The sequence below is a fragment of the Arvicola amphibius genome, chromosome 12, assembly GCF_903992535.2.
Source record: "Arvicola amphibius chromosome 12, mArvAmp1.2, whole genome shotgun sequence".
Taxonomy (NCBI): Eukaryota; Metazoa; Chordata; class Mammalia; order Rodentia; family Cricetidae; genus Arvicola; species Arvicola amphibius.
In genome coordinates this window covers 156,621,235-156,693,323 of record NC_052058.2, presented here as the reverse complement: position 1 = coordinate 156,693,323, position 72,089 = coordinate 156,621,235, and the positions used below count along the sequence as shown (strand labels likewise).

At 40.3% G+C, this 72,089-nt stretch overlaps 1 protein-coding gene across 1 annotated transcript; it reads right to left on the bottom strand.

Moving 5' to 3' along the window:
* Positions 1-13,437: 13,437 nt before the first annotated feature.
* On the bottom strand, positions 13,438-65,036 carry Rab38 (RAB38, member RAS oncogene family). Its single transcript, XM_038314253.1, has 3 exons — positions 64,835-65,036; positions 44,251-44,531; positions 13,438-13,590 (listed from the first exon to the last, which is right to left on the bottom strand). The coding sequence occupies exons 1-3, from the start codon at positions 65,034-65,036 to the stop codon at positions 13,438-13,440; spliced, it is 636 nt and encodes a 211-aa protein (XP_038170181.1).
* Between the last annotated feature and the right edge of the window lie 7,053 nt (positions 65,037-72,089).

Genomic DNA, 72,089 nt, shown 5'->3' with positions numbered 1-72,089 from the left:
TGCATAACGGATAAAATAGCACAGTCAAAGACATTTCAACACCAATGATGGAAGAGAAAGCTGGCTGTGAAGACGAAAGGCCAGTGCATGGAAAAGATGTATTCTAAGGATGAGAACTTGATTTGGCCCTACATTTACACCATGTGACTGTGCACACGTTACTTACCATCTCTGCTTCGGTGTCTTTTAAATTTATACATATAGCACAAGTTTACTATTCCAGTTCAAAAGCTACTATAAACAGAATACTTGGCATCCAACCTGGTGTCAAGAGACAGGAGGTTTTGCAGCTGATTGAATGGTCTCCTGTGTGTCGCTCAGCCTTCTCAGATCAGAGTTATAGCTTTTTAGACAAGGAGGAAAAAAAATGGTTCCACACTGTGGTCTTAAAACCATCTAGCTTTTAAAAGGCTGTATTTGAAAAAAAGGAAAAGAAAGAAAGAAAGAAAGAAAGAAAGAAAGAAAGAGAGAGAGAAAAACAAGTGTTGCATTTTCGCCAGTACTTCGCAGAAGCATCTTTGAATGAAAACAAAGCCAAAGTGAGGCTGTCGATATGCACTAGAGCTGATCTGCTGGCTGCTTTAGAATCCTGATTGGCTAAGGTCAGGCTAAGAGGAGCCTGTATCCTGTGTTTACCCTGACAAGTCCACCATTTCCTGGAGAACAGACGCAAACCCTGTGAGATCCAAAACATCTCCTTCATTTTCTGTCTTCTGGACAGTTGTGCTAATGAAATGACTTTTGTTATTGTTTCATCTTTATGGGCTTGAGGAAAGAATCAAAAATTAATTCATTTTTAGGTAAGTCAATACTAATCATTTTCCTTAGAAAAGTCAATACCAGCCTAAATAAATGCTATTTATCTCTACTTGAATACACAGCAGATCCAAGGAAGGGAGTGTTTCCTTAGTGTTCATTTTGGTTTTAAATAACGTTCTCGAGGCTCTTCTGGCTGTTTTAGTAGTTGTTTAAAAATTATAGAGAACTGTATCTGGCCTTTATCAAAACATAATCTAAATATAAGGAGAAACGTGTCTGTTCAATTTTCTCATATGTGAACTCATTATGTATAGTATATAAAATTCAATAATATAATGAAAAACAAACTCTGATATTAAAATCAAGCATGTTTGTTATTAAATACTCAATGACAGTCATGCCCCGGAGCACAAGGAAATCTCTTTCCTTATTATATTATTTTATTTTTCAATTTTCACAGAATTCATTACCACTTCTTGAGTTGCAGATTTTACTTGATTGATGTACTGGGGGAACAAAAAGGAGGGAGGTGAAAGAAAACTTCACAGGCACCTTGGTGGAAATTCTTCACGCTGGATTTCCTTGTCACCAGTCGGAATCTCCTGAAGGGAGGGAACAGCTTCAAAGGGTAAGCATAGATGGCTTCTCAGTGGGTTGGGTAAGCAGGTGGAGAGGATCCTATAGGAGCTGGCGGAAGGAAATAACATGATTAAACTATAATGTCTGCCCCTAACAGTGTGAGCAAGGGCTGTCTCTAATGCTTGGGTTGACTTTTAGAAACCTATTCTTCATACTGAGTTGCCTTGGCCAGCCTGAATACAAGGGGAGGGACTTAGTCCTATCACAGTGTGATATGCCATGCTGTGTTGACACCCAGGGGAGGCCTGTCCCTTTCTGAACAGAAACAGAGGAGGGGTAGATGAAGGGAAGGCTGGAGGGAGAGAATGGGAGGAGAAGAGGGAGGAAAAACTATAGTCCAGATGTAAAATATATAAATAAATTTAACAAAAATTATGATGTCTGAAAAAGTTTAAGTAAGATAGGAAAGGAATGTGAATGGCTCCCAGGGAAGAACAGAGCTCAGTTCCCAGGAGACCCAGAAGTGCGTGTCACTCCAGGGCATTTGATGATCCTGGCACCTGCACACACAACATGCATAGACTCACACTTAACATGCACATATACACGTCATTAGAAAATGATAAGAGTAAACCTGAAAAATTTTCAGGCACATGTACACACAAGCCCCACAAACCCACAGAGCTTCACCCGAGAGATTCCAATGGATGAAAGAGGTGTCAAATGAACTTTTCCTAATACCATTAGTGTTTGTTACACTCTTAGAAAGATTGGGGTCAAGTGTCTCAAATCGAAATGTATGGTTGTTTTTGTTTAACATGCTCTCAGCACAGAAGGTCGCAAATGCCTTTTGTTTTGTGTGACATTTGGGTTCCAATTCCCATCAGAATATCACTAGCTAACATGGTTGGAGACCAAGAAGCCAGGGACTCCTCAAAATAGTCTATGCTGGTTATCTCTCTTAATTCACTTAGGAATTCCATTATCAGGATCTTAGAGTTTATCAGCTAGTGTTTAATCTTGGGTGGCTTCTGAAGGCTTCCCCTAGAGGAACTTAGAGCTCCAACAGGCTGCAGAGGGAAAGGAAAGAGAGAGGAGAGGGGAGAATTACCTAAAGGTTATTTTTTTCTATTTTTCTTTCATCTTTGAGATTATAAATACATTTCTTTCTCCCTTCAAACTCTCCCATGTACTGTCCCCTGCTTTCCTACGAATTCACAATCCCTTTTCTCATTAATTGCTGCTGTATGCGCATGTGTGTTTTTATATATGTATATATTCCTTAATATAACCTGTGGAGTCTGTATAAAATGTTTCTTGTGCTGACCACGTGGTGCTTACAAGCAGCTCATGTGCTCTTCCCTGGGAAAACCACATCTCCTACTCTCTCCCAGCTTTTTACTCAGCTCCTGCAGTTCTTTGTGCACAGTACCTAGGAGGATTTTAAAAAGTCTTTCTGTCTCTTACTCTAAATTTTAAAAAGGAAAAAACTGATATGATAGTGCCAAATATCATTAATTCTGAATCAAAGTCAGCCAAGATAAACTAAAAAGTAAAAGTATGTTGAAGTACCAAAAGCTTTAAAACAGGAAATCACACAAATAGTACTTTAAAATGGTAGATTAAAATATTTTTCATAATCCAGAAGTTCTTAGTGTCTAATATTTTATAAATTTCCAATCTAATATACCAAAGATCCTGATTTTTGTTTACATTTTTGAGACTTACTATATAGTCAGAGCAAAGTGATGTCCAACGTAGTAATCCTCCTGCCTCAGACTTTCTGAATGCGGGGATGAGATTAAAGGCATAAAGCAAGAAAGCTGGCAAATCTCTATTAATAAAGGTAGAAAACAGAGCAAAACAAAACAAAACAAAAAATCTAAACTTTGCTGGGGAAATGTTTTATGCTTTGATTTATTCTGTTGCTATAATTCAATTTTCTACAAGGTTAAAGTGAAAGCAGACTCCATAGTATATTTTAAAAGGCATCTTATTGTTATAGATCAAAAGCAAGCTGAGAAGATTCTATTATGATTTCAAAAGCATTATGATTTATAATGGCTTGGTAAAATAAATAAAACACCATAAAACACAATACCTGACTCATTGATTTCATTAATATTATTAGCAAGCAGATTTACTGGATGAAGCCCACGGGTTACATCTCCCTAGCAGATAAAATACTCCTACGAAAACTAATTTGTGTGTATTGTTTTTTATTTAGTAGTGCATACTGACCTTTCCCAAGGGTACTGAGGAGAGGGGGGAGGACTAAATTTGTGCTTATTTGGGTCTCCAGTAAAAACTGACATCATGCCTGTGGTATCTGCAGAGATTTCTCTACCCCTCATACACATGCCAGTCCTCCCCAGCACACACACAGGGAGTCTGTCTGCAAAGGTTCTGCAACAGTCTAGCAGAATGGAGGAGCCTAGGTGGCTCTGCTCACTGTGATTTTCCAATACCCTCAAGAGAAGGAGAGATCAGTACATGCTTTATGCGAAATTATTTCCAGGTGGCTTTAAAATTTTGCATAAATTATGAATCAGTAGTTTCCATTTTAGACATTTATTCTGAGAAATTATTCATGACTATATAATAAAGGCTTATCTTTGAGATATTTTAAATTAAAATTATTGATGAAAACAACTCCCTTAATAGTTATGTGATTGCATAAGCTTTACTGGATTATAATATGTGTAAATTTCTATCCACCCTCAAAATTTATGAGTGTAGTAAGTTTATGAACTAGAAAGATATTCATCATAAAAAGAAAAAAAATCAGATCCCAACATCCATCAGCATCAGGTTTAGACCAAAAAAAAAAAAAAAAAAAAAAAAACAAACCACGCTAATTTGGGAGGTGAAATCACTCATGACGTTTGCATTCATTTTATTTTCCAAACCATACAGAAACTTTTGATGCAGACCTAGTCACCCTTTCATATCACTAAAAAAGATTTTGTTCTTTAACCACGTGCTTCCTAATAACATCCTTAGCAGCTGATTATCACAAAGAAACAATAATATACAACGTTATCCTATTAAAATTAAATGCTACATGTTCATAGCTGTAGTTTATATATCATTGCATATTTACATTGCTGTCTATTTAGAAATAGCTGGACACTGTTTCAATTAATTTTTATGCAATTCAGGGAAGGCAGACTGACTTATGAATTGGAATAGTTAGTAGCGTGATAATGGAAAAAATGGGAACTAACAGAAACGCGGTGCAAAGCTTCCTACGTGCTTCAAATACTTCTCTCCCTGCAAAGCCCTCATGGCCATGCCTGCAACAGAACATGCGCTGAGAGCTCCCGGGGTTTCCACTGCCCATGTTGCTGCAGTGGAATCTTTACTGTAACTGGAGACCACGGTATGATTAGCAACACTTCAACTTTGCAAATTAAGGAGCCAAAGGGTTAGGGTATGTGTGAAAAATTCATGCTAGGCTTTACCAATATCGAAGCTTCAACATGTAGAATTTCTTCAAACACTTGGCTCATGGTAAGACCAACTATTTTCTGACACCCAGATGATTAAAAATAAATCTGTAAATTCCATCACTAAAAAAAAAATTATAGGTTTTTCTGTTACCCACTATAAGCTACAAATTGAAAATTTTTCTTACCTCAATGACCTCTTTAAGATATTTATCCATGTGTGGATTTCTCTTCCAGCCTTCCTAATTACTAATTAAGGGAATTTAATATGTACTAAATATCCATATGTGCAGTAAGTATCAACATTTTTATATTAAAGACACAACAATCGAATTTGGAGCATTGGGGCATGGTGAAATTTTAAAATGAACAAATCTCTGAAAAATCTCATATGGTGAAGAGAAGACTACAGGTCATTTTTTTGGTCCCATTCTCAGCTTCTCTTAGAACTGGGAGCCTTCACTCTGGTCAGCTCTGTGTGAACAAGTGTTCGATACCAAGCTTATGTATTTCTCTCGCTCACTTCTATCTGCATCTCTAGAAGCAACGGACTCCAGGGTGATGGAGGAATCCAAGAGAATAATCTCGTCTGGCAAACTCCACCTATGATTTCAGTGAAAGGGGAGTGCTTTAGGTAAGCCAGTAACACGAGGAGCTCTTTAGGATTGAGCTATTGAGGCTTACAGTAATTAACACACTGTGATGGTTATCCGTTTAGTCCACTTCTATTCCAAATGCAGTCTGTGGTCCTTCCCATTTTTAACTTATTTTTTAATTTTTCTCTAGTTTTCTTGCAGATTAGCAGGGTTCTTTATGGCATTTTCATGTGCAGTTTGAATTTAGCTGTTCTTCTGTCACCCCACTTTCCTATCTCCTGTGCTCCATTGCCCACCCCTTTCCTTCTCAGATTCCTGGGTATTCCTTATTCTCGTTTATTATCTTGTTTCCTAGACAGTCCTGACAGCGGGTGCCACCTAAATGCTTGCAGTTAACAATAAGAAGCTAGGATCTGCACTCTTCCCTCGAGAGGTGAGCCTTCTACTCCTGTGTTGCCAGTATGCACAGTACACAGCCTTGCCAGTAGAGGGTGCTAGAAAGATCGCAAGGGGAGGAGGGGACTTTTCTGCTCAACTCAGTGCTGTTCTTTCTAATGTTAATGGATTCCTTTCTGGCAAACAATTCTTTTGTCAGAAGACTTCGGTAGTGGTGCCCAGCTCTCAGTGGGTTTCAGGAGGATCCCTGTCAATGATTTCCAGAAAGTGGTTCCTGTGGGCATACGGTTCTTCACTTTTAGCCGCTGGGTTCTCTGGATCTCAGCAGCTTGGTCCCCAGCAGAGTCCACACCTGAGCCTCAGAGGTGAGAAGTGGGGAGGCTCAGCTAAGTTTTCTCTTCTTGTGGAAGCGTTCTCTCACCCTCAGAAGTGCTGGCCTTCCTCTGTGTGCCTTATTTAATTCTTCATAATGAATCTCCACATCCTAAATGTTCATATTACGTGTTCTTTGTTCAGCTTCATGCATTCCACCCTCTTTACGGAAATTCTACAGTTTGACATACCAAATAGCTCGGGTTACAGGGATAAATGTTCAAACTGTGGGTTCTGAGCTTCGGCAGTTCCCCTACCGCTGGTCTTCAGTGCTTGAATTACAGGCTTGCCACCAAGCTGGCCCCTCTCACACTTCTGTGGGTGACGTCCAATGGGCCCCATATAATTCCATATTTTCATACATTTTTTTCTTCCTATACTACTTTGATTCCCCTGAGAAATATCCATCTCTCTTTGAAATAGACTCCCAGATAATAGTAGAGTTTTAAGAAAATCTGCTTTCCTAATTGATATATAAATATACTTAAAAATATTTTGCTCTAGCTTTTAAATACAAATTGTTACACAGTGTGAAATACTCTATTTCTAATATCTTGTTCTCTAAAATTTTACCAAGTAACTTAATCAGAAAATATTAATGTGTTTACTTTTATTAGATAGGCCACTTTTTACCATTTATTATTTATTTTTGTGATACCGACTGTTTTTATTAGCATAAAACACCTATCCCTTCAACTGTAACTTTATATTTCTCTACTACTAGAATATTAAAAATAAAATTCCAATAAGAAAAAGTGAAAAATCTCCATGTAACTGGGAGCTGTAGTTGTTCATGAACATTATAGTCAGGAATGTGGGCCTTGTGGACCATGACCACAATTAAAAAGCATCTTCGTTAGGGTTCTAATGCTGCAATGAAACACCATGACCAAACAGCAAGTTAGAGAGGAAGGGGTTTGTTTGGCTCATACTTCAGCTTTGCTGTTCATCACTGAAGAAAGTCAGGACAGGAACTCAACAGGACAGGATCCTGGAGGCAGGAGCTGAGGCAGAGGCCATGGAGGGGAGCCGATTATTGGCTTACTTCCCCTGCCTCATTCAGCCTGCCTTCTTATAGAACCCAGGACCACCAGCCCAGGGATGGCACCACCCACAATGAGCTGGGCCCTCCCCCATTGACCAGTAATTGAGATAATGCTCTACAGCTGGATCTCACAGAAGCATTTCCTCAACTGAAACGCCTTTCTCTCTGATAACTCTGCCTGTGTCAAATTGACACACAAAGCCAGACTGTATAACAGGATACAGGTCTAACCCACTCTTAGTACTATAACTTGGACTCTGCTGTAGTCGTCAGGGATGTTTGGTTTGAGAACAGTAGAAAATCAGCTCAATCTTTATTGAGCAAAAATACAAAGAAATGAAATAAGAAATTCTTATTTCTTACAACAAGATAGTGAAGGTTAAATCAGGATTCCTGCACAGCTGAACGGAGAGACATAGATAGGCAGTTCCATCCTCTCTGCTGCCCCCTCTCAGCGCTTGGCTCTCACCCCATTTTGTACAGGTTCACTGACCTGCTTGCGGGAGTGAGAAAATGACAGCCACACCCGGTAGGCTCTTTTACTCAAGTTTGGAGTGGGAAGCACAGGGGCTTAACGTGTACAGTCTGCATCACAAAAACATCATTCCCTTTCACATTAGCTAAGGACAGAGTATCCAGATTAACCAGAAAGACAGATAGGCTGATTACAGATCTCTGCAGAATCGCGGTAATAAAAACATCTTTATTTTTCTATATGCTTACTTATTTTTTCTATTTATTTATATAAAATGAAGCCCTCCAGCCAATAGAAGAGTAAGTATAATTAAATGATACTGTACTTGGAAGAGATATATTAAAGGGTCTAGCAATAAATAATATTTATCACCTTTTACTGCAATGATAAAAATACTATAAAATGAAGACTACCAGTATTAGCAAAAACAATCACCTTCATCCTTGGTTCCATCTTTTGCGGTCTTATTAACAACTCCCTCTTTCTCTAAGGAAATTCCAAACTTAAAGTGCAAGGAACCATGACATTTTATTCTTCAGGTTTCCATGACAACAGCTATCACAGAAAAAAGAAACTAACACATATTAAGGACTATGTATTTTGTTACAAACCTTGACAGGTGGCCTATTTAATACAAATACAGAGACACGCTCAGAGCAGTGACTTGGTAGCTATTTAATTAAAGACTTCTGTGAATGCAAATTGATTGATATTACACATCCAACGTAAGGTAACTTCTTAAAACTTCAGTTCAAGGCAACAGAAAACCCAAGAATGTATTACAAGTACCAGCACGTCCTTTGGTATTTGATGTGAAGAATCAAAAGAAACACTTGCATACGGCTGATTCATGTTCTCACGGAAAGCATAATCTGGACCTTCTGTATTGTTAACTTCCTGGCTCTTATGTCTAAAGTCAGCTAGTATCCAGAATTTAGGAATACACTGTCTGAGCCTGGAGGTTAATATTCTGACAAAGAATTCAACTGAAGAAAATAAGCTGGTTGTTCAAATGGAGCATTTCAGACCTGGCCATACTAATGAAAGAATGTGCAGCCAGGCTTCATTGGGTACTTTCCTCCCATGTTTGAGCGCTTGCTTTAGTTCCCCTGCACTTTCTACCCTTTCAGTTGGAGTTTCTCATGCTTTTATCCCAGTCTTGGAATAAAATAAATAAAAGATGCACTATTGCTTGGGGGAATTCAGAGTGGCAAAGATATCAGGGGGTCAGGGACTGCTCAGAAGCAGCTAGATGTATAAATATGCACAACGGTAGTTCCCAGCTACTGAGAGCAAGCTGTAAGTTCAGCAAGAGCAAGCTGGGGAGATAGATACCGGCAGTGGTACAAGCACGTCAGGAAACACCTTTCGGTGGAATCAGACCAGGACAGTTTCCCCAAGCTGGCCTCTATTCATGCCTCGGGGAAAGCAATTCTGTATTTCTTTTTCTCTGGCTTTACTTTGTTTCTTGCAAGGATTTTGTAATCTATTTACTCACCATTTATTCCCCCTTTCACTGGATTTTAATTTGTTCACAAAGTTGTGAGACTATCATAACAATTAATTTCCTAACGTTTTTGTTTTTCCCTAAAGGAAATCATACCTTTCAGCTATCACCGGAACCAATCACCAAGCTGCATCAGTGAGGACCTGCATATCTTGACACATGCATATCATCACATCAGATGGCCATGTTTGTACTCCTTTAGCTTAGTAATAGCCAAGTCAACAGGAGAATAGCGCAGTAATCATTTTTATTGCTTGCCATGCTTTATGCACTGAGATAAGTGTTTTTATGGCTAGGGTACAGCAGCATCTCACACAGTGCCGAAGAGAAGTGATTGGTAGCAGCTGGTATGTGGTAGCACTGCATCTTGCAAAGATCTAAGGAGAGAGTTTACGGTAACATTTAACAACAAGGCCATTGTAGCTATGTGAGCTTTGGAAAGTTGCTCACTGTCTGCAGAGATGAGTGAGCCCATATAACTGTGCTATTGTTTGAATCGTTGATTCCAAGACATATACACACATGTACATGCACACGCGCGCACACACACATACACACACCACATACACAAACCAAAGAAACAAACAAAAAGACCCCAAACCAAAACCAAACAGAATATTCGAAATGACGGGAAAAGGTAGCCAAACAAATTTTTCAAGGATGACTAAATTTTAATGTTCTAATAAGAGAATAAATAGTAGGAACACCGTCTCTTTTTATCCCCTTAATCGTGATTCTAGCTAATGCCCCAACATACAAAAATGTGTTTGCCTCTTTGACCGTAGTATTTTAAGGTCTGAGACCATGACCTAGTAATGTATCTCTCCACAAACATTTTCAGCTGCAGTACTGGCCGCACAGCGACTGATTAATAAATATAGGTTTTTGGAAAGGGCCAATGAATCACCTGGCTTAGCAGGTTAAAGTGCCTCCTGCCAAGCTTGATGACCTGAGTTTGATCCTTCGGCCCCACACTGTGATGGAAAGAGAGAACCGATTACTGCACGTTTTTTTTTTTTTTACAGCCTTCACACGTTTCCAAGCACAAACATGTGTGCATGCATACGCACATACAAAATAGAGAGGTAAATGCATTTTTAAAGTTTATAATGATTTATAATAATATTCATATTATTAAATAATAATTATTATAACAATTTAGATGACAGCCTCTGTGTTTAAAAGCATACACAGACCTATATATAATATATAATATCAATGGATATTAAAATAACTGGGATCTGGAATGATGGGTGAGTGACAGATCAGTGGTTAAGAGCACTGGTTGCTCTTCCAGGGGACCAATATTCAAGTCTCAGCACCCACAGTTCATTTCACAACTGTCTGTAACTCCAGTCCCAGTGGACCCAATGTCCAGTTTTAGCTTCCAGCAGTACTGTACCAACATGATACACAGATGTACAGGCAGGCAAAATACCCTCAGACATAAAATAATGACATTTAAAAAGTGTTTTAGATTATTTAGAAATTAAGTAGGAAGAGTTGGATGGGGTGGCACACACCTGTAATTCCAGCTACTTGGGGGACCAAGACAGGGACACAGGAGCTTGAGGCTACCCCGGGCAAGAGCAACAACCTGTATCAGCCAAACCAATAAAGCAGCAAGAAATGTAGTGTATTATAAATTTCGTAGTTACAGACTAGATACCCTGATGGTTTAAGATCCAGAAGCACTCAGAGTGCAAACAGAAATGAAAATTGCGTAAAGATTCAGGGACTCACTGGCGATGAGACAGAAGAAGGAGGTAGGCACGAAGGGAAACCCAAAGGTTGCAATGATCAGTTTCCCATTCCCTGTAACTTTGCCTTTGGAGGCCTCTGGAGGGGGAAGCCTGTGGTTTATTCAAGCCAACATGAGACAGCCTGACTGTTTACTAATTTATGCTAGTCTTGTATGAGGCTCGTCCAGGAGGTCTCACCTCTGTGGTGCTCTGACTCTTGGCATCCAGAGCCAGCTTGTGAGCAATGGCACAGGAGTCTGTACTAGGAGGTCTTCTGCAGAGCGCCTTTGGTGGATGCCACATCTTAGCTATTAGTGATGCAATAAATATTTGTTTGATATGCTGTCTCATTTTCCTTTGAGCATAGACCTAGAAATGTGTGGCTGAACCATGCGGTAGATACGTTTTTAGATTTTTAAGTACCTTATGCTGTTCATTATAGCTGTTATATTGTTTGATTCCTATCAGTGGTATAAGACTTTTCTTAGTGTTTTCATCAGCATTTGTTATTTTTTTCCTTTGTGGTGTTAGCTATTCTGATTAGAGCAGGATTACAACTCATAGTGTAGAATTACATTCCTTCCTTTGATGGCTAGTAATGGTCTACCTTTATTTGGTGACCATTGATAGTTTCACATTGGAAGAGTATCTCTTCAGATCATCTTTATTGAATTATTATTATTATTTTTTATTGTCAGGGAGTTTTTAGAGTTCCTATATATTTTTATATGAACCCTTGTTAGACGAATAGCTTGAACATATCTTTTCCATTGTGTAGTTTGTTCCTCGTACTCCCGATTGTATCCTTTGCTGTGCTAAAGCTTGAGCTTAGAAGAATCATATTTACTCTTTTTGTTCTCTACCCACCTCATGAGAATCTTAGTAACCGGGAACTACCAATTAGAGTCTTACAGCAATGGTCTATCTTGGCTGTGCCTTTGTTCTACATAATTCAAGCATCTGATACTAAGGATCTCCCCCCCCCCTTGGTTCGCCTCCATCGTAACAAACTTAGGTTGCTTTCCACATAATAAGACAAGGATTTGCGAGAATGTAAAATTTGTTTTGGAGGTTAAAACAAGAGTATCAGTGGAGGAATAAGGAAGTCATGTTGGATGAATCAAATGGAAAATTCCCTCCATAAAAAGCAGACACTGAATGCCACCAGAGGCAGTCCTCTGAGAATGCCTTGGAATTACTCTTTGTGAGTGAAAAGAAATTTGGGTGTTTGTATAGCTCATTTTCTGCTCTTATGGGTCAGAGTCAGTTAAGAAGCAAGAATTCCTAGATGCTTCAGGACCATCTGCCTCATGGGCCAACTGCATCAGAGGCAAGTGCACATCCTACGGAAAAATGAATACTAACATGCATGTGTTACAGAAACGATGAATGTCAGTGATGAGTACTAAAATATATGTCGTGAAAGTTGAAGGTTTTGTGAGAGTACTATGAATAGCAAAGGAAAATATTCCTCTTAAAAACGTTACCCACCTGGAACATTTCAACAATACGGCCAGTCGTTTTTATATTCTTTGTTCTATAACCTTCTTAGTCAGAACGTACAAAGGTATTTTTTGTGATTAACCAAAAATTGATAAACACTAGTTATTTGCTTGACCTAAATGCTGAATGAAACAGTTGATGCAAGATAGAATGAACTCATCCCAATTCCTTTTTCCCTTTCTAAAATCAAACGGAGAAATGGTATTTGAGAAACATGGCTGCATTGTCAAAAAAAAAAAAAATCCACAGTACTAAAAAAGAAGTTGAAGGCAAAATCAGAAATAGGGAAACAGCATCTTTAATGTTTTATTTTCCACTTGTGCAAAATATATATAATATATCTTACATGTACAGAGGAGTCCCACAGCTTGAGTCCGAGGATGCTAAGAGAAAGGCACATTCAGGGAGCAGATCTTTCCATACAGTTTTCACTTAAACCAGCATTCAGGGCACAGCAAGTAACAGCGAAGGCCACAAAGGCACAGGCTGCCTGCATACACGACTCTGAAGGGCAACATCACACACAACCCTCAGGTCTGCCGAGAAAGGCAAAAATACCGTTTCTATTTAATAGACCCTATAGGACCACCCAGAAACAAATCGAAACCAGAACAAAGACGCGCCAGGGCAAGGCAGATTCCGCACTTAGCTTGACCTCGGCCGGCCGTGCGCTCTTGTTCCCCTTCTCAACAAGACCAGAGGCCTTTGCTGATTTAAAGGAACACGTAGCCCAGCTGAATGTGTCCCTGAGTGACTTTGCTCAGTGATCAAACAGCATTTTACAACAGACTGATATTTAAAAAGCTTGTAAACACTGTGCTGAGGGTCGGGGAAAACATATAAAGAATATTTGCTGTTCCTCTCCGGACAGGAAACATGCAGTCATACATCTTCGGCTCGTCACATGTGCTTCTCTATACCGACACTTACCCAAAATGGTAATAAAAGAAAAACTGAAGCACAATTCATGAGGGCCACGGGGTTCTGACCGTCACATGCCAGCAGAGGCACCTTTTAGGATTTGGCACAGCCAGAGCAGCTGACAACCTTGGGCGCGGTAAGGTGGGGCTTCACAATGTCCGGTTCTATGGACTCTATGAGGTCACACTCGTTTGCAAGAATGTGCTTGACCAGGCATCTGGAAGCTTCTTCAATGTTTATGTTTTCCTAAGGGGTAGAGAGAGAGAAAAAAAAGCAATTCTCTTTCAATGCAACAGTATAAAATAACAGCCTCACCTCATACACGACAAAATCCAATATTTAAAAAATAGTGTCTGTGTGTGCGTTTGTGCACACGTGTGAAGAACGTGTGTGTGTGTGTGTGTGTGTGTGTGTGTGTTGCATTTTGTCTCCAGGAACATGTGTGCATAGGTATGTAGATGTCTGAGGACAATCTCAAGCACTGTGTTTCAGATAGCTCCACCTCTCTTTGAGATAATAGTCTCTCACTGACCTGGGACTAGCCATGCGGATTAGGTTGGTTGGCAAAAGGGGTCAAGGATGTGCCTGTCTTGGCCTCCCCAGCACTGGGATTAAAGGTATTTTTTTGCAGTAGCTCACCTGAAACTTGTTGCCCGTGTTCTGGGGATCAAAAGTTAAGTTAATCCCTGTGCTTGCAAAGCAAGTACTTTACCCACTGAGCTTTCTCCCCTGCCAGAGCAGTGTTTTTGATAATTCGTGCAAATATCCTTTCTACACATTGTCCATGCATCCCCTTGTTTCCCCTCACTCCCATTGCCATCTTGGTTATTTGGTTCGTTTGTTCCTTCCTTTTTCTTTTCTATCTCTTGGTTCTTGAAAGCTGAGGTACAGATTTTATTTTCTCAAATATGAACAATATTGTTTGCTGAATTCATTTAATGTTACTTTTTTTTAGATTTCAATTTTCTTATTATTTTACCTGTTATATAATCTTATAAGAGAAATAAGTTTCAGTCTAGCTTAGATTTATAATTGCACCAATGCATATTGCTTTTAAAGTCTCAATAGGAAATAGAGGCAGTAGGACACCCTTTGCAGCAGTCATTGGCAGTTTAATCAATATTTCTGTCTTCTTGCCTGCCAGCCACCATGTTTCCTTGAACTCATACATGAACATGTGACAGCTGCTGGCCAATTAAATATGAGAAGCATGAAAAAGTATATGTCTAACTTTCTTGGCTAGAATCAACAAAAGTCAGGATTTAATTGTCCCACATTCTTTTCACATGAATTCATGGAAACCTTGAGGTGGGAATTCTCAGCTTCTGTTCTTATCGGCTCGTGTAGCATAGGTGGGAATTGCACCTTTGCTATGGGGAATTCCTAAGATTAGGAATCATTTGACCATGGCATCGCTTAGACATTCCAGATGGAGGTCACTCTTTAAAAAAGGACGTGAAATCAGAAGTGGATCCACAGCTAAGAAGACAGTCAAGTGAGCAGCACTTGCTACGCTAGCCTGAGGATCTGAGTTCAGAGCCTCCGAATCTGTATCAAAACATGGATGAGTAGCCTAAGTGTTTGCAAGGCTAGTGCACCCCCGCTGTGAAAATGCGAGGCACAGACAGGAGACTTGTGCACTCACGGACCAGCTAGTTGGGCACTTGCACTGACACTACAACTGGAGACCCCGTGTCAAACCAAGTGGAGGGTGAGAACCAATGCCAAGGTTTTCTTCTGACTTGCAGTCACCTTAGCATGGCATGATGGCATCCCCTTCTTCAACACACACACACACACACACACACACACACACACACACACATGTGTTCAGGCAAGCAAAGAATGTAGTGTGCAATAGTTGAATGAGCTTTAATTTTGAAATAAGATGAAACAAATATGAAACAGCATGCATCAGATATTTAATTACTATAATTCATGGGATTCTTTTCTTCTGAACAGATGAAAAAAGTAACACGGAATTTACTGCCAGGATACTAAAAATCACCCTTTCTCGTGTAAAATTCAGTGAAGCTCTCCAGAAAACTTCCATTGTTTTAAGTCATAATTTATAGAAGTTTTAAAAACATTCTTCCAGGCATTCCTTTGCTAAAAAACAGTTTGTCACGTCAAGCTGTTATATCACTGTGTCTCTTTGTCCAGTTTGAACTGAAATTACTTCTTCCTAATATTTTTTGCTTCTCAAAATTTAAAGAACCTTGCAAAAAAATTAAATAAAAAGGGAGTGCCAAATGAAAAAAGACATCCCTGCATCAAGTTCTATTTCCTAGAGAATGTTAAGGGTGACAATGGCCACCCAATGTGTCCATGACCAATGGCACTGACTGCACATATGTGTTGTCAAGCTGCACCCCCTACAGACCTGACCCCGAGTTCATCTACTGCCAAAGTACATGCTCTTGCACCTTGTTAATGGTTTTTGCTGGAACAGACCTCACAGGTTGTCTCTGAGCCTCTGTTTTGTCCGTTATAAAGGGGTCTGTTGGACAACAGAACAAATCAAAGCTTGTGTCGCTTGACTGTCCCTGGTCCATGCACTTCCTGTGCACATATCAGACAATTTTAGGCTTGCATTCTTTAATTCTCTTTAGAATACAGCAGGATAAAGGTTAGCGTTTGCTCTTATTGATTCTGCTGTTACTGTTGGGGTGGGAGGCAGGTACCCTCTCTTCAGCAGCTCCAGCGTCTGTTCCATTCCATGAAAACAAGGGTTCAGAAAAACAGGTGCCACTGCTCCCTGGTGGGAAGACAACGGTGTCCTGAGGGCACAGTCCATACTTGGTATACCTGTCACACCTCAACTCCTGGCCCCAAGGCAATGATCTGAGCTTAAGTAGTGTCTGGCTCTTCCAAACAGACCCAGACCAATGCTTTGCTTCTGAATCCAACCAGCTGTTTAGGCCACTAAGAAAAAAACCTGGTTACTGGTTTTCCATTTCATTCATGGTGGTAAGAACAGGTAACCTCACTAGGCCTTGTAAGGACCTCAGCGTAGGGGACAGCATCTCCCACAAAAGAAATCCTATGTGCTAGGGCGACTTTAAAGTATGTGCTCGGGGAATTAATAAGCCAACGCCACTCTTGTATTAACTGTTGCTTGTGTGTTAGAAACAAAGGCACTTTACAACCCCAGTCTAAATACCAGACATTAACTATGATCATAAGTTGGCAGGCAAGAAGCCTTAAGTTTAGAAAATTTCGGACATTCAGCCTGACTTTACAGCAGGTGGCCTGGAGGGCCCGACCACTCCTTGGCATTGAAACAAATGTGTGTTTCTTTTCAAGATGTTTTCCCCTAATTTTGAAATAATTATTATTTGACTTGTGTGTGTGTGTGTGTGTGTGTGTATAGATATAGATATAGATATGAACGTTAGTCACGTTCACCCCCGCTGCCCTCCCTCAGCCCCATCTCTCCTCCGCATCTGGCCTCACACTTCCATGATTTTTTGTTCTGTGTGACCCACTGAGTTTAATTAGGGTTGTTTATGTGTGGATGCGTGAACACTTACTTACTGGGGCATGAACTAATTTTTCTGTGACGACACTACTGAAGAAGGTGACACCCCTTCCCCAGTAACCAGTCACTACTAATAGTCCCCTCAGGGAGAGGTGGGACCCCATGTGTTCTTCCCTGACCCGTGAGAAAATGCTGTCAAACCATTTTAAAGATCACACGCAGTAGCAAAATTCTTTACCCAGCATGAGACACAATAGGTACTAGATAATTCTCCTTTTATTTTGTTATACATTATAAAATATGCTTATATGATAGAAAAACTTTAAGAGGGTCCCTTATATATATATACATATATATGTGTATATATGTATATATATATACATATATATGAATCATATTGTAACAGGTTTTTTAGTTTTTTTAAAAATATTCTATTTATATATCAACATGCCAGTTAAATATAATTTTCATTCATTAATGTAAAATTGAGAAATATCTGTTAAGGAAAAGAGTTAAACGCAATAAATAGCAAATAAATGAAAATCTATTCATCATGATGTGGAAATGACTAAACTATCTGTCCAACCAGTGGCAGCTTAGTAAGATGGTTTCCGTAAAGATAAGATGATAAAGGAGCAGTTGCCTTTGGAGAGAAGCTTATCGAGTAAAGGTAAGTAAGGGACTGGAGTGGGGACATGAGGCTCCCCACAAAGGAAACAAGCAGAGCAAAGGGGTAACAGAATCTTCAGTGAGACCCCAAATAGTAACAAAGTGGCAGTTCATGGTGACTGAGCCACATCTCTTATTTTACCCAGCGTTATGTGCATTCCTGCTAAGTCCTAGGTGTAGAAAAGAAGATGAGAAAGTCACATTCCAGTCTGGAAAGAACGTTGGTGGGCCAGCTTTTTGCAGAGGTTTGACCTCTAGGTTCTCTTGGAGGTGAAGTGCTAACCAGTGCAATTCTCTGCAATCCCATTATAGACAAGACTGTGGAGGCACAGAGCACTCTACCATAGGGACACACACCGAGCACTCTGCCTAACCATCTATCAGCATGTTTCATGAATACCGGTGCTGGTGTGCTTCTAGCTATCACAGCAGCATGTCTGACCCTGATCTGAGACTTAAAGACAGAGCCAGAAAACATTCAGGCCTTCCATTTATCACCATAGTCACCATAAGCATGCTGAAAAAGGAATGGATGTAGTGGGTAGAAAGGTGTCTGGAGTCACGCTTATCTGAGTGCCCCCTCCTCCGACCCCCTTTTGGATGCATAATCCCAGGAAAGCTTAAAGCATCAGATGCTTCACAGGACAGTATGAGAAATGTGTTGCACAGAGTCGTGTGCTTGAACAACTCGGTCTGCAGGTGGTGCTGTTTGGGAAAGTTATAGAACCCCTAGGAGGTGGAGCTCTACTGGATGAGGGAGGTCATCAGAAGTAGGCTTTAAGGTCGAATCGCCTGGACCCACTTCCCTGCTCTTTCTCCCTACTTCCTGTGCATGTATGAAACATGCTCGCTCTCTCCTTCCTGACTACCAGGCCAGCCGCATGCTTTTGTTGCTGTCTTTCTAGTTATGGTGGACTATACATCCTTGGGAATTGTCAAAATAAACCCTCTTCTACTCTAAGGTACTATAAATAATGACACTTTCTCCTCTTGAAAAAAGAAATAAAAAAAAGAATCTGCCATACAGGAGATTATGTTTATAGTATTAATACTTAAAACATGAAAAAATACTTGGAGCACTGAAGGATATGGCAGCTATATTCTGCGTGTTCATTCAGCACCTGAAGAACAGTACTGTGTGAATTCTATCCCTTCGTGGGGCAGCCAGGGACACTGAGAATGAAAAAGAGTAAGTAGCAAGGTCCACATCACACATCAGTATGAGCGCAGGGAAAATAGTAAATAGTGATAATGGCCACAGGCTTACTGCCAAAAGGCAGGGGAAGCATGTATGCAGTGTCAAAAGCCAGTCTGAACTCGTTTGACTCTTCTAAAGATTACCCCAATAAATACAGGATCGAAGTGGACACGTACGGGGCACCAGAATAAAAATGGGAAGGAGCGTGCCTTTGGGACCTCAGGCCAGCCATGTTTAAACTGCTGATACCCTTTCAAATATATTCAGTGTCCTCTTTCTTGCTTTCATTGCACACCACTTGAGTCACAGCCAAAGGACATAGGCTGAGAAAACAAATAGCAATATAGAATCTTTTAAAATACTTATTTAGTGTTCTCTCTCTCTCTCTCTCTCTCTCTCTCTCTCTCTCTCTCTCTCTCTCTCTCTCTCTCTCTGTGTGTGTGTGTGTGTGTGTGTACATGCATGCCAACTTGAGGAAGACGGTTCTTTCCTTCCACAGAGGCTTGAACTCAGATCATCAGGCTTGACAGGAGGATAGACTTATTTACTTGCTTTCTGAGTCCCTGCTCTAGCCTAATGTAGAACAAACCCCTCTCTCCTTTTGTCTCAAGGTCACAGTGGATGATCACGCCCTGCCTATTAAAACTGCAGTTAGGTTTCAGGTGTCAGTGAACTACTCGGCATCCAGGTAGCTACAGTCAGGCTTACATTGCAGATGGCCATGCAGAAGTAGAGCTGCTGGCTCAGCCGTCAAGTGCTCTCTGGGGATTTTTGTTTGCACGTGTGACACAGAGCAGTGACAGCATTCCAGGAGCATCTTCTGCCTGAAAGGGAATTTACACAGCCTGTGACTCCCAAGCTACGCACAGGCCGCTGACAAGATCTGGCTGATTCAGTCTCACGCGTACAGTATGAGGACAGGGTCTATTGTGCTGGCAGCTTCGGGTCAGATGGCTCAGGCTGAAGCCGGTGCTATGGGTTCACTTCACTGTATCAATAGAAAAACTGCCAACAAAGCATTGCACTAAAACAAGTGGTGTAGGGCTATAGTTGGACAAGTGGGTTATTTGCAAAATAATGTTCTCATGCACTCATGGTGCGCGCACACACCCATACCCACACGCGGAATCTATGAAAAAAAACTTGGCAGCCACATTTTAAAGATAAAGAAGCCATAAGGCTAGGAAAACTCACCCAGAGTAGAGTTTGTCCTTGGTCAATCTGTCATTTTAACCAAGACCCAACTTCTGTGCCAGTCTCTGAGCACTACACAACAGTCTCTCAGGTTGACAGCAGAAAGAGAATAACTTCCCTTCTAAATTCGGAGTTCTGAGTCATGGCTATATATATGTCTACCATGTTAGTTTACAAGTCTACATTACCAGGTTCCCCCTCTCAAGTATGGATTCAATTGGTCTAGCAGAATAACCCTCTTAGACACGCTTCAAAAGACTCTGGGCTGAGATGACTCAGTTGGTAAGGGCACTTGTTATTTAAACGTGAGCAACTGAGTTAGAATCTTCAGCATGCCTGTAACAGCGAGGTAGGGCTACATGAGAAGTACAGATAGGCAGATCCTGGGAGCTCACCAGCTTCTGATTCAGTCAGTGAAAGACACTGTTTAAGGGAATAAGGTAGACAGCAGTAGAAGAAAACACCCAGTGACCTCTACACACACCAGTACTTGTTTGTGGGCACCCATGGACACAGAAAGATCCATCCATACCTACATACAGCACACATACACATGGACAACACATACACACATACAGACCAGGGAGGTAATCTAATTGGTAAAGTGTCTGAGTTCAGTTCCCCAGCATCCAGGTGAAAACAGAGTGAGGTGTCATGCATCTACAATCCGAGCACTGCAGGGGCAGAAACAGTGTCTTGTGCTCACTGGCCAGCCAGTCTCCCTAACTAGTGAGCTCCCAATATTGTGAGAGAACCTGTCCAATTAAAGGAAGGGGAGATTGATTAAGCAAGCCCTTATGGACAAAGATACATAAAAATTAAGAAATAAAATGTACACCCAGTGATAAGACACAGATAACAAAGATGCCTTTAAATACTCTGTCGTTTTAATTTTTTTTTATTTTGGAATTTCTGAAAATATAATTTAATACAGTGCTCCACTCTGGAGAGGTTCTGCTTTTTCTGTGAAGCGAAGCATGGGACTCTATCTGGGGTCAGGAGATCCTGTCAGTTATTTAGTCACAGCTTTGGGACATCTGGCTGGGGTCAAATTGTTTAATCTTTGACCCCCACCCCATGCCAGAGAGGAAAAAAAAATTCTAGTAGAAAACTTTCACATCTGCCTCGTGAGAAGGCAGCCAAGAATTCACTTTCCACAACCTTTCCGAATACATCAACCTCAAACAAAATACCAGGGGTAGCAGAGGCCGGAGGGTGGGGCACTAAATTCCTCAGCACTGTGATGTTCTAATGAGAGCAGGTGGATGCTGGGTAATAACAGTAAGAAGTCTCACACAGACAGGGGCTTCAGACTCCTCACACCAAGGAGAACGTGCATCACCTGCCTATTGAACACCTACATGCCCAAAGGTCTCTAGCTCTCTGTTAGTCAGTACTTTCTTTTCTGTTGTTGATACAAATACTGGTGACAGACCTAAATTTGTGTCTGCTCTGCACTTTCTCCCTCACCTCCACGCTGTTTGGGATTTCCTGTCTTGTAGATCTCACGCTAGGGCTCCCTTCATCTGAGACTTATAGGCCTTACCCACTCTTCTCATACCGAAATTTTTACACTTAATCTCCACAGCAATAATGAGTGATTTTTTTTTTCAAAGAGAAAATTCACTCCATAGAACGCTATACACAAGATCCTGTAAGGTTAGGGACCTGGCTCCTGCCTTCACAGCCTGCATTTTACATTTGATTGGAAAATGCTTGGCTACCTTCTATTTCTGTCCAAGCTAACAGTCTTGAGCACCCAAAGCTTTGTACTCTGCCCCTCTTTCTGAATGAAAAGGCATATGTGGTATATAAAGAGAAACTAAAAGCATCAGTTTAAGGTTATTGGGAAGGACAGAGTGAGCTGCATCACTACTGATCCGGGCACAGAACGACCATGCTGGCAGCCCAGAGAAGTTGGCAAATACACTCAACAAGAAGATAATGTTCCTCTGTCAACACTGCTCCTATCCCCACCTTGCTCTTCCTGTCTTCCTGAAGTAAATTTCAATGTTTATTCTTTTCCTGTGCTGTAGTTTGAACCCAGGGCTTCTGAAATGTGTAGCTACTCTTCTTCTATGCCACATACCAAATGTCCTTCAGGTCCACTTCAACCTTTCTGTGTGCTTCCCTCCACCTTCAGGGCCTGAAACCCCACAGTTCTGTACTCTGACCTGCCAATGAACACTTCCTCTGTCACCCAGGCAGCCTTGTACCCCACTTTAGCCCTGAAAACACCCTAGACTTACAGACTCACAAACACTAATGAGGAAGGGAAGTGGGCCATTGTTACTTCATCCTTCTCTGACATTTCAGAAACTGCAGGCAGACATCACAGAGGCTACGGGACTGCACAGGGGAACAAGCCACAAGCACCCCCTCTTTGCTTTTGTTGCCTGCTCTACTCATTTCTGAAAGTGTTATCTCTTCTGAGTGGCCTCTGTCTGTTTTGGGAGATGCACTCTCTCTGTTCTCAGCTCTTTAGAGCCGCCCCCAGTGACCTTGAGGACTGTACCTTTCCCACCTTTTGCTGGTGTCACCCCCAACAGTGTCATGTTTAACTATGATACATGCTGTGTGCTTCTGACTTCAAACATCATAAGACCTCTCTAAATCATACTACGCAATATTACTAATACCAATGGACGAGTGATTATAAATCATGTACCATATGCATACTTTCCCTATGCCAGCTAAGTTAATCCCCCCTCCCCTAAAAAAGCCCAAGTAAGAAAAACAGGATTACAAAATTTACCCAGAGTTATCCAGCCCACAAATCCAGCTAGTCACATGACCCTGAAACATATTCTATCAGGGGGCACGGCCACAGGCTAGCCAAGTTCCTCTTCCTAACCTACTCTTCTCCATAAATGCTTATGTACGGCACCAGGCACCAGCTCTCTCTCCTTCTTTCTTAGAGCTCTGTTGCTTTCTTTCCAAACTTGAAAAATCAGAAATGAGCACTCTACAGTGGGTTTCAGTTGGTCCATGGCTAGTAATTAATTTCGTGGCTTTCAGGTTTATTCTTTAAATGGAATATGCATACTCTCCCTGGCTTGGCACTTAATTCACATCCATTAAATTCCTGATCCTGAAGAAAAATGGCATCATATCCATTGTTTTCACCTTCATCGAGCACCTGCAACCCTAATATCAGGCAGACGGTTCCCCAGAGCCTTTTGAGTTTGCCATAACTGAGATGTATTTTCCAAATCCAGTATGTGTAACTTACTGCGAATGATCACTCAGTCAGAACACTCATGGATTCTGCTACTATTAACACTTCACTTTTAATTCAGTCATGCTTTAATTACCCTCACTGTGAGCCTTCTGCTAACACACTGTTAAGACACCCAATCATCAGCTTCAGAAAGATAATACCCAAGTTTCAACGCTATCACTTAGTCAGACTTAATAACTCCATTCATGAAGAATAGCTTCAGTTAATATCCTTTCTCATTTGTCAGCTCGGGAAGGCAAATAACCCAACAGACACAAATATGAATAGCAATAATTGCTAATACTGTTTGGATGCTTACACAGTATTCTGCTATGCATGCTGCTACATGTATTAACTCATCTGAGAAGTAATATACTCTGAACCCCTCTTTAGTGAAGGGAAGATTGAGACACACATAGAATAAACACTTAGCCACAGTGTAAGCCGGATGCATCTGATTCAACTTCAAGTGTTATTGATTGCTCACTGTGAGCAGAAATGATCTGTCTTCAAATCTCTCTCTATCTTGATTAAATGCATTTGTTCCGGCAACTCTGTGCATTAAGACTGCAAACAGAAACTGGAGCATCGTGGTCTTAGGAAGCAGCAGGGTGTAATGGAATGAAAGAAGCTTCAGGAAGTTAGCGTGAATTATCTCCAGGACCAGGGAGAAGCTGAAAGGTTCTGCCTCCACTTCTTAGTCCGCAAAATGAGACCGGTAATAACTCTATTTCACAGGGTTCTTGTTAGAGTTGAATGATAAACAGAGATGAAGAACCCAGACATGACTCCAGTTCTGTCACTGGTACTTCAACAAATTAAGTCCCTACTCCTATATCATTCTCATCCTTATGCAAGTCATACTTTGGTTATCACATTCTGTATTGTCTACATTGTATATATTCAGTATTATCTTTCCATAATAGTTTTTTATAAAATTAAAATAGTCATCAACTTGAGTCTGATAATATTCCTCCAGTCTTTCAGCTTATATATATATATACATATATATATATATATGTATATATATATAAAATCTTTTTTTTTTTTTTTTTTTTTTTTTGGTTTTTCGAGACAGGGTTTCTCTGTGGCTTTGGAGCCTGTCCTGGAACTAGATCTTGTAGACCAGGCTGGCCTCGAACTCACAGAGATCCGCCTGTCTCTGCCTCCCGAGTGCTGGGATTAAAGGCGTGCGCCACCACCGCCTGGCTCATATAAAATCTTTTTATCCACTCAACTGTTAACTCTTTAGTAGCGTGTGTTGGTTTGAATGTGGTTGTAGGAATGGCCCCCTATTTGAATGCTTGGTCATTAGGAAGTGGCACTACTTGACAGGGATTAGGAAGGGTGGCTTTTTTGGACTAGGTATGACCTTGTTGGAGGAAGTATTTCACTGGAGATCAGCCCCAGTGTTTCTCTCTTCCGGCCGCCCACCAATCTGATGTAGAACTCTCAGCAACCTCTCCAGCACCATGTCTGCCTGTACGCCAACATGCTTCCAACCATGATGATAATGGACTAAGCCTCTGAAACTGTAAGCCAGGCCCAATTTAATGCCTACCTTTCTAAGAGTTGCTGTGGTCATAGTGTCTCTTCACAGCAAGAACACACTGAGTAAGATGTAGAGATTTTGAAATTATTGCTTTTTCAGGTAGTGTAAATAAAGTGTCTTTACCACTATTGGGAAAAGCTAAGAGACTAATCTTTAATCTCATTTCATATCTGGAGTGTCTGTGATGTTAACTTAACCACAAACCAGAACCCTAGCCTGCATTCTGGAAACTAAGTCCACCCACCTGCCTTTTCAAATCTCTGAGTTCTAACTACTAAGTTCCACAGTCAGACAATGGGTCATCCTTAGCCTGTAAACATCCTGAAATAGCTCCTAGCATCTGGTACATAATTTATTGCTTCCTAATATGGAGTCATATTTTCCTTTCTTCATTCCATAAATTTATAATTAGGAAAAATAGAAACTATGGGATTTGAAATATCACTTCACTAAAGAGAATAAATTATTAATTAGTAATAATTAAAAACAACTGATTGGTTAAGAAATAATCATGAGCCTTTCAACAGATCATGAATTGTAGGCAATAAAATTATACTCCCAAATGCTCTCAGGTCAGCTTCATTTTCTCCATCAGTGGTAGCTTGCTATATATGAAGAGACTTGAAGCATCTAGGCTCATCTGTTCACCATTTTGATGTCTGAAAAAAAGATTTCCAGACCTCAACTTCAGATGCAAAAATCTCTGAAGAACTCGGATGAATTTAGATTTGGTCATATATTCACACTTGAGGCTAGAACAACTTCAAGTCTAGTGGTTGCAGGAGTGGTCTTATTCAGATCTTGTGGACACAATTAGCAATTGACAGTGGTTTGGTAGGTCCGGCACGTAGAAAGCATAGCCTGATATTTAGAAAACAGGCAGGGTGAGGGAAAGAGGGACATGGACAGGAGCTAAAAAGGAAAGCTGTCATAGTCGAACCATGAAACTTGAAAATCTTGAGCTGACCTATATCACTTCATAGACATTTATGCCATCAATACCAGTGGAGATAGGGCACAGCCTAAGCAAAATACGAATGAGAAAAGTATTTTCCACAGAGCAATGTTCTCCAGCAAGTACAGGGACACCTAATGACTTCACCATGTGCTGGATACATGGATAATTTAGGGTACTTTACTGGGCAGAGTGACAGAGACGATAGGACAATTAAAACAGGAGTGCTTTGAAAGAATTGCATTAATCAGAACGCCATTTCTTTTGTCAATTATAATAACGGTAATAATAGAGAAATCATAATAAAGTACTAAAAAGGCCTACTTGAAACTTAAGAATTAAAACTTAATCCCTGCTTTCTATTTGCTTTCAAGGATTTTACCAACTTATTAGAGCAAAATGAACACTATCTTTGTCAAGCAGAAGATGGTGCTGCTTCAGATACGAACATTAAAATTTTCGCATTACCGCTGGAACCGCTTAAGATGTCTGTACGCTGTCTGCATCATAAAGCCTTATCCAGGAGAGGAGCTTCTGTCGCTAAAGCCTGTTCACCCCTCTGTTATTGCAGCTGTTACTGTACATGCAACAATACAGCTGTAGAGAGCAGCTATGTCTGTAGATAATGACTCCATTCTGAGGACTGACATGTCAAAATAAACAAGGTAGTTTGAACAGGTAGCTCGGTGGTGAAGGGAGCTGGCTGCTCTTCCACAGGATCTAGGTTTGATTCTCAGCTGCTACATGGTGGGTCACATGTACTTCCAGTTCCAAGGTATCGGATGCCCTCTTCTGGCCTCCATGAGCATCAAGCATACAAAATACACTGACAAATCAATAAATATATAAAAAGGTATGAACATGCTTAAAAACTCAGGCTGGAGTTTTTTTCTTTAAACACACACACACACACACACACACACACACACACACACACACACACGTTTACAACTTCCTTCTCGGAAGCAAACAAAATAAAATATTTACAATTAGTCATTAGATTATAGATAATGTTAATGTTGTGTTTTTAATTGTGGTTGTTTTACAAGCTTTTCATCTGGTACCTATATGATAATATTCCCATGTAAAGTTAGGACAAAGAAAATAAGGAATGTTCAAGTTTTAAGCAATAAACAACACAGGAACACCTAAAAGTTTATTTACTCTTAAAAGTGCAGACAATAAGAAAGAACACGCTGATAAAAATGCAGGAACTGGAGAAATAAACAGGAGAGTAATATAAAAAAATCACTGTAATATATGAAGATCAGGTTAAAAAAGAACATATCCAGAGGACAGACAGTCTGGGATCTGAACTAGGAACAGATGCTGAATTAGTCTGAACTTGTACCAATACAACCATGAAGCTTATGCCAAATGTTAGGACACAATTAAAGAAACTGCTGATGGAACTTCAGAACCAAAGCACTGTTATAGAATGCAGACACTCACAGAGGGAAGGAATCATTAAACTGAGGGTCTTCAAGGAAGAGGGATGGGGATCTAGTTCCATTCCCTATGTGTTTCTTCAGCACCATTTGCTAGAGGCTGCCTTTCCTTCCGTGTGTGTTTTGACTTTTTCATCAAAACTTGGATGGCTGTAGTTATCTGGGGTTTTACATGAACCCTCTATTTTGTTACCTACAATTCTATGTGAGGCCAATACTATGCCATTTTGGGTACTGTGGCTCTGTAGGAAGACTTGAAATCAGGTATGGTGAAACCATCAGTATTATATTTTATGCTCAGAATTGCTTTGATTAATCTGGGTCTTTTGTGCTTATTTATGAATTCTTGTTTTGTTTCTCGAGACAGGATTTCTCTGTGTAGCTTTGGGGACTGTCCTGGCATTTGCTCTGTAGAATAGGCTGGCCTCGAACTCAGAGGTCTGCCTGCCTCTGCCTCCCAAACACTGGTATTAAAGGAAGGCACCACCACTGCCTGACCTGCTTATTTATAAATTTTTGGAAGTTTGTTACTGGATTCTTGGACAACAAAACTGGAATTTTGAAGGGAATCACGTTGAGTTTGTGGATTACCTTCATTGGCTATGAGAATGGTGGGTCTTTCTATGGTCTACCGTCTACAATCTCCTTTTCAACATTCAAAGTTTTTCAATATAGAGGACTCTCATTCATTTGTTAGATTTGTTCTGGGGGTTTGTTTGCTTGTTTGGTTTGAGATAATTGTGAATGGAGCCCCTTTCATTTTTGATATTAGTGAAGATATTTGTGGGTTTTCCCCAATATTTCACCAATATTGGTGGTGGGTGGGGGGGCTTGAGATACAGCTCAGTGGTTAAGAACACTGACTGCTCTTCCAGAGGACCTGAGTTCAATTCCCAGCACCTATGTGGCAGCTCACAGCTGTCAGTAATTCCAGTTCCAGGAGATTTGACACCCACAGCAAAATACCAATGCACATAAAATAAAAATGAAATTTAAAAATCTATTGCCAGGCAGTGGTGGCAATCGATTTATCCCTTTATCCCAGCTGATGACAGACATGGTTGGGACCATGTGATGACAGACTCACTTAGAGACCTTTAGACAATGGAGTAGGCCTCCTCTCAGTCCAGATTTCCAAAGCTGGATGAAGGTGGTCATTGATTAAAGAAGGAGAAAACCTCAAGTTAAAAAGAAAAAAGAAAGTACTGGTGATAGGTCTGTTGTGTTCTGTATTACGTTGGGGATGTTTCTTCCGTCACTAGCTTTGTTATGGTTTTTATTATGAAGGGATGTTGGAGTTTTTCAAAGGCCCGCTCTTCTATCTAACACATTTCCTTTGTCTTCAAACCCTGACGTACTGTCTTCTGTTTGACGCCTTCTATTCATGAGGTTTCCACTGAAGTTTTTATTTCACTTACTAGAGTTTTCATTTCTCAGATTTGAATTTAGTTTTTAGTATTTCTAACACTATATGGAAGTTTTCTTCATATATTTTATTGACTTCTTTATTTGTTGATGTGCATTCTTTTTTAGTTCATTCAGAATTTGTGTCCTCTTTGATTTTGTTAAGTATGCTTGTAATTATTTTTCTGTCTTCCTTCGGGATTTCATCTAGTTCACTCTAACTGGGATGTCTTATCATGCCACTATGTACTTGCAGTCAAGACTTGCTTTCCTATTTTCCCAGTTTCTTGTGCATCTGCAAGACTCAAGCACTTGGGCTTCTGTAGTTAGTTGGATAGTCTTTTGGTGCAAGTAGCTACAATGTTCAAGTTGGTCTAGGGTGTAATCGGGTTCAAGTGCCATTCCATTTTACTTGATTAGGGGTGTAGTTCACCAGACATGATTTCCAGTAGCACTCTGAGAGTAGAACACTTACTGTGAAACAGTCACAAACAATAAACTCATTGTGACCATGGTCAATTAGAAACAATTCATCTGTATTAACAAGGGAATAAGGGATCAGGAAAATGTGCTATATAGAAGATACTCATTACTAAGGATAGTAATGGGAGAGAAAGGGCCTTAGTAAGACTAGGGATTAATATTAAAGAAGAAAAAAGAAAGTTGGGTTGGGATATTTTATATAGGTGGGTCTTCTGTTTTGTGTTGATTTCATTGGTTAAATAAAGAAACTGCCTTAGCTTTTTGATAGGGCAGAAAATTAGGTAGGCAGAGTAGACAGAACAGGATGCTGGGTAGAAGGCAGTGTGGCAGACGCCATGGCTCTCCTCTCCAAAATGGACGCTGGTTAGACTCATCCCGGTAAGCCACAGTCAAGTGGCGATACAGATTATTAGAAATGGGTTGAATCAATATGTAAGAGCTAGCCAATAAAAGGTTAGAACTAATGGGCCAGGCAGTGTTTAAATGAATACAGTTTCTGTGTTATAGATACTTATATTGAAGAAGTAAACATGAACTGATGGTGGATGGAACAGAGAAAATGAGATATGAGAAACATAGCAAGTTACAAGTGTCGTAGGTAAATCGCAGAAAGAACACAGCAGAAGAGGAACAGAAACAAATGGAATAATCACACAAACTAATTGAACGATATAAAAAACAGAACAAAACAAGGGACACTTCTGTGTAAATGTGTTTGCTATTTTTCTGCTGCTGTGCTAAATATCACACCAAGGTCACTTATGCAAGAAGGAATTTAGTTGTCTTATAGTCTAGGTAAGAGTTCATTGTGACAGGGAAGGAGCTCTAGCAGGAAGCTGAGAACTCACATCTTCAGCCTCGGGGTAAGACTATGAGTTCTCCAAGTCCACCCTAGTAATACTTCCTCCAGCAAGGCCACATGCCCCAACCTCTCCTAAACAGCACAGCCATCTGGGAACCAAGTATCCAAGTACTGGAATCTGTGGGGGGACTTGTCTCATTTAAACCACCACTGTAAATGAAAATTAAAATAAATAAAAGTCAATGTGACATAGATAGCTTCAGTCAATATCCCCTCTTTGCTGAGATGGATGTAAGATCCAAATTCTCTGTGAAATAGAGCAAACTGATGATGGGCCAACTGCTATTTGTGTCTCCAGATGACATATATGATTGGTCAATATTGGTCTGTGCAAGATTTCTGCACAAATGGCTCATCCTTCTGGAGTTTCCAGGCATCCATACTAAGTGTAACCAGCCTATAGTCCACAACCACAGAGAACCTAAACAACAAGGAGGACCCTAAGAGAGACATACATGGAACTACACAGGAAGGCGAAAAAGACAAGATCTCCTGAGTATATTGGGAGGTGTGGGGGTCATGAGAGAGGGTGGAAGGGGATAGGGGAGGAAAGGAGGGGAGCAGAGAAAAATGTATAACTCAATAAAACAATTTTTAAAAAAGGCCACGAAAACAAAGTGTTGTCCCAAGTCCTCACCCACTAATGTGCAAGACCATTAACTTCTGTGAGTGGATCCCAGCACCCAAGGCTCTGATGCATCCAGGTCCTTTATACCCTTTGTCTGCGTATGCTTATCTTACTAATGCTTGAATAGCTCGCATCAGCAGCGTTAGCCTTAGCTTGAGTAAGTTTGCTCTCCTGAGTTTCAGTTCAGGTTGGCTGGCATGGAGTATTCATGAGGTTCTCTGGGCCTCGTGGGAGAAGGATGGTTTGGTGTTCTAGTGACACCATAGTGAGGCATTGGGACTCTAATCTCTCCCTTCAGTAGGCAGCTTGATTGGAGAACTTCTCTTGGGATCTGTTCCTTCATTTCTCCAGCATTAGAGGCAGTAATGAAGCATAGGCGCCAGTGGGTGGATCACCACCCAGCATCCTGTCTACAGGTCTTGTAGGTCTTCAGTTTTCACTTCTACAGGCTTTCCAGTCTTCTCTTTTTCTCTCTTCTACAGATGTACAATATTTTCTTTGTGTTCCTGCAAATAAAATGCTTGCCTGGAGGACGGGGGCAGAGCTAGCCACTAGTTAAACACGGAGGCCAGACAACTGTGGCACAGACCTTAATCCCAGCACTTGGGAAGAGGAAGCAGGAAGATCAGGAGTTCAAGGCCACGCTGGGCTACTTGAGTTTGACCCAGTCTAAAAGTAAAATAGAGCCAGGTGGTGGAGGATCATGCCTTTCATCCTGGCACATGGGATGCTCAAACCTTTGATCCCAGCATATGGGAGATTCAGTCACACCTTTAATCCCAGCTCTAGGTGGAGACAGGAATATAAGGTGGGTGGAGATAGGATCTCGCCCCATTCAGCCAGAGAATTCTTAGAGACAGGATCCCTATGCAGTCTGAAGAGTCATAGAGATAAGACGTTTCTGGTGGGTGGTTGTTCTGCTTCTATGATCTTTTAGCTTTCACCCTAATACCTGACTCCAGGCTTTTATTAATAGGTGCTTCATACAGATTTTCCATTTCTCTTTTCCCTGCTGCTTTGTTCAGCGTTCTGGGCTCATCTGTGAATTCCCTTTAAAGTCACCATTCACTTTGTCTATGTTTTGCCTAGTCTCTTACACTCTGAAAATTCCTCTGATCCTCTGTTGTCACTCCACACTTTTCACCTCTTTCTGGAGTCACAGATGTTTTCTTTCAGATTTATTAGAGTGTCGGAAAGTGCTGCCTGTCCCTACTCGGCCCCCTTCCTTCTTCCCATGACATTCTCATCGTTTCAGAATATAACTGGGCCCAGCAGGCTAAGCGAGTCTCTGAGTACTGTCCCAGCATGTCAGGTCAGTGGGCTGGTGGCGGAGGAGTTCTGCTACTCCTCACTTAAGTCTAATGGGATATTGATTTTCCCCCAATCTCAGCAGGCTCTCGCAAGAAATCAATATCTCACTTGCGGCGAAGCAGACAGAGATGAAATGGAAGGCCTTGGGATGATAAGACTGTCACCAACAAATCAAGAATGCTTCAAAGATGGCAAACAAGACACCATCAGAGAAGGCAAAGCACCACAGAGGAGGGGCAAGCAAAGTCAAGGCAGAAAACAATAAGGGAGCGGGAGGGGGGAGAAGTAGAAACACGGGTCTTAACAATGAAGCCCTCCTGAACCAGGGAAACCCGTGCCAGGGTTAGAAAGAGGAGAGAGAGACATTGGTTTTGACAGAGGAGGCCCAGCTTTTGTCTATTTTTTTTTTAAAGTAGGAAGTTGGCAGGACAGCATGTTGGTGAATCAGCTGTCATGAATTTCAGCCCCAGCTCTGACAGTCACTAGCTGGCCCACCTGAGGTGAGGTCCTCATATACTGCCACACTTTACTCCGCCCGTTATGAAGTTAAGACAAAATATAATTAAGTTATATATTACCAAGGATTGGACTGAAAAAGCCATCAGCCAGTGAACAAAGCACATGCACACATTCCTGTTAGGCATGGCAGGACAAGATGTGCCCATTTATTTTCCTTACCAATATTCTGTAAAAAAAATCTGCGAGTAATAAAATACATTAAAAAGCATCATAATGATTAAGAGAACACAAAAACTGTGCATTTTTGATATCTTGACATACTTTTAGAAATTTGGAAGCAATGGAAAAGTTGGTAACAGGTTGGTGAACATATAGACAGAGTAGTCCAAAGTTCGTGTAACGGGAGATATTGACGAGAGAAACTCCATGCCCACAGAATCTAACCATCCCTAGAATTGAATACTAAGGTTGCTGAAGTCAGAGGGACTGACTGCAAAGATGAAGCCCTCCATTCGTTCTCCATTCTACTACATAAAATATCAGCAACATCGAGACTCTGTATCAAATATACCTATATCCTCCAAATAGCCTAATAATAGAATAGAATGTTTAATCAAAATGCATGCAATAAAATGGAACTTGAATAGCATTGAAATTATGTGGAAAAATGAAAAGTTCACAGACTTCAATGAGGTTACATCAAGTCAGAAAAATCATAAAGAAAAACCAACAAAAAAAATAGAAAACTACCAAAGGAACAATTTCTTTTCAAACACCAGTTTCTAAGGTGAAAGTGGGAACACATAAATGGGTGACAGATGTAGACAGCAATAACGTGTGAAATTACAGATGACCCCGAGACCTGACAGACAATGGAATGCATAAACTGTAAGAATCAAAAGGTGCCAGCCCTCTACAGAGCAACACGGAGTGTTACACAACAGCGGAGTAAGGCTTTCCAGCCATGAAGGGAAATAATTTTAAATCTAAAATCTGAGACCCATCCAGAGAACTAAAATTGTGTGAAGCTGAGAAAACTCATACTTGAAGCTATCAGAATCAGAAATGCCCATGCAGCTTTTCCAAAACAATTTCAGAAGCCTGCGTTCCAATAAAATAAGGCCATAATAGAGGGCACCAGGGAGCGGGCAAGCCGCACAGTGGAAGAGCATAGGAAACCCCACCCGAGAGGAAGAGCAAAGTTCCGGGATTCTAAGTGGTGTCATGACTCTGCAGGGCATTTCCCACAGGAAGTGGGAAATAGAGGAGGCTGGAATGGAGTCAACTAGAACAAAGCTGCTCTCAACAGAATAATCAGGATGAGGGAGAATTTTCGAGAACCTTGAAGTACAAGGTTTTACTGAGGCTAACCACGAATTACAAACTATGTAAGGAAATAAAGTTGTCATGTTAAATCATATCAGATAGAGTCATTATTTATGATTGAACCAAAAGCAGTGGCAGAACCACTGGAAAGATTTGGGGTCACTGAAGAGGAAGCAGACATGGACAGGAAACCATCTAATATAGCCAACAACATGCATGTTTGTCTGTATACCATAAACTAAGACAAAATAATAATAAAAAAAACCTTCGATTTATATCCTCAGAAACAAGGGAAATCAGAGAATATGAGGTTTGGATAAAGAGAGCTACATTCTAATTCTGACACTGCCGCCAGCTAAACAGATGATCCCAGGAAATAAATCACCTTCTCCAGGACCTGCTCGTGCTTCATAAAGGTTGGGGGGAAGTTGATAAGATGAATAATTGAATCACTTAGGAAAAAGTCTGTTTAAAAGAAAACATGCTTTTTTATAAAGCCTCATTAATATCAGAATTCCCTGTGGCTTTGTAGTGACAATTTCTAAGGACTTGTGAAGTTAGAGAATGCTGGAGCAGCAACCACATGCTCCTGCGTCGACACTTAACATGAAGATGAGAAATCTGAGTGCCTTCAACAGTCCCTGGGTCCCTAGATGTGATTCCTAAGGCTCCACTCTACACCCATGAAAACAGAGTTCTCCTAAGAGACTCCCATGAGTCTTTCCTTGATGCCTCCTTATGCTTAGTGGCCCTGATCCAACAGAAAGCAAGCTGCTTCAGAAGGATGTAGGGAGCAGTTTTACTTGCAAATTCTCTTACAGTTCTTATTGAGAGGACAATTTTTTAATCAAATTTTGCACTGTACTGAAGTTTGTTTTGTGAACTTTCTCCTAGAATCTTAGGGGCTTTTTGATTAATAGAAACTGCCATTAATCGTCATTACCTCAGTCCTTAGCAAAGTGCCCACCTGCAGATACATACAGCAGAAATTCACAGAATGACTTGGAAATGGATGAATGAACATTAACACATGTATGTTAATCAGTATTCAAATCAAAATCACTAAAGCTGTATTTTCCAAAAAAAAAAAAAAAAAAAAAAAAAAAAAGAAATGTGTCCCCCTACAGCTCTTTCTAAAAGTTAGACCAAAGTGCCTGCAGTTGCTACAAGCCCCTTGGATGTCCCTGGCATGAAAGCCTCGCCAAGAATCACTCATTTTCAGTGGGCAGATCAGTGGTCTGGATGCAAAGATGAGGTCTGATGTGTCCGATAAACACTGAAAAGCTTTCCTGGGGCTGCAGGAATGAATGCCTAGCACGTTTACTAATCTTGTAGAGGGCCTGGATTCTGCTCTTAGCATGCACCTTTCGGCTCACAACTGCCTTTAACTCCAGTTCTGGGAGATTTGATATCCACTTTCGTTCCCCTGGACTATATATATGAAGTACACAGAAACTTAGTCAACAGCACATAGACACAAAGATGCAACAAATGAACAAATGTTTTAAAGACATTTTATAAAGCTTTCTTAGAACTCTGTTCTTCATTAGTAAACACAGATAAATCCAATAACCGTCTTGTAGGCCTCAAATGACAGTACCAGAAACACATGAGATGACCGTGCAAAAGAAAAGCAGTAAGGAGAAAGGGTAGAAGACCCTGGATGATCAGAGCCACGGACTAATGTCAGGTTCTGATTGGATTCTTGGTAGCATTACAAGTTTGCAGTCCCAGTTTAGGCTGGAGGGCATTAATGGAAGACAAGGCCTTCCTCACCTTCATTTCTCCCTCCTGACTCCCCATGTATACAACAGGGAACAGCAGCAATCTTTATATTGTGGAGTGTCTGGAGAGTTTTCTAGAAAAAAAGGAGTTGCATGCTGTAGAGTCCTTCTGAAAAAAACAGATGTAATTTAATTTTTGTCTTCTGTAGAATTCTTCAAGGACAGAAATTGTCCACAAAGGGCGGGGAGAGAATAATACAGCACACTAATCTTCCAAGAGTGTCCTAGAAAAGCACGGCAGTAAACAATGTTCTTCTGTTGAATAGCTTCTGCCAAAGCCATCATCCCTCTGTATCTCTGTAGCAGACATTGCATTGGGTGACAAACTGAGACACTCATGGACGAGGGCAGGACCCAAGCTCTAGAAGAAATAATCACTACATAAAGTCTGAAGTGAAGGACGAGATGACCTCCGGTACGAGATAGTCTTGAAGATGGAGCTGAGTCCTGCAGGGAGAGACGCATATGCATAAAGGCAGGCAGCAGAAGGTTATGAAGGCCAAGAGGGGACTTCATGCAATGTAGCAAAATTTGGAGAAAGATGAAGAAAAAAAAAGCTTTGGGGAAGCAGGTCAGAGGGTCTCTATGGGAGTTTAGAGGAACCTAAAGGATGTGTAATAACGGGTTTTATTCCTTTCAGGCCAGTTTAGCTAATTGCATGGGAAGGGCCTCCAAACAAGATGATGCCATTTGTACAGAAACATTGAGGTCCAGCCCCATCAGGTTTGCAATCTCTGGGTGGCATGAAGGCACAGATTCATCACAAATGGAAATCAGAAGAATGGAAAGAAATTAACTCCCGGAGGTAGATATCCAAGCAGAAACAAGAACCCCCAAACAAATTCTGGTTGTATTTTGTAGAAGGGAGTTAGAAAAGCTTGGCCATGGAGCTGCCACCAGAGTCACATATGCTTAAACTTTAGCCGGTAAATCACAGCCAATGTAGAGATATACAGATTAATAAAAATGGGTTAAATTAATAGAAGAGTTAGCCAATAACAAACTAGAACTAATGGGCCAAGCAGTGATCTAATTAATACAGTTTCTATGTGATTATTTCAGAGGTTAAGCTAGCTGGGCAGCTGGGAACCAATAAGCGGCTTCTCTCCTTCAACAGCATTTAATAATCCTTTGAATGAGGGAATTACCAATGCGGTCTACTAGTGAAGTCTAGAGTTGAAAATTTAGTTATAACTTGCACCTGGCTGCAAACAAGCAGTTGTTCCATCGTTAACATCCCAGAATTTTATGAGCTGCTCTTATTACCTACAGTTTTATGAAGAAGAGCTTTTGTGCTTCAGATGAAGTTTGAGCTAGACGGAGCCTTGGGAGGATCTTTAGTCCCTTGGAATTCCAAAAGGGCATACATATGTCTGTTTTTCTTTAAAAGTCTATAGAAATAATCATGATGTAGAGTTAGGAAATGATTAAAGGAGAAGGCAAAATGGAATCTTGAGTGGCTAGAGAGGTAGATCCGTAGATAAAGTACTTGCAAGCATGAAGAATGGAGCTCAGAGCCCCAATAGCTCCATAAAAGCTTAGCAGGTATGATGAGCCGCTGTAATCCTAGCACTTGAGAGACAGAAACATAGGATCCTTTAACAAGTTAATTAGTGAGACTAGCTGGAGTCAGAAAGAGACCCCGACTCAATAAGGTGGGAAGTGATTGGGAAAAACCAAAAAAAAAAAAAAAAAAAAAAAAAAAAAAAAAAAAAAAAAAAAAAAAAAAAAAAACACCTGATAGTGAGTCTGGGCCTCCCCATGCTTTCACACTTGTGCAGCCACACATTTGTGAGCACACCTATACACATGCACACAACACACATGCAGACAAAACAAAAATCAATCCAATTCTCACAGTACCCATTAACTCTAGCCTTTAGATAAGTTCATTGTGGATAACATTTGCTTCCCCTCCCAGAGTTGATGTGGGAGAATCTTCTGTCTATGTGTTACTTTCATTGGTTAATAAAGAAACTGCCTTGGCCCATTGATAGGACAGAAAATTAGGTAGGCAGAGTAGACAGAACAGAATTGTGGGAGAAAGAAAGCAGATTCAAGCAGATGCTTCAGGCAGTCACCTTGCCTCTCCTCTCTGAGTTGGACGCAGGTTAAGATCTCTCCTGTTAAGCCACCACCTTGTGGTGCTACACAGATCACTAAATATGGGTTAGTCAAGATATAAGATTTAGCCAATAAGAGGCTGAAACTAATGAACCAAGTAGTGTTTAAATGAATACAGTTTCCATGTAATTATTTCAGGTGTAAAGCTAGCTGGGTGGCAGGACGCAGCCCCACCGCTCCATCTACACACAGTGAACTCATTCCCATGAGAACCATCTCTAAACCCAGTATATTTCCATGGGGAAGCATGGAGGTAGTAGGAGATTTTATCAAGGTATTTGGCAAAGTTCTTTAAAGTTTGCTTAAAGCAGCCCCTCTCAATCTCGCCTTTCCAATTCTGATACTCAGTACTCCCCCAATCATATTCTAACACTCTGAATGTGCTGCAAAGGAGATTTAAGAAATTCAAGACACTAATGGGGTAATCACAGAGAATTCCATGATTTGATTGACAAGATTGTTAGAGAAGCCTTTGGAATCTGGAGGCAATTATGGCATAGAGGTGTGTAATTTCATGTACAGTGTTTGAATATTTCATGCTTGAATATAAGGTGTTTTGGTCAAGTCGATTCCCTATTCTGATGACTCTAATTGCTCCCCTATTGTCCATACCTGTTCGATTCCCTCCAAATTCCATGTGTTCATTAGAAAGAATAATGCTAGAAACACTGACTTAGTGAGGGTTTCTGTTGGTGTGAAGAGACACCATGACCATGGTAACTCTTATACAGGAAGAACATTTAATTGGGGTGGCTCACATTTTCAGAGGTTTAATCTATTATCACCATGGTAGAATGAAATATAGTGGCATGCTGGCAGACATGGTGATGGAAGAGTAGCTGTAGAGTACAATGTCTTGACTTGCAGGACATAGGAAGTGGTCTAGCTCACTGGGGGTGGCTTGAGCATATATGAGTCCTCAAAGTCCACCTCCACAGTGACAACAAATCCATCAAGGCCACACCTACTGATAGTGCACTCCCTTGGGGGGCCATCGTCTTTCAAACCACCACAAACACTGAGTCTACTTAGTACTGCCTATACATGCACAGGTGTAAGGCCATCTACTGGAGCCTGGTAGCTGCTCAAGGACTGAATTCCCGAAGAAAACTGATTTTTTCCTTTCCCAGAAGCCATCAATTGTTAATAGCTTCTCAGCTAGAAGTAAGACTTCATGCCCATCTTCCATCTGTATGCTGAGACTGGGTCTGGCTTGATCTTACACAGGTCTTCTGCATGCTGTCACAAACTCTGAGTCCATATGTGCCACAGATTTTTGTTTGTTTTTGTTATTTTTTTGAGACAGGGTTTTTCTGTGTAGCTTTGGAGCCTGTCTTGGAACACACTCTGTAGACCAGGTCAGCTTTGAACTTGCAGAGATTCACTTGCCTCTACCTCCTGAGTACTGAGATTAAAGGCATGCACCACCACTGCCCGGCTTGTAAGGCTGTTTTTGCTGTGTCCAGAAAACATTATTTTACTGTAGTCATCTGCTGTCTCTATCTCTTACAATCTTTCTGTCCCATCTTCTGCAATGATCCCTGAGTCTTGAGAGGAAGGGGAGTAATATGAATATCCCAATTAGGACTGAGTACACTAAATTATCTTCATATTGCTCAGCTCTGTTAATTGCCATCCACTGCAAGAATACATTTTTAAAATGCATTTTTATTGAAAACAGATTCTTCTCTTATATAATAATCCTGACCACAGTTTCCCTCTCTCCACTTCTCCCAGATACCCCCATCTCTCCTCTTTCCCAGATCTGTCCTCACCTCTCTGTTTCCACTTCAAAAAAGAGCATGCCTCCAATAGACAGTCAAATAGAACCAAACAAGATACTATAAGATGAGGCAAAAGACCTTCATATCGGGGCTGGACAAGGGAAGCTAGTAAGAGGAAAAGTCTCAAGAGAAGGCAGAAGAGTCAGAGATATCCCCAGTGCCACTGTTAAGATTCTCACAAGAACACTAAGTTAACAGCCATAACATGTTGCCAGAGGACCTGGTGCAGACCCAAGCAAGCTCACCTTGCCATCCTGCTTAGTTGATTCAGTGGGTCATGCTCTCCTGGTGTCCTCCAGCCCCCCTGATCCTTACAATCAATCTTTCCTCCCCCTCTTCCCAGGGGCTCTCCATTCTCCTAGGGGAGGATCTTGATGGAGACCTGCAATTTAAATGGTTCTTTCCCAAAATGTCTGATTTTTTTCTTTCTTTCTTTCTTTCTTTCTTTCTTTCTTTCTTTCCTTCTTTCTTTCTTTTTCCTTTTGGACTAGGGACTGAACCCAGATTCCTGCATTTGTTAGGCAAATGTTCTATCACTGAGATTAATCTCCAGCATGATTCATAATTTTATGGCATTATTAGGAGGTGGTAGAAATTCTCAAAGTGTGGCTGTACTTAGTTTAAGTAGGTCATGAGGGATGTACCCTAGAAGAGTATTTTTTGTTCATGTTCCTCCTTCTTCTTGGCCTTCCTCTCTCTTTCCTGGTCATCCTTTTCTTCTTTCTTTGCCTTTTTCCCTCCACCTTACCCACTCTATCTTTGCTTTTTTTCTTTTACTGGCTCACATGATGTTGCCCTCACCTTAGTCAAAGAAACATGGATTGAGACTTCTGAAACCATGGGCTGAGAAATATGTGTAGACCCATCTTCCTTCTGAGGTGTTTCTGTCAGGTGATTTGTCACAGAGAAAGAAAGACTTATTTCCATTGCATGTGTCTCTCACATTAGACCTGAATTTCTGGAAAACAGACTCAGACTTTGCCATCTGTGTCAGCTGCTCAGTAAGTAGTTATTATAGAAGGCCACCATAGGGGAAAGCCACAAGGTAGCCCATTGTGGTGCTTCGGTGACTTAGCTGGGCTGTTAGTGAACCTATATTGAAATCTCATTTTTATTACAGGCCAACCATGGATACGTCATTTACACTTTCTACTTTAAACGTTAATGTCCTTATCTGTAAAACAGAAAATTGACAGCAGCTTCATTATAAACTTGTCTGAAGGAAACCAATAGCACAGTATTTTATATAAACCCATAATATCTTAATAAGAGAAAAGCTATTCCTATTATAAAACATCCATGGCAAACTTCCAAAATGGACAGATGTTGAGCAATCCAGGGTCTGCAGTCTACAATTTGGACAACTAAGGTTTGCTGGCTGCCAGGCCTAAGTAGTCATAGCAGAAAAGGTGTCATCAACAATTTGTAAACCATGAGCACAGCTCTGCTCTAAGAGAAGCTTAGGTTAATACAGAGGTGGCCTATATTTGGCCCACAGGTCATAGTTTATCGACACTTGCTAGGTTGTCTGAATATTAATCATTTATGAATGAAGCTCATTGGAGATGATTGATCTAGGAAGTGGAGAAATCAAAGGAATCCCTGTCAGGATGAGTTTCAGTATATGGCATATAAACTAGGCTCTTCTGAACAAGTCTCGAGATGGAATGCTATCATTTTCTAAATGTGAGAAAGCAAAGATTGGAGGTCTAAGTTATAAAAGCATGGACCACGAAGGACTGAGTTGCCAAGCTCTAGTTACATTCGCTAACAATCTCTTTCCCTCTCCTGAAATGGGATGTCAGCGGATATAGAAAATTGTAAGCACAAAGGTAAGGAATATTTAAAGAACTAATTAGGTACAAATTAAAATGCTATTATTAATTTATGCTGATCCATAAGCAGATTGGTAGCTTGAATTTGTGAGTCAACCTTAAGCCACTCTCAAACTCAGGAAAAGATTCCATTTCTCAAGTAAGGCATTAAGAGTCTGTCAGCAGTAATTATTCAGACAGTGGTAGTACAGACTGGTAGTCATTATGGAACCAGTCAGAACTATTAAACACACCCATAATCTCCTTTAAGTTACACTTTCGAACTTCAGTCCAACTTTGGATTTCCAATGGGTCTCATCCTTTTATGTTTCCAAGTTCTAACAGTTTCAACCAGAACTAAAAAGGCAGAGTAAACCGTATGAGCAGGTTAAAAGGCAAGGCGAGATAGGTCTGCCTATCTACACCCTGTAATTCCATCTAAATTCATGGGAGCTGAATGGATAAACTGATGTATTTTCCTTAGGGCCTTGTTAAAAAAAATGGTTCTTTGAACACACTATAGACTTAGGGTACACCATTCATAACACAGACCCTGAAAGAAATAACCTGATGAACTGTGCTTATCAATGAACACACAAGGGATGACAGAGGTTTCTTTTTTTACACTTTGACATTTGAAAGCAAGAAGGAATCAGAGATGGCTTATTACTTGCTTTAATAGAAAAGGGTTTAAAAAATAATGTGTTATGCTCAGCTCATTAAAAAAAGAAATTAGAATTGCACTTTGCCCATACCCAAGTGCAATTATCTATGCAATTCCAGTCTGTATAAATTCAAGTTTTATATCTGTTTATTTTCTAGACTCCTGTAAAATAAATGATGTGTGATTCTACCTTGAGAAAGTGTCCAGAAAACTCGCCAATCTTAAATGCTCCCCATGCCAGCTTCAGAATAGCTTAAAAATAATAAATTAGATCACTAAGCTTAATGAAACACAGAAAACTTTCCCTTTACAACAACAACAACAACAACATGATTCTAGGCTAGCATTCCTACGGCTCTGTCAAGTGTTTAGCATGCTGCATGGCTCAGTATAGTTGCCTGTTAGAAGCAACAGGAAAAACCAAAACAACAACAAACCAGCTGCCTGTTATGACACAGCGTCAGACTGTGGACCACACCTTAATTTTTAAAATACACTATAATTAAGTATAAAGAAGTCTGTATTAAAAATAAAGAAATAAAATAAATATTCAATTTTAGGGTGGTCTCCTATGCCTCAATTTTTATTTCTTTTGTAAAAGATAGTACTGCCTACCCCATGAAGTCTTACAATAACTAAGTGGTCTCTTATATAAAAATCTTTATACACAGTTAACAACAGGGGTTAGAGAGATGACTCAATGGTGAGGAGACCACCCAGCTCTTCTGGAGGACAGGGGTTAGAGTCCCAGTGCCCATATCAGACTGCTCAAAACTGCCTGCAACTCCATTTCCAGTAGATGACCTAACACCCTCTTTTGGTCTCCATTGGCACCTGCACACTTGTGGCACACAGGTACACATAAAAAAATAAATAAATAGATCTTTCAGAAAAATGAAGTCAACTAATATCAGAATTTAGAGATTGTTGGTGTGGATTCAGAACACATAGGAAGTTAAAGTCTAAGAAATTCTTATAGTAAAAGACAGCATTGAACTTGTTTTTCTCACCCTTTTCTGGACCACATTCATGGTAAGCTATGTTCTTACCTTTTCTGGACCACATTTATGGTAAGCTATCTTCTTATTTGAAAGGGACAGAAGCCTAATGCCAGCAGGGTAAATATGGGCATATTCAAAGAATACTGCATAGTGTGTAGAATCATGCATGCATCCAGAAAAACAATCCACCTTGATCTTCCAGGATGAAACTCAAACCACACAGAGAAACAGCTTAAGGAAGAAACTGTTTCTAGCCCCCTCCCAGAACTGGCCCTGTTGTTTTCGAAGCAGCAAAGAACTCAACTATTTCATGGGTTGAGCAGCGACTGATTATGGCAAGCACAGGTGCCTAAAAAGCACTCTGCTTCCCAAAGATGAATCTTTTCTGTCATCCTGCTCCAGAAAAAAAAAAAAAAATGGACCCTGCATCATGCCTTTGTTGTCTAGTGGCTCATTTTCTCGTCCATTTACTTGATGGAATCTAGGTCATGAGGCTATGTCCTAGTTCCAGGAGAAGCCATAGAGGAAGGCAAGAACAAGTGAGATGGTTCAGTGGGCAATGGCAATTGCTGCCAAGTCTGACAGCCTTCCATTCCTGGCACCCACAAGGTGGGAGGAAAGAACAGCTCCCAAAGGTTGTTCTTTGACTTCCACACTTGTGTACACACACACACACACACACACACACACACACAAATAAATAAATAAATAAATGTAATAAAACTACTATAAATAGCATATGAAATGTGCTTGCCAAGAATGCACAAAGCCTAGAGTTCAGCCCAAGCCGTATCACCTCATGAAATCATGTGGGGTGGCACATGCTGGTAGTCCCAGGGCTTAGCACGTTGTGGCAGAAAGGTGAAAAAGCAAAACAAAACAAACAAGTCATAGGCTTTTCTTTCCTACATGGGTGAACTAAAGAAAAAGTCCGTAAAGACAATAAATGCGCTTAGCACTTACTAAAATGTAAAAAGAAGTTGCTGCAGAGTACAGTGTCTGCTCTTCTACTGCAGTAAAGCAGCACAGTCTCAGAAGGCACAGCCAAGCGCTTTCATCCTCTAAGCGGAAAGCACCCACAGGCGTATTTACTTTTAAGCTAAATTGGGGAGATTTTAATTTAAAATAGTTGCTTCCCAATGCATCTACTGATCTTAGACCACTCTTGGAGGTATGGGCTTAGAGAGTCACTCTACATAAAACAGAAATCGTTGAGGAAATCAGTCAGAAATAGGGCTCGGGGGTGAAGGGAAAGAAGAACAGAAGACTGTGCACTTTCCTCTGTGGAGTTGACTCCTCCTCAGTATTATACAGACAGAGCATGCTCCATTGTTTCCCAGACACCCTTTCATTACCTCGTGTCCTACTTAAGAATGCAATTGCACCGGAAGCACTACACTTGTAGACTAAAAGGGAAGGAGTGGGGCAAAGAGAACAACAACAAAAAAGGCTTAAATACAGGAGGACTTCTCTCACCAGAGTGCAGCTGCATGTGCCTCTTTGTGAATCTTACTCTACTAAACTCTCCTTTTAAAGTGACATTACCTTGGCTGAGGTTTCAAACCATCCTACGAAGCCATGCTCCTTGCAGAACTGGTCCATCTTGAGTCCATTGTTCACAAGCACGTCCTTTCCCTGGTCACATTTGTTGGCCAACAAGACCACTGACACTGGCTTACCATTAGGGAGAGTTAACTTTGAGTCTAAATCATTTTTCCATTTTGCCACTGCTTCAAATGTGGCTGGCCTGGTGACATCGAAGACAATGAATGCTCCCATAGCTTCTCGGTAATAGACTCTTGTCATGTTTCCAAATCTCTCTTGACCTGTCACCAAAAAAAAAAAAAAAAAAAAGAATTCAAAAAGTTATTAAACTTGCTCTGGTGTTCAGGCAGACTCAACAGAAGGCAAATGTGAGCAAGCAAGTCTTCCAAACTCCTTCACGATCCCAGTCATAGCGAGGTCTGACAAAAAGTGCCATCTTCAAAACATCACAAAGTTGTCATTTGACAGGAAGTGTCACAGAGTGGGAATTATGGCAGAAAGTGGACTTCAGCTGTACAAGTTTTTCTCATTTATGAGGACAAACTGACATAATTGTTTGAATTATTGACACTATAAATCTCCCCTACCCAGCTATGGAGACTGTTTCAAAAGGCGATACAAAGTCAAGGAGAAACCATGTCTTCTTAACTACACTTATAATGACTTCTATTTCACTGAAGAGCTATTTATTATTATTATTATTATTATTATTATTATTACAACTTTCATAAATTATTTTTTTTCTTACTGTGTATTAACCTATATCTCAAGGATTTTTGCTTTTAATAAGCTTTTATGACTGTCCTTCCTTCCTCTATACATACTCTAAAATATTTCCTCTGGTAATTCTCATGATTCTATTTCATATCATTTCCTTCTTATCATTCTATCTTTCCCGCTTCCACATTCTCTTTCACCCCACTCTTAAATATTTTCTCTAAATGCATTACACAATAGAGTCCCTTAGCAAGTAACCTAGAGGCACTGTCTCTGAACTCTACCAGGATTTAAGCAAGAGTACAAATTATCTTCTACTTAAATTAAGATTGAGATTGCCACTAAATCCATGACTGTGGTTGGTTACTGCTCTAAACAGCATTTTAAAACATAACCCTAAGTAAAGACATCTCACCAGAGAACTAACATGAAAATGAAAGCAATAAGAAGAATAAGGAAAAACTGAAAATTGGGAATACCATTCTTTTAACAGAAGCATGGGCCACAAATGTATGAAACGATCCACTCCGACACTTCCAAAGCTCCCAACCCCTCAGCACCAGAAACCAAAAACAATGAGATTCCAGAAATGTTAGAAAAAGAGCCCAGAGTCCCACTTTTAAAAAGAATCAGAAACTACAAAGAGAGCTAAAGTAAGCAGATGAACGAAGGAAGGAAATTGGGACCTAGACAAGGAAGGTACTAAAGAAGATAAAGCAGTAACTTGGAGAAGAAATTCAAATATCAAGGACTCAGAGAACAATTTCAAAAAGGATATTGAACCCCCAAAAGAGAATCAAACAGAAATTTTAGAAGTAAAAGAAATAATCAGTCAAATAAAGAACAGTGGGAAGCATGTTCAACACAGAACCCCAAGCAAAAGATCTGAATCAGGAACAAAGGACAAAGTTGGGAAAATAACAAATTCAGACTTATATAAATATGGGATTGATGAACATGACTAAAACGTCCAAGAACTATGGGATACATTCAAGATACAGAATCTAAGAATCCATTAGGTATAAAATGGGTCTGCTAACGCCTAGAGGAATAAAAAATATATTCAGTAAAATTATAACAGAAAATTTCCCATCCCTAGAAAGATATTTAAATGCAAGAGGCATTTAGAACATCCAAATAGACATGACTAGAGAATAATCCACTACAACATACCTGTTAAAATGCCAAAATTACAAAAAAAACCCCACAAAAGAATATGGAAAACTAAAAGTTAAAAATATCAAGACATTACATAGATGACTATATCAGGATAAGATCAGCTGTCATAGCAACAACCTTAAAACCCAGTGCAAAGCTCCATCACTTCAGAATTGCTATTCTAATATTATCCTAATATGTTCATTGAGATATATAGATTTGGGGTCTGACTAATCTCATTGCATACTGTCTTTTATCTGAAAGTGCTTTACAACATATTTTAATTATTATAAAGAAAAGCCATATAACAATGAAATGTTATATTTTAAACCCTCAAATCAAAAAAACAAATCAACAAAAGCTGCTATACACAAGAAAGTCATCTCTTAAAATTGACAATCAAACATCATTTCAAGATAAGCACAAATTAAGTCAACTATTAAAATCAGGCCAGCAATACAAACTATACTAAAAAGGGGAAACACACAGAGAAAGAAAAAACACAGACTTGTCAGTAAGCGCATAAAAAAGTAATACAATTTGGTTCAAGAATAGATAAAATATGGAGAATTGGTGAGGGATCAATCAGGTACAATACAGTAAAGTGAAACCCCTAAAATGAACAGGCAGGAAGAACCAATCTCCAAAGAAAATCATGAGAATATCAACTCTCTCTCAGTAACAACCGGAAATGCAAAGAGACTCATCTATTGAAAGAAATAGACCAGCTGATGGATTAAAAACAGCATTCAGGGATTAAGCAATAATAAAGTTCATTACTGTGTACTAATTAAAATTTATTTAAAGGAGCTTTTAAAAAAATAATCACATATATCTAGTGACTGCTACATTATATGATGACAATACAGGATATTTGAATCAACACAGGTCATTGGATCGGGCAAGAGTGCTCCGAACACGATACACAATGAGGTTACCATGAAAAAGTTTGCTCCTTGGAGTTTATATTCTAGTGGAAAGACAAATTAGCAATTAAAGTATGTAGTATTGTAAAGAGACACTCAAAATCTATTTTGATCAAAGGTAATAGAACTAGTTACCATATTTTGTATGCTTACTGCCCATCAGAAATATAATTTATACAAATGACCATGAAATCATAGTTATTACCCTCACCGTTTAGTTTCTTATCATTATTGATGTTGTGGAGATTAGGATAAACTCCAGCATCTCAGGAATGTTAGGCAGGCACTCTACAACAGGGCTCCATTCCCAGCCATTATCCTCAATATAAAATGAGAAAATTGAGAATTGGAACATGTGTGTAGCTTGCCCATATAAAATAGACGATAAGCTTACAAAGTCCAAATTCAAACCTCAGCTGCCTGAATCCAAAGCCATGATAACTATTAGCATCAAGTACTGTCAGCTTCTAAGCCACACTCTTGAGCTAACTTGACTCCAGATTTATGTTCCACAAACAGCCAACTCAATCCAATTTTACAGATACTTGCTGGACGTCTATAGAATCTGTGCTAGTCTCTGGTCTGTGTCCTTACAATGTACCAGTGAACCAGTCTCTCCATTAAGGAGTCTTCAGTCCATTAGACAAAGAAATAATCTTGGTATTGAAGAAAATCGTTTCCTTTAAAGAATAAAGATTGGTTTGGGAATTAGTTGCAGTCAGCCAGAAGCAGTTTTGCTCTGAAAATCTTCCTAATGAGTATTGGCAAGTTTCTTATACTTTCTCAATTAAGCCCGCCTCATCTGGAAAGTGTCTCTAAGACTATGAAATCAGTTTTGTGCAGATGGAAGGCATTGACAAAGCACCCAACAGTCAAAATTTCTCTACTATGCTGAAAATATAATAGAAATATAAGTTCTAGAAAATAGTTTTAGATCAGAATTTAAGACAAAAACACTTAGTTACTTCAGCAGAGACAAAAGGTGAGCAAAATCCTATTACCTCTAATTATTTCTGCTAATGATTTCTGAAGACAGGGACTAATGAAGGATGGATTTTTATTTTATGAGTTCCCAAATCTTTATTTACATGAATCATAAAATTATAGAAATCAGAACAAAATTAGGTATGCATCACTTTTCTTAGAAAGAATAAAATGCTAAAAATGCAATGTATTTAGGAAAATGGATCAAAAAAATACTTTAGATAAACTTAGAACCCAAGATTTTCTGCTGGTGAATTTCAACATGAAGTAGTGAATGTCTTCTCTAAGCATGCCATGGGGAGGGATGGAAATCGACGGCTCTTGCCTTTGTATCTGAGCATCTGCTCACGGATGTGTGCTGGAGAGCAGCATTTCATCGGGACCAGCACAGGACAATCTGATATTTCTTACATAGGTGGCACCACAGAGAACGTCAAAACTGTTTCCCACAGTCATCCAGTCAATGAAGGGAAGAGTAAAACCTTTTTCATATGACACGCAACCTCCGGATGAACTTTCCTTTTTTCCCAATGACCCCTCCTTTATTCTTTTTTAATGCATCGTACAAATAATGACCTCCTTTGATACTGTTCAGGGTGGGGCATGACATTTCAGGACAAAAGGGAAAAAAAGCCTTCTGTGATCATTCAGAACTCGGAGGGCCTTTAGGCTTATTAAGGATGTCTTATGATCTCTCTAGAGAGCTAACTAGATGAAGGGCAGTCACGGGTTATTCAACAATCTGCTTGCCCAGGGGTTTGCAAAGTAGGTGGCTCCCAAGAATGATGGTTTTACACTAACATACGGACAAGGATCATATTCAGACTGTGCAAAGAGCAACATATTAGGTATTCTACCCTGACTGGTATTTTCAAAGGACAATGTGTGTGAAGGGGTGTGAATGAACGCATCAGAAACAAGGAGAAGGCAATTTCTCTAGAAAGAAAAGACCTTTGTACGTGGAGGTCATTGGGCCAAGCCACTGAGAAAGTTGGTATTTTTGACATTCCAGAAAGGGGTCACAGGCAGACCTGAGCATTTCTGGCTCTCACGTCTTACCCTTCCTTCGTCAGGTGACAGTCCTCTCTGCTACTTTTTGGTAGAAGTGGGAATCATGTGACTCTTAGCGAGTGCCTACTTGAAGGTAGAATAGAGACTTGTCTAAGCTAGCCTAAGTAAATTTTCTTTAAAACAAAGCAAAGACTATAATTCAAAACCCACCTCTGCCATAACAGTACTCACCCAACACACATTTAGCGGACAGCTACTTAACTCTGTGCCACTGAAATGTAGGCCTCCTGGTCATGAGAAGTTTCTTAAGCAAAGAGTCATACTTGGCTCTTCTACTGAAAATGGCCTGCTTCATTAGGTGGAGCTCTTCTCTCCTAGCCTCTAAACACACTCCATCGTGGTATGGATATGGCTCATGATTCTGCTCCCAGCCTGAGGGATGCAAAATTGTAAGCTCATTTATTTAAGGAGTCAGAAGACATGGGCCTTAACGTTATTATCACCATTAATCTTAAATGGTATTTTCACTTCATAATGAGTGTTCTTGCTGGTTTTCTGGGACAGTTGTAAAACACTAATCAAATCAACCCAAAGAAAAGGGCTTTATTTTGCATACAAGTTAATCTTCAAAGAAAGTCAAGGCGGGAAATAAAGGCAGGAATCTGGAGTCAATAACTGAAGCAGAGATCACTGAGAAATGCTGCTTCCCAGCTGGTTTTAAGGCTCTGAATCCACTAGCGTTTTTACAAAGTCTGGGCCCACCCACCTGCCCACAGTAGGCTAGGCCCTCCTACATCAATTAGTAATTGAGGATTCCTCCTCCTAGGTGATTTTAGGCATCTGTCAAGTTGGCAGCTGAAGATAACTATAGCAATCAGTACCCAAAATGTTCTCACTAAGAACAGCCTAGCAGTGAGTCTCCCAAACAGGAATAAAACCTATGTGGAATTTAGAAGGTTATAATCTACAAACCATTCATTACTTCATATCCAATTTCACCAGTACACAATCTTATGTTCAAAATGTATCTGAAGTATTTTTTTGAGGTTATACTGGCATGCATTTTACTAAATATATTGCATTCTCAGTATTTCATTTTTCAAAGAAAAATGATGTGCACCTTTTGTTCTGATTTGTGTGTGTGTGTCTGTGTGTGTGTGTGTGTGTGTGTGTGTGTGTGTGTATAATTTTATGATTCAATGTAAAAAAGGATTGGGCTCATAAAATAAAAATGCCCCTTCATTAGTCCCTGCCACCAGCAATCACTAGTAGACAGAATTAGAGGCAATGGATTTTGTTCACATTTTCACCTCTGCTTAAGTACTTGTAAAACTGCTTTGTCTTAAACTTTGATCCAAATCTCTATTTTTAGAACCTATATCATATTTTTATTAAGTTTTTAACATACTAAAGAAATTTTGACTATTTTTGTCTTTTGGGTGGGGGCATTTCATCTGCACAAAGCTGGTCTCCATATTCGTATAGACATTTTCCAGATGAGGAGGGCTTAATGGGGAAAGGAAAGGGATTCACCAAAACTAGGCAGATACTTTTAGCCAACTGACCCTAAACTACCCGTTTGTGACTTCAGATTAGTCTCTTCACCATAAAGGGTCTCAGATTTCTCACTGTCTACTTGCAAACTACGTTTGTTATTGTTTCTGGGAATCTGGCAAGTGTAAGAGTCAATATGATTAAGTTCACAGGATCCGGAATTGTCCATAATACAAGTATCTAGGCTTGTCTAGGAGGGAGTATCCAGATACAGTCGAGCGAAACCTTAAATGAGGGCAGCACCATGACATGAGCTAGGCTCCTAATCTAAAAGGGAGAAGGAGAAAGTGAGCTGGACACTGGTATGTACTGTTCTCTGCTCCCCTGAGTGTGACTGCAATGTGACCAGCCACCCCCTGCTCCTACCACCGTATATGCCAACGTCAACTCTATCTCGTGGAAGTGGATGCAAATGAACCATCCCTAAGTTGCTTTGGTCGGGTATTTTATCACAGCAAGGAGACTAGCAACTGATACTGTAGGTGCCCAACAGGTTCACATCCAACCACTCCTGTGTTTGCCCATCTGATTCATAGCATCTCTCTTATAAACACCCACAAGAAACGGTCATGCTAGCTTTCAATACACTTTATTTTCCCAAGCAACGAGTCTCCAATACCCACCCCAAATTCCATTTCTAAAGTGGCTCTAAACTCTGCCATCCCCTACCCATCAAAATTGCCCCTGGTCTATAAAGCTACACTGACCATCACCTGGACCCTTGGTAGGTCCTTGGCTGTCCCTCATCACTTTCTCTCTACCAAGATATAAACATAAACAAGAGTGACTATAACTGTATCAATACAGGTTTTTCAACAGTTTCAATCTGGTTGCATTTTTAAGAAACATGAAATATTGATAGAACACCTAATCTTATTCTACACACTTCAGAGAAATATTTTATGTGGAGCCCAGAAGTCTCCACTTGTAAACTCCCTCTAGGTGACATTAATGTATACCCAAGACTTATAACTACAGAAGGTAATTTTTACCCTTATTCTATGTCATTTTTGATCATTAGCCACACATATTTAAGAAAAATATTTTCATTAACACTATATATACATATATATGTATATATATATATATATTTATCTACTTTTACAAATTATCTGGCTTCCTTCCAAATGCTCTATGGCCCAGTCCTATTTGAAAATTCATCTTCTTCCTAAGAACCTTAGGCAGCGTTTATGTGAGCACCCGGGATTTGAACTTGGGTCCTCGCATTTGCACAGCAAACAGTTCTCCTCTTTGAACCATCTCCCCAACCCCACATCATCGTCTTATCCTCCATCATGATTACCTGTTATGATGTGTATTTATGCTTCCACCTCATTCATGGCCCCGAAACTTTAGGGAGCATGTAAGAATGTGTTGGTGTCGTAAACCTTAAGGGTCAGTTCTTTCTCTCTTGGATACAGATAGAGCACCAGATACAATGATGAAAATAAATTGCATTTAAAATTTCATTATTTTTTCTGCAATACATCAGTATATATTCACAAGCCTCTAGTACATGCTGGCACACCTACTCTATAATTGATTGTCATTTCTAGTAGATAATAAGTGTTCATTGGAGGAGAAAAATCAACTTTATTCTAACAAGGTTTGGTGTAGGAGGTCCTTCTTTCTATGTGTTGTTTGTATTGGTTAATGAATGAAGAAACTGCCTTGGCCTTGATAGGGCAGAACTTAGGTAGGCAGGGAGGGGGAACAGAAATAAATGATGGGAGGAAGAAGGACAGAGACGGAGAAGCCATGAATCCTCCACCTGAGACAGACGCCACTTAGAATCTCCGGTAAGCCACTGCCATGTGGCGATACACAGATTAATGGAGACGGGTTCAACTAATATGTAAGACTTTTCAATAAGAAGTTAGAGCTAATGGCCAAGCAGTGTTTTAATGAATACAATTTCTGTGTGATTATTTCGGGGCTAAGCTAGCTGGGTGGCTGGGACGAACAAGCGGGCCTCCTCCTACAAAGGTTGTGTACATGTCTGTATTTATATGACTAGTATGTAAAAAGTAGGAAAACAACATAAAATCAAAAGTAAATATAGCTACTTCACAATTCTTTGAAAGAAAATAATCAAATTATGTAGTTCTGAAGGCTTGGAGAAACCCATGTGTTACAATAGAGAGCATCTTATGAAGGTTTTCTTGTTTTTAGGTGCCTCAGTGATCATCCGGGGGTAGATTTTAATCTATTCACTCCTCACTATCTTCCCCTGAGATGCCAGTGACAGGAAGGTATCTATTAATCTAGATTTCTCCTCATTTAGGCATAGATTATACTTAGTACCAAACTTCTATGATCACCCCTGAAATACTACCAACTGACCTACAACCCTGATAGATCAAATTTCTATCACCCCCATGACCAGCTTTGAACTCTACATGGTGAAAGCCCCATTAAGGTTCACATACTGAGTGAAAAAGAAACACTATGTTGTGATCCGATTAGAAGACCCTCCTAAAAAGGCTCAAGTACTGAAAGCCTGAGCTTTTCCTTAGCTGAGAGAACCAGATCATGAAGATACTGGTTTCATATAACCAACACCAAACAGAGATGGGACCTGGCTGGAAGACTGGAAGATTTTCCTCCTCAGATAGTCTTTCATAGTGCCAGAAAAGCTAGCTAATCGCCTTAACCCCTTAGCTCCCTCCCAACAGACAAGTGTAGGCTCACCGTGTCTTAAACATGCCTGTCTTGTCTTAGTAATCTCCACCGTCATTCCACTTGAACTGGAATAGACAAACTATTTCATCAGGCAACAACAAAGAAACAAACAAAAATCTTTAATGCTTACGATTTTCTAGGAATTGTTTTAGCAATTAGAATAAAATTTCTTTGATTCCATGGTGATTACATTCCACTGATGAGAGGTAGACAACCAATTTTAACAAAAGCAAATAAGATTGAAAGAATACTATTTACGTGCTTTTAAAAAAAGTTATGGAAAAAATGAGTCAGGAAAAGAGAAAAATATATTCTGAGGGAGAGGACAGAATTTTAAAAGTTGTGTAAGGAAGTAACTACCCAGTAAATGGATATAATCTGAGCAAAGACCAAAAGCCTAAAGTAAGAAATTACATGAATATTTTGTAGGTTTAAACTGAGGGAGTACCTGGCACAAAGATAAAAACACAGGTCAGTCTGGCAAGTCTTTGGGGAATAGTAAGGGGATTGGGTGCGATACCAAAGACTGCACACGGGTCAGAGCAGACTAGAATGTCCAAAGTATAAACAGTTTGGTGCCATTGTATTGATGTTGCCTTTAGTTCTAGGCGAGATTTGAAACTACTGAAGCAATGTAAGCAGATGAGAAATCACAAATTACTAAGACTGCTGTATTGAGAAATGATTCGTGGCAGTAAAGATAGAACTGGAGATACCAGTTTAGGAAGGTTTTGCAACAACTAGCAAGAGTATTATTTGAATTAAATTAATAGTTTTGAAGAGGGTTTGTTTCCTGGATTAAACTGAAGATGGGCATAGCAGAGGAATTGTTCAGGGGATGATTCAAGCCTGACTCTTAGAGCCTCAAAGACAACATGACTCTACCATAGATGGGAAGGAGAGGATGCCATCAGGCAGAGGTCTGATGTGTGCGACTCTGTGGCAGAAAGTAGGTCAGGATTCTGACATGTTACAGTTGATACTTCTGTTATGAAATACGTTACAAAGATAGTTGGCTATATGGCCAGAAGTTCCAGGATGTGGTCAGGGCTGTAGATTTATTTAACCTATTCTCCTTTTAATTTATGTGCACTACTTCCAAATTCACTTTCCGTGGCACTGAGTCTCAGTATCAACACTGGGAGAGATTCATGGGCCTAGAGCCTAGAGCTGAGGTACAGAATGAGAAATTAGACAGTTAATGTGTGGTGTGAGCCACGCTAGGTTTCAAACAATTTAAATTCTTCCTTTCAAACAGTTATAATAGAAAGGAAACTGTACCATAAATATTCACATATTGGAATATCTTAAAAATTCTGAACACTTGGAAATACAGGGCTCTTATTAATAATAAAGTATGTATTTATATGGTTCATTTGTCAACACTTTTGAACTAGCTAGCCAATGCTAAACTCCTAAACTTTCCTTTTAAGGGGAAATTCTGAAACAACTACTTTCTTCATATATATAGTCATTTTCAAGTAAAACACCCATTTTAAATGAAAATTTTGCATTCATACCGTTTTAATGAAATAAGTACCTCTTTTCTTATCAAAATATCTAGAAATCAGGAAAAGATACAGTTTTATTTTCTAAGAAACAACCACAACCTGTCCATTGTTGCATGGCTCCAGTCACTAATTACTTAGGAGATCCTGGTAGTTTTTGTTTTGGTTTGCTTGATTTGCTATTTCATCAAAATACATGAACATACTTTGATTTATTCAAATATAAAAGCCCAGATCCAGGGCTGTGGAGAAGCTTAGTTCCCACTTCTTGGGGGCATGGGAGCAGTAGCTTGAGTAATCCAAAGTGGGAATATATTTTCAGAGAGTCTCTTAACAGATAAGCATTTGTCTTCTGGTCCCATGTGGGAATACAGGAGTTGTCCTCCTAAGTGCTGTAAGAGCCAATCAGTCAGTCTCTTCTCAGTCCTGGGTCTAACACGGAAACCTTCACCTTAAGGAGGTCCACTGTCACTATAATGTTACCTCTTCCATATCTTCCTCCTAACCAAATCCTAAGCAGCCTTTACGATTGTACCCAAGGCCAACCTTCCTGGAAACTCTGACTATTTGCCTTTGCACTCATCCCCTTGTTGTGTTCCCATAGCAATGACTCACTATACCACCCTCTTGGCTATTTAACTCGGCATCTGCTTGTAGTATTTTTCGTGTTCTGTAAGCCTCTACCTAATGACAATGTAGACTCCTAAAGCTACGCCATCCATTACTCAATCTCAGTACCCCCCTCTGCATAGCACACAGACTGTAAGAGGCTCTAAATTGCACTCCTAATTGGTTTACGTAACATAATGAAGCTAACAATACAGGAACTCCAAGCAATGAAATGACTATTAAATTTGTGAGAGGGAACCCCGGCAAGGAAAGGAGTAGAGCAAATGAAGCCGAGTCTTAGATCTTGTGTGTTTACTTCCTACTCTACTAAACTGTTGCTAAAGATCCCCACCTGCCTGTCACAGAACCACATAGGCACTTCCCATTACTTTAGATTCCCCGCAAACAGCATCTCTGATTTTATCCTCTAGGGTAGTTAACAGTCCTTGAATCTGTCCATCAAGAATAAACAAGTCATCTGTGACATATTTAACTGAGCTAAAACATGCAAGATAGTATGACTCCATAAAAGAACTGTTTTTACTGTGTAACCTAAGCTAGTTTTGAGCTTGTGATCCTCCTGCTTTACGTGCCAAGTGCTGCAATCACAGCTATACCCTACCTTCCCTGTTCTTAATTTTTAAATCTTATAATTCTATTCATTAAAATCATTAAACACCAACAATTTTTAATTGAAAACTTTTTTGCTCTAAAACAACAAATAATCCACCTGAAATATGTTCACGAAATAATAAGCTCAATCCATTCAATGGAAAACAATCTTAGAATTACTTGGCTTTTGAAATAGTAGCTCTAACTAGCCTTTAAGGACAATTTAATACATAACATATAAACATATCTTCTTATTACCTAAATCTTCATTCCTCAAGGATTCCTAGATACCTTTAGAATACCTATTCCCCAAAACACATGCCAAAAATGCTCTAATAAGCCCCCAGGAAACCCATGTGATCTTTTAAAATCTTGCAGCAAATACCGTAGTATCTATGGTTAAACAGATATATCAGACACCGTTAACTTAGGGTGGTTTAATTTTGGAAATCAGAAAGCAAGAATCATGCAAAGAATCAATGCAAAAAAGAAACGAGGGTAGTGGGGCCACTCTGTTTCAACCTCTTAAGAATCCATTCCATAAACAAGGACACACATATTACTAAACTGTAGCTTTTAAAAATCAAATAATAAAAATTTTCTCTTGTAAATTATACTGTTTTTCTCAAGTGGATAATTATTTGTCAGAAGACGCATTTTTGTGTTTGTGTCTAGCAAAGCCTCATGTACTCCAGGCTGGCCTTGAACTTGCTATATAGCCCAGGATGACTTTCAAGTTTTGATCTTTCTGCCTCCAATCTGGAGTGCTGAGATTCCAGGCAAATATCACCATGCCTGGTTATACATAGTGCTGGAGATCAAACTTTATGTGTGTTAAGTAAGCACTCTACCGACTGAGTTAATCCCTAGCTCCCAAACATATGCTTACTAAGTAAGTTGGTGTTAACTTTTTAGAGAACAGAATTTTTAGGCATTTCTTTTGTCTGAGGGAATAATAAGACATTATTCTGACACCAAGAATTTGGTGTGGGATTTTCTGCCTTAGCCTCCTGAGACTATTTCCCTTACATTTAGAACACACATACATCAATATACCCACAGAGAGACCCTCCTGTCACTATAGGAGTTAGTTATTATTCGGGTCCCACACAGCTATTCTTAGCTTTGTTTCTTAAATGAGACTTCTGCCCCTCAGGCCCTGTAGCATTTCAGCCTAAATGTCATGTCTGAGGATGGTTGTTGTTAAGCCCATTCAACCATAAGCTTCCTTCGATGATGAAATGTAAAGAATCGAGCTTACCTTATAGGAGAAATTTAAACAGTCGATGAGTTGCAAAGCTAGTGCATCATGGCATCATCTATTGGGAAGCATTACCACAGAGTAGCTAGAAAATGGGAGTGGTGGCCAGATACATCACAAATTGGAACTCAACAGCGCTCCTTATCTGTATGCCTTTCAAAAATTTTTATGTGTTTGTCATTTTTATAGCCCAAAGAAGCAGAGTTTTCTTATCTCTGTGTAATAGTGGTGAGCAGATAAACTCACTGTGAGCAATAAATGTCATGATGCATATACCTATAATATGTCTGACCTCCAATAAATAGAGCTATTAACAACACGTTATATTGCAGAGGAAAGCAGGACTCTCGTCAAGGACTTTGAATCAATTTGTTTTGAACTTCGCCCTACGAATTAGACAGAAATCTTTTGGCATCCCCCTTACACTATAAATATTTCATCTGTATTAGACTTAGGAAGGAAACAAGAAAGTTCACCATGCTTCCTGGGAGAGCAATTTTATGCAAGACCCATAGACAAATCAGAAGTTCAATCTGAGTGTAAATATAGGGACCACAGGTTAAGTAATGCACATAATAGTGCACACTACGAAAACTACAGAATCAAGGATAAAGATGACAAAACACTTAAAGTTCTTCAGTCTTCTTAAATCCAACATCCTCTGCCTCGAAAACATTAGGACTTTGCTTGATTGTCCTCTGGGATGCCAGAATTTGGAAGCACGTGGGAGATGGGCACGTGGGAGATTTTCTTGATTATGTTAAATGACACGGGAAGAGCCATCTTAGCTGTGTGTATAGCTGGACTGTTTAAAACAAAGAAAGCAAGCCAAGCGCTAACATGCATGCATTCAGTGTTCTTTGCTTTCTGACTATGAATATGATACTTCAGGCTTTTGCTGTCTTGATTTCCCCATCATGGCGAATTGTGAGCTAGGAGAAACCCTTTTCTCCCTTACATTGCTTTCGTTAGAACATTTTATTACAATAGGAAAAGTCACTAGAATACCGTTCTCTTTCTCTATTTCTTTGCTACCAAATAACTCATGGCCAAGTCTTCTAAAACAAAAATAACTTTTATGCAAGTCTTGGTGAGAGAAGTATTACAGAGCAATAAAAAAAAGTCACATGAGATTAAAAGAGGAAGAAGTTTCTACTGACAGGAAACAATTGGGGGGTTGACATAGGGGTGTGACTTTTCAAATGAGTTAAATATTAGCAAGGACTCTGACATGTGGAGACAAAGAAAAGATCACATGAATTCTGTGACAAAATAAGACAAAAAAAAAAAAAACAGAATAAAGACAATAAACATTAGGCCAAACAAGGATTGCCAAGGAGTTAAAATGAATGAAATACAATCAGGATGGATAGTTGTTAGGATAGTTTTCATTCTCAGATTGCTGGTAAAGTGCCTGAGGCTGTAGCTCCAGGGTCTATCACTCGCAGCATCTTCATGAGGTTCTGAGTTCAATTCCCCACAACTACAGAAAAAAAGATGTATTGCTAGCAATGGAACTGTGGATGCCTCTTGCCTATCCAAATCCATGACCTTTGATCTCAGTGCTTAAGATAACACTAGACATCTAAGGTTAAAAAAGGTTTTAATTCTCCAGACCACACCAATAATAAACACGGAATTAGTTCTATCATCAGTAAATTCTATGGGCCGAAGAATCGAATGCTACTCCCTTCCAAATAACAGTGCCTCATCTCTAAAAGGACTGGGATGGTTTAGATGAATACTTACAAGATGATGTGACTTAATAGAATTAATTTTTACAAGTTATTGCTCCATTTAATGTACTGAAACATCACAAAGAAGATAGTTTTCCACTTGACCTTCAAATGAGTGACATTTTACTGCAAATTTTAGAGATTTTAATAGATGAAGACTCACATCTTTTACAACCGTAGTTAAGCACATTCCCCAGTTTCTGTGTTTCCTGCACAATATTGAAAGTTCATCTCTTCTTACTGTACCCTCTGTTTAGCTGTAAGCACACAACATGCTATTCCACATAGAGATTTGGAAACCTATAATTATCCAGAATAGAAACAAGGCAAAAAAAATCTCCTGCAGAAATAGGTCCATCCTTGAACTCAATTTTGTTTTACTTGACATTCTTATTTTCAAAAGATAGCTTTTTCTATACATCTATTTCTCTTGCCAAGACACTTAAAACTTATAAGATTCATTAGATAAGTTTGTTTTTTGGACATGAATACTAAGGAAATAGCCTGATTCAAACCCTTTGTTCAGGTGAGTTCACAACACGAGAGACTGAAAACTATAAAGCTGCCTACCATGGTGACGTAAGTGAGTGAGAAAAGACAGTTAGTTGAAACAGAAATGCTGTTCTCCTAAGTGGGTCTTCTTAGAGGCAGCTATCGTGTGGAAGAGTGCAGCAATGAGCTTCTCCATGCTGAAGCAGTCTGTCTGCAAATGCGATGTTTTACACTGTATTTGTTGAATTTGGACTTGGGTCTTCTGATGACTAGTAGACTCAGCCACGTTACACACACACACACACACACACACACACACACACACACACTTCAGTTAGATAAATATACTATTTCCGCCCTTCTGTGAACAAGTCCCTTGCTTCTTTGATTTTTGATCTTCATTAGGATAAAATGAGTTTGATACTATTTTCTGTATAAATATCAAGATCAATCGGGAAATGTATGTGAAAGCAGTTTATACTAGTGGCAACTATCATAATAAGAGTAAAAATGATAATGTGTTTCTTGTGTGTCGGGAATGCTCATGAATTAACTTGGTTATTTCTTTTATAACAACTCTAACAGATACGAGTTCTGCTACCCTCATTTTACAGACAAGGCAGAGGATGTGAAACTTGTATGTCAAAAGGCTCACAATTAACTTAGTTAAGGAAACTATCATGTATTACCTACACTGCAGGCAAAGTCGGGTTATGATATTAAAGCTGGTAGAAACTGAAAGAGAGTATCTTCCAAATGTGGTATCATAGACAAATAGTTGCTATTTTATAGGTGGAACACCTGAGGTCCAATAAGATTTCATAACTTGACCAATATCAGTATTTACATTTTCACCACATATAATTCATACTTCGTATAGAATGTATCTGAAACGCTTACTATTAAATCAGAGGAAGTAGAGCAAAGCTGCTAGACAAGGTGGGGAGGAGAACGTTTGACAGGGTGGGGAGGGACGTGTTCAACAGCCATGTTTTAAATTCTGACACTACTGTATAGCCAGCTATTTCCCTAGGAAATTTCAGGTCCTTGGACGACCATAAGAACAGGTGCTTAGGGGATGGTAGCTGCTAGATCTGCAGTTGTCTCAATTCCTGAAGTTGTGTCCCATAGTACATCAGGCTCTTCGGAGAGAATTATCCACTTCTCTGAATGCACTGATGTGGCAATTGCTGGTATCAGGTTTGGAGAATAGTAAGGACAGATGCCTCAAGTGTAAACTTTTTTTCTTGGTTGATATATACAGATTAGGAGGAATATAAATTCATGTCTCAGCCAATGATAAAATTTTCAATTTTTTTTCATTCATTTGTTTCCATTTCTCCATACTGGTATCTAATAATATCAGAAAAACTTTAGGAAGATAAAAAGGATTACCTACCAGCTAAAGAAAGGGAGAAGTGGGGAACAAAAGGGGGGCTGGGGAGGGATGAGTGTAATCAAAACGTATCGTATGAAAAATATAGTTTTAATAGAAGAAGAAAATTGAAGGAAGAAGGCTAGGATTATCTACCAAGTAAAGAAAGGAGAGGAACTTACCCAAAAAAAAAAACCCCACTGCTTGTCAGATACTCACAGGCTGGTGGACTTGCATAGCAAAGTTTGATTTGAAATCAGACAGAATAGGCCCAATCCTGCTTGTCCGTTGTTAAGAGACTCATCTCGGGCAAGGTAACATCTTTGACTCTACCATCTGAACAGAGTTGACTCAGCTGCTCCTTTGGGGTAGACTTGTTCCCATCTGGGGCAAACACTGTTCCCTATGTGGTTTGGGGGAGATTATCATCCTGTTTCACAAGCCCCCTAAACATCCAAACCAGATTGGCTAGTCAATGTGGCTACAAGACACATATCATGGGAAACCTTTGTACAAATAAGGCCTTATATCACTGAAGCAAATAAAACATAATGAATTCTACTTAGGCAAAATGAATAAATGCATAAAATCATAATAGCCTAATATTTTATAGGGCTAGAGCAAGTCTTTTCCATTTCTTCAGGGCTTGCCAAGGTTGAAGATGAAGCTCAGTGGGCAAAGTACTTACCTACCATGCACAAGGCCCTTAATATTTTATCCCCAATATTGCAAAAACTGAATATGATGGCATTGCATGTAATCTCGGCACTTGGGTAGTATAAGAAGAGCAGAAGTTTAAATCATCTTTGGTCTCACAGTGAGTTCAAGTGTAACCTCAGCTACATTGTCTGAGCAACAAAACAAGGGAAAGGACGGAAGAAATGGCTCTGCAATTAGGCGCCTTGCCTGCTCTTGCAGAAGACCTACCTGAATTCAATTCCCAACACCCACTTCATAGCTCAAAACTATCTATAACTCTAATTATAGAGGATTCAGTGCTCTCTTCTGTCTTCTGTGGGCATGGCACACATGTGGTACACAGACATACATGCCGACAAAACACCCAAACACATAAAATAATGTTTAAGTTTTTAAGTTAAAAGAACTTGAACACTTTCAAAACTTGTTTCACTGCTCGCCATTCTTTATAGACACACAACATAGCTAAGAAGAATAGAATGGCATTCCGTGATTTGAGTGTACTAGCAGGCATACTAACCTAACTCAAGTCTGAGTGGACAGTGGAGGTCAGATTTCACATCACCTTATAACCCACAGGTCCCCAACATACTATGAAACATTTATGTTCCAACCATCCTATCCCCCCATTACCTAGCTTTTACCTAAAAAAAGCTTTCAACCTCTAACTTAGCAGTTCAGAGCCTTTGAGTTTGAGGCTATCAAAGAAAGAGTGAACTGGGCATTACCACAAGGCTGAATGCCATTCTGTCTGCCAAATGGATCTCAGATCCTTCCGATTTCCTACGTGCACAGACTTCTGTGATTATAACCTTCACCACAACTCAGTCTGAAACTATGCCTTAGAAAAGCATTCTTAAGTCTGGGAGTTAAATTGCTCAAACTGTTCCTGACAGCAAGCTTGGAACTTAAGTTGCTTTATGCTGCAAAATGGGTGAGACTGAAAAATAATACTGGTGCTTGAGGATGGGATATATGTACAATATAGGAATTGAATCTTGTTAAGGTTTAATTGCTACATGTGTGCCATGTTCCTCTTGTTTAATATGTATAACTGTTCAAACAGTGGTAACTTAATGAGCTCCTGGATAGTAAGCATTTTCATCTTTACTTTGAACTTTGGGTTATTCTTTTCATATTTGGTGGAATAAAACATATTCCCTGTTTATAGGTAAGAAAGATGAAACAAAGATGTTGGTGGATTTGCCAATAACCACGCAGTACATACGACAAAAAGCGAGACTCAGGAAGAGGTATTCTACTTTGGAGGTAACCCATTCCAGAATTTAAGCTGAGAATCTTTATACCTTTCTCTTCCTCCAATGTAGAAGAGGAAACTAAAACTCACAGATGTTTAACAAGACTGAAGACGTAATGCTACTTGGACTTGAAATTGGTGCTAGCGACAGCTACATCTTTTAAACAGTAAGCTAGTCGAAACTGTGATCCTGGGAACGTCCATGCAATCAGAAGACAATTCAGACACTAAAGCATGCAGCGACAGAGCACACAGACCAGGGATGAAAACTTCCAAAGACTCTGAGTGATACCATCTTCAAGTCTCCGATAACTCATGTTTCCCTAAATCTGCTAAAGATCCAAACCATGAACCTGTCTACACTAGTCTTATCGTAAGACCTCCACCTTGCAAAGCTCACGGTTATGGAAGCATAAGGCTCTCAAGACCAGAAACATTCTTTCGGGAATTTTCCTCTCCTGGTTCTCATTTCAAGTCATGACAAAATGCTTGCAGTCCAAATGCACTAGCTGAAATGAACGAATTTTCTGAAAAAGAATTGCTTACTTTAGATCCAGCCCTTACCAAGCATCTCTTCATGCCTCACAACATAAACAGAGATTAAGGAGGGCTGTTTGAAGTGGACGGCGGGAGAGCTCATCGGAGTCTCAAATTGCTTAAGCAGGAAGGTTCTGAGCCATCACTGCCTAAGTCCTGGCAGGTTAATAAGGATGCTACTGATCAGGTAAGTGACTAAGCTTCTAGAATAAGAGGCCAGTCACGCCCAGGTTACAAGCAGACAAGTCGGACTAACAATTTTTTTTTTGGGGGGGGGAGTGTTTCTAGACAAGGTTTCTCTGTAGCTTTGGTGCCTGTCCTGGAACTAGCTCTTGTTCCAGGATGGCCTCGAACTCAGAGAGCCTCCTGCCTCTGCCTCCTCCTCTGCCTCCAGAGTGCTGGGATTAAAGGCGCCACTGCAACCTCAGTTTTTACTGTGCCTAAGAGCTGGTATACCTGGTGGCCAAATTCTGATTTCAAACACTATAAAAACGTTTATCATTGTTTCGATTTCTCAAAGAATACACCAGGATCAAATTAAGAAATCTTAAAGCAACTGCCTTGAACATTACCACAACCCCCACCACGCTTCACCCCCTACTCCGCCACTGGGGAGGCAGTGGCTGGTGGATTTCTATGAGTTTGAGGTCAGTTTGGTCTACATGGCGATTTCCAGGAAAGCCAGAATTAGGTGGTGAGACCCTGCCTCAGGGAAAAAAAACAAACAAACAAACAAACAAAAAAAACAGTTGTCCTAAAACACATGTACAGTCTCCTTTCTAAGAGAGACTATGGAAAGAGAGAGAGAAATAGGGATGGAGAAAACAGGAGAGGTATGGAAAGAGCTAGCTTGTTCTAGATGTATACGAATTCAACAATCTCAAACTTTTTTGACTGAAGGGGTGACCATAGTAGTGAAATTTGGAATAAACTAAATTCCTAAGACTCAAGACTGCGCAAACAATAGTTAACCTGAGACAATCCTGTTCCCTCTTAAGTTTCCCAGGGGCTTCCCCTCTGCTGGCCAGAATGAAGGCCACGTGGGCCTTCTCCGGGTCCAGTCGGAGCTACTTGTATCCAGAAAGGGACTAGAATGGAAACAGAATGCCACTATAGTGTCCTGGGTCCGGACCACAGACTGCTCTGAACCCAGGAATCCCAGGGGAAAGTGGAAGAACTAGCTTGAGCCATGGCCACAGAACACCCAGAGAGAAAAGTTACTTGAAGTTGCCACTAGAGTTCGGGAAGAATCCAACAGAAACAACAGCAAAAAACACTCAAACGCTTTCTTTTCTTTGAAAATAGGTTTCCAAGCCACTAGCCCAAGTTTCCTAGAGTGGACCACACTGGTGATTGGATCTCCTGCTTGGTCGCACTCCAGGGTCCCGAGACTGGAAAGGAGCTAAAAAGTCACTCTCTGCTCCCCTAATCCCTCCGTTTTACTCGCGCTGCTCAGAGCGCTCACCTGCAATGTCCCAGAGTTGCAAGCGCACTACGGTCTCCGGGTCCCAGTGGAGCACCTTCAATGCGAAATCCACACCAATGGTGGCCCGATAGTGCGAGGAGAAGTTCTGGTGCACGTAGCGCTTGATGATGCTGGTCTTGCCCACACCCAGGTCGCCGATCACCAGCAGCTTGTACAGGTGTTCCTTGTGCGGGGCCTGCATCCTGGAGGCCCGCCGGTCTTGCAGAGCCTGGAACCTGCCCTGGGAAGCTCAGCCGGGGCTAGGGTGCAGGACAGAGACCCAAGCGCTGTGTGGGCGCGAGGGCCGGGCGGGCGTGCTGGTGCAGGCTGGGGAGCTGAGGCGGAACTCCTCCCCCGGGGTTAATCCTCCTTCCTACACCGCGGTCTCCAAAGTGGGAGGAGACAGGAGCGACTCCTGGGACTAGAAGCTAAAGGACTGAGGGCCATGGCCAATTCCAGCTCTTATTTGCCTAGTGCTCCACACCTTGCTCAGAGATTTTTTTTTTTTTCTCGCCTTTCGTCCAGGGCACAAACTTGTAAGAGGTGGGTTTTGTTTTTCATATTCCGCCAGCGAAAGAACTGCGAGTCAAAAAGTACCCAGGGCTTCCGAAGTTACGGAGCCCTGCTGCCACCCACACTGTGGTGTGAGTTTGAGAAGACCTTGAGAAATACCAAAGCAGGAGGCTCAATTCTTCCTTTTGGGTTGAGCCCTGCCTGTGGCGTTGGATGGCGTGGATCAAACCCTTTGAGCCCCTTAGCCTGGTCCACTGTAAAATCGGTAAGGCTCTTAGCACATTTCCACCTATTAAACTGTTAATGACCTTAACGGCTCCCCTAGATGAGCGCTGAGGGCTTGCTAAACTTTCAGCCTCCACTCCCATCCTAAGGCCTCCCAACTGTACTGAGCGACTAGACACATGAGGTCTTATAATAAGTGACAGCAAATGCTTGTAAATCCTCCCATATATGACACCTGTTCACCCTGGCAGTCCTAAAAAAAAAAGTCTAATTATTCTTCCTCCTTTACAAATGAGGAGTCCCAAGAACCGACTATACCAGAGTAGTGTAAAGAAAACGTCTATTTCAAACCCTGGTCCTTCTCTCTTATTCTTTCTCCTAATGGTGTGCTCTATGCAGGCATCTGTGTGTTTGTGAGAATAGAAAAATCATCACAGAGGGATAAACAGACCAGAAAAAATAGATATGTGTGTGGCTGGTTTCGCTGGGGCTGCCAGAAAAGGTCTGGGCAGGTGAGGATTCCCGAGGTGCTTACAGAGGTGAGGAAAGGAGCATGCGAGAATTGGAGACCAGCATTTCCCCCTCGAAATGGGTAATTTTGTACCCGATGTGCTCAGAAGGGAAGGGAGCTCGATCAGAGTGGTATTATTTCGTCTTTATATTTCTTTATGAAGTGAAGTATTGTGGGCAACTGTGAAGAAGGAAAGCAAGATTGAAGAGCTGCTTTCCCAGGGTGCCCTGCAGCCATAAGAAATTAGATTTAACTGTACAAGTTCGGTATGGTCAAAGTCTGTAGTAGTATATTATTTATTGTGTTATATGAATCTTGCCTGAAGACCAAAGGCAAAGCTAAAGCCACTAGAGGTCAGGCAGTGGTGACACACACCTTTAATCCCAGGATTTGGGAAACAGAGGCAGGTGGATTTTTATGAGTTCAAGGCCATCCTGGGCTACACAAGATCCACTGCAGAAACAAATCCAGGTGGTGGTGGCTCACACCTTTAATCCCAGTCCTAGGGAGTCACACGCCTTTAATCCCAGCACTAGAGGGAATATAAAATGAAAGGAGAAAGAGGCTTAGTCTGCTTAGTTTATGGTCACCCAGCCTTGGTAGAGATAAGACTTCTCTAGTGCCTTGGCTGCTTTGCTTTTCTGGTTTTCAGGTTGAATCCCGATGTCTGATTCTGGATTTTTATTATTCATGCTACCAAAGTCTTTCTGCTCTGCTTCTCTGAAATTACATAATGCCTTTACCATCAGCCTCTCATAAGCAGAGAGCTCTTTTCCTGAGTGACACACATGTGCAACTGTCTGAACTTTGAATTTTCAGACTAAAAGAAAATAATAATGTCTAAATGACCCAGATAAGAGACATATATATATATATATGTATGTATGTATGTATATATATATATATCATATATATTCTTATATGTATTCATGCATGCATATAATAGGTGCTGATTAAATGTGAATAAATGACAGCTGTTAATGGGAAAGGGCAGACAAGTTTTAAGTTCTGTTGATAGGGGTTGGTTTCTCAGTTTTGTTTCTCCTTACAGGAAAGTCCAGAAGCTTTGCTCACAATGGACTACTAAGGGAAGATGTGTGGAACCATTCTGCTTTCTGACTTTGTTGAAGTGCTCAGGTATATGGGTGTCATCCCCTGGTTTCCACATCTACACTGGGCAGATGGTATCTAACAAGTAAGAGAAGCATTCTGCCTGCTGGCAAATTGACCATTACTGTATCTTCATTTCCCAGGATGAGCCCCCAGGAACTGGGGGTGCTAACACCTTACCTTTTTAGAGTCAACAAAATCAGAGATTCTGACAAAATGAGACCTTTGCTGATCCCAAACCACACTTCTGTAGATAGGAAAAACTTTGCTGTGGGCAAGAATCTGATGGAAGAAACTAGCAGATGGGTAGAATTTTAAGATACAACATCACCCATCCCTCACTATTATGCCTGCCCCAACATTTTTTTCTCAGGCCCTGGCCTGTTTCCCAACACATACCAGCTGTCTCTTCCTGACCCTGATCTGATCTCTCCTGGTTAGGAACACATTGGGACATCAGACATTCAAATGAATGATTCGGACAAGGGGAACAAGACTTGAGATTTCTGGAGCCAATGTTTATAAAAATGGGGGGGGGCTCTTTAAGTAAAAGAACACAAAATTGAGAGTTAGAAAGTAGGTCTAGTGCCATGGAAGGAGCCTGATATGTCTGTTCCATGGCCTCTCTGAGGCAGGAGATGACTCTTTCAGGGACAGTACTCAAACCAGGGTGATCAGTCACTCTGACGAGGCAAGACTTTCATAGTAATTTGTTTCCAGAGGTATGCATTGTAGTCTTATGATAATGCCTCACAATGGGAAGAAATTATTCCTAGTTTCTTTTTAAACCCTCTAGACTGTCGTGGCAAGGGAAGAACAGACAAGCAATTCAGTGAAACCTAACTAGGTCCCCGAACCTGTAAGGGCACCATATCAACATCATATTTGCGTCAGGGAAACCGGTTTTCCCCAGTGTCTCTCCACACATCCCTGGCACTGTTTTCAGGCTCTGAGCATGCTCCTATTGCCAAACTACTGCACACCCTTTCCCCAGCAGCAGGAAGGCAGGTGACTCAAGTCGTGAAGAGGTGAGACTGCAAAATTCTCCCAGTCTGAGGCCTTCGTGAGAGCCCAGAAAGCACAGCGGCGGCTTTCTCTGCCTCCGTTCACATGCTGTCCAGTGGGCATACAAAAGCTTTCACTTAGTAAATGGAAAACGTAATTTAAATGATTGGAAATTGCTTTGCAAATATAAACTTGAAAGGCCAATCCCTTTTGCTTCTCTCTGGGGTTGCCAAATTAGATGAGGCTCTCCGAAGTTACTTTGTTTGCTTTTGCCATTAAAAGAACCACAGGGAGTTACTCGTTAGCTTATGTGAGCTCTTAATTATTGCATCAAAGAAATACTTAAAAAAAACTGCAAGACAGAGTCCATCCCAAAGGCTTTGGAGTAGGAAAGGTAAGCTAAATTTCTTATATTAATATAAGGAAGATATCATAAAGAAGATGGCCTGAAAAGGACCCTCGAAGAGATGACCACATAATTTATTATCCAAAACTGGGCCTCTTGGGAACAGAACGGGACATTACTAATAATTACACCAAGTAAAAGAAATGAGCCAAGGCGTTCTTCAAATATATTCATCCCCGAGGCAAAAGCAGGGCATTTCGGATCTCAAGTGAGATCTGCGTTGAACAGTGGCATCTGAAAAATCTCCTAAAGCACGATTTTAACAAATGAAGTTGTCGCGTGACGACTGCAGTTCGTGGCTCTGCGATCTTCAAAGAGCTCCCCTTTTATCCACCAGGCTCGGCTTGTCTGGAACCTGTTCCTCTTAAACCTGTGCTCAATTGTAACGGGTGTTAGTTGTATCCAGGATTGATTCTGGAATGCAGCAGTCATCTGAAAGTGGACATTAACATTCAGTTATTTGGAGAGAGGCCCAGGTGGGTTTACTGAGGAAAGTGCATGAAATGAACACATTTCAGTCGGTAAGAATTCTGATGTTGGATTGGTTTTTTTCTTCCAAAAGCTGGTAAAAACAAATTAGCAGTTATCATCAAAAATTAACTACAGTTGACGTTTTGAACTGTCCATTAGTCTACATCAGGAAAACCTGATTCAGTCCTAAATCATTTTAGGTCATAGATTCATTGAAAGAATTACGTTCTTAGCTGCACATGTTAGGCTTGCATTAGAAGGATCTGTGGGACGTGGGAGCTCCTGTTCCTTCTAACCTGAAACTGTATAGTCCATACTTGCTCAACAAACACAAATAGTCTTTTTATTGGAGCAGGGATCCAAACTTGTATCTATAGCAAGCATATGCCTAGGTGTCTTCTTCCATTGCTCTCAGAGAAGGCAGAAATACTGTGATACCGGGGGTATCCAATGCTGAGTGAGCCCTGAATCTGATGATATACGATGTCATACAATATAGCCAGAAAGATGAAATCGTGCCAGAAAGAAAGCATCAAAGATATTTATATGTAAAAAGGTGGACAGTTTTTTTTTTAACTTTTAGCGATTCTTTGTGGATTTCATATCATGGTTCCGACTTATCTCCCCACCTCCTCGCATCTGCTCTCTGCCCTTGCCTTCCCCACCCATTCAAAACCAAATTTAAAAGAAAAGCCAACAACCTACCAAACAAAACAAACAAACAAAACTACCATCACACAATGGACAGTTTTTGGGTAAAGGTCAAAACAAGAATCTCACATCCATGCAAAAGAATTGGAAAGACATTAAACCCGACCATCAAAATGCACCCATTCTGGTTAAACTGTCCACATGGCCCTCTGCCTATTCTCTGACCATTTCTGAAATTCCTTCATTGGCTACTTTCCTTTTTTTCTGCCTGTCTAGTATTTTGCTGTTTTCCATCCTTTGGGATCCTGTCTCTCTTTACTTGATCTCATTCATTCTGTTACAATATATCAAATCAGTCCAAAAGATTAAATTTTCATTCAAGTTCTACCACTACCAAATAGTAAGAGACCTTAGTAACTTAATTTCTGTAGCTGTGCCCCTTCCTGCGTACAAAGAGAACAGTAATACTTTTTACTTAACAAATTCTTTAAGAAGACTAAATGAAAAATTTAATAAAGCATTTTGCATAATTCTTGGCCCAAGATATACACAGAAAAGAAAATGTTAAAGTAACCAATGTTTGAGTGATGATTTCCACAGGCGCGTTTTAAACCCTGGCTTTGCTTTCACATTCCACAGACTGCTAACGAACTGCCTGCTGGGCACTTCTGCCAGGTTTTCTGGCAGGCATTTCAGCTGCGACATGGGCAAAACTGAATTCATTATCTACCCTACCAGACTTGTTCCTTTTCCTGTACTCATGGTTTTGGGGCCATGGTTCCACCCTAACATCATATACACAGCCTGGAAAATCAGCCACATTTGACTCCTCCCACTTTGTTGCTAACATCCATCAGCTGATCCCTCTGATTCAACACAGGCCAGTTCCGGAGTGCTCTTCCTCTACAGCACAGCAGTCTCTTAGCAGTTAAAGGCCAGTGGGTGTTCAGTGTTATTGCTAGGAAGGATCACATGAAGGCAAATGATAAAAGGAAAAATGTTCTGTGTGCACATGCATGTCTGTGCATGTTTGTGTGTGTGTGTGGTTGCAAATGTGTGCGTGTTTGTATGTTTGTACACATGTGACTGTGTAAGCTTGTGTATGTGCATTTATGTGGCTGTATGTGTGTGTGTGTCTTTGGAAACAAGACAAATGACAAATGCAGAATGGTTAGAAATTTACAACTAAGAAAGAAAAAAAACTGCTTTTATATACATATATGTTTTATATACATAAATTCTCATTAAATTTTTTAAGACAAAACCTAAAAGTAAAAGAGCAAAGATGTGAATGAACAATTTGGTACACAAGAAATACAAAAATCCAATAATATGAAAAAAAATTTCTCTCAATGTAAAGAATGAAAATTAAAAAATCTTGAGATACCAACAAGACACTGAAAGATATTCACAATATTTTCCACATACCAATTATTTTAAAATTGGGAGAAAAAAATCAAATCACATGGAGGGGGGAGGACCTTGGACTTCCCACAAGGCAGGGAACCCTGACTGCTCCTTGGACTGGAAAGGGAGGGGGAGGGGAATGGAGGGAGAGGGAGGGAAATGGTAGGTGGGGAGGAGGCGGAAAATTTTTTAATAATAATAATAATAATAATAAAATATAAAATAATAAAATCACCAGTTACAAATAAAGCACATACGTTCAACACGCTGATATATTATTCATAGGAACAAATGAAAAGGATCGCCATTAGCATACTTTTGAAGTGCATTCTCGGGTGGTGAGATGACTGCCTTTTGACACTGTGCCGCTCTTGTTTTTCTAATTCTCTGTCTTACCCAAACAGGCAAACACTGCTGACACCTAAAAGAGATAAGAATCCTGGTGCACAAATAGGCCCTGAACAAGCAGTTCTAGCAACTCTCAACACAGGTTTCAGGGCTCAATGTGCAATGGCAAGGACACCCAAAGTCTCGCTGCTAAGGTCTCAGCTGAGAGTCGGTATTGTCCCCGCCAGCATTTGTCATTCCCATCCCACTGATCTCATCAGCGGAGGGGTTTTCCCTCCCCACAAACCAGCGCACCATTCCATGTGACACTCAGAACCAGTTAGACAGGGCCTGGCCCCTGTCCTGGAGTGACTCTGCCGCAGCAGCCCGTGCTCAGCTGAGGAAGCATTGATGGGAGCAGTCCCCAGGGGGCTTATTTGGGTTAAAATTCCCACCAGGCTCGTGGCCATCATCGGATCCTGTCCCGGTTTCCCACTGGCCGCACCTTGCTGAGGCTTGTCTCCTGGGCCTTCCCCATCCGTCTTTTACTGCTCTCGCCCTCCTTCCCTCTCCCACCCTTTACCCCTCCATTTCTTTATTTGGTCGGGGAGGAACAGCGATGCACGCAC

What these genes read in the sequence shown, in the direction of transcription:
- Rab38 (XM_038314253.1), bottom strand. Translation starts at nt 65,036, where the DNA reads ATGCAGGCCCCGCACAAGGAACACCTGTACAAGCTGCTGGTGATCGGC. An exon ending in GCAACTCTGGGACATTGCAG is followed by an intron (nt 44,532 to 64,834) that starts GTGAGCGCTCTG and finishes TTTTGGTGACAG; the next exon opens with GTCAAGAGAGATTTGGAAAC. An exon ending in GGTTTGAAACCTCAGCCAAG is followed by an intron (nt 13,591 to 44,250) that starts GTAATGTCACTT and finishes TCTACCCCTTAG; the next exon opens with GAAAACATAAACATTGAAGA.